This window comes from Phragmites australis, chromosome 11 (genome assembly GCF_958298935.1).
Source record: "Phragmites australis chromosome 11, lpPhrAust1.1, whole genome shotgun sequence".
Taxonomy (NCBI): Eukaryota; Viridiplantae; Streptophyta; class Magnoliopsida; order Poales; family Poaceae; genus Phragmites; species Phragmites australis.
The window spans coordinates 25,386,027-25,456,934 of NC_084931.1; the positions used below are offsets into that span (position 1 = coordinate 25,386,027).

The following is a 70,908-nucleotide window of genomic DNA, read 5'->3' on the forward strand; positions in this document are numbered from 1 at the left end:
TACCTTTAAATTTTAACAGTAAAAACTAGACAAAGTTATGACTATTCCTATAAGAATCAAGTCAATCGAATCTTTGATTAAGATTTATGACATTTGCAAACAGACTGTGATGAAAATAGATTAAATCTTAATTTTTTGATTATGCAAGAATTATGAAAAATTAACTAGCCAAACTTTACCTTGATGATATGAATGATTTTAGGTGGATTGAACCAAGATAAATTAGATTGACCAAAGGATTCACTAAAAATCAACAACGGAAAACAAAAACGACGAACACAGGGAAGGAACGAAAATAATAACCCATCAACTTACAAAATTTAATCTTTGTATCGCCAACATCACCCACAAAGTCTAACCCTAGCTAACTTCTCCTTTTTCTCTAAAAAGAAAATCTCAAAACCTTAGATTTCTTCTCTTTAACTTCATATAGGTTGAGGTTGATCTCCATATCAACAATCTGAAAGTAGGAAGACTAAATACGAAAGGTACTCAATAAGTTTTATACTACTTCAAGGGGTTAATAGATGCATAAAGTATAATGCAAGGACAAGATTTTATGGTTTAGTTGGTAAAACAGTTTTATATAGGTATTCAGTTGTATTCTCTACTATCAACCTTTAAAATAGTTTGAACAAGATAACATGTAATAGGGTTTTTTCGGTCTTGGGAGGAGCTACAAGTCATTTTGCAGTCTCTATCATTATATTTGGTGTACCTGTAGTACCACCTAGCTCCTGGCAGATTGAGCCAACAACTTCATCACACTGACATCTAGTTCACACACTCACTCATCAAGACATACACAAACACTTCGAGTCTAATAATGAGGTTATTGCTTTCGTATGTCTATGACCGTGGACACGGCTATTCGAATAGGTTTACACTCTATAGATGTTATACGCTATACCCACATGATATGCTCAGCCTCCAACAGTTGCAAGCGGAGGAGCGAATCATACTGAGACACTTATAACCCCCTTCATTGCTGAACTTTTATACGAGACACCCCAAGTACCATAGATCTTGTACTAAATACCAGATTGGCCTTAGTTGTCTCTCAAAATATCCAAATAGAGGGCCAGATGGTCACTTGGCTACTCGTTGCTCTCAGCCTCCTAGTATGATGTCCAATGCAGTCGGGAGAAGAAAAGTCAAGTGATGCCCATATATGATACATGGTTGCGCGATGTGGCTAAACATGACAGCGCAATGACTCGATGCTTAAATAGCCAAGGCAGACATCTATTGACAGTGAATACTACAGAGATAACTCAAGCCCTTAAGAGTATCCTCGACCGGAAGACTACTCTACTTGCCCTCACCAAAACAATTTTCACCCATTTTACACATCTCTCGTCATATCCCACACGACATCAAGTATTTCACAACCATCAAGAATTCATGGTATATGAGTTAAATTGATAAACAGTGAAACAACATCTCCGAAGAGATGTATTCCAAAACGACATCTCTGAAGAGGTGTATTCCATCCATCCTAAGCTTGCTAGATATCAAGGCGTCATCAGGCATTAATATAAATAACGATAGGTAATCCTAGCATGATATGCATTCTAGATGATGATATTTAAGACATGACAATTGTTTGATTATGATTAACTACTACAATCAGTTTAAATAGCACAATACATAATACATGTAATAATAAGTCATATTTTAAGTTGATCAATTAGATTATTGCAAAACTTAGGTTCAATATGATCAAGGAGATAGTACTTGAATTCACAAAGGTCAATTCATGATTGGTCTTGTCATTTAGGTTTCTCGGGTTCTTCATAATCGGGCCTCGTCTTCAATTCCTTCATCGCGTTCTTGCTTAGATCCTTGACTTTGAGCCTATGTAAATTAATAACGAAAAATGCACAATGACTTAGCAACGGAACACCAGAAAAAAAACAAATGAAACATCAAAGTGAAAGAAGAAGAACAGAGAAAAATGACGAAAGCTAACCTAGTGAAAAGACAATTAGCAACTTTAAGCTAAATGAAACTGACATATAGAGACTAGCGAGGTTATTTAGTGAAGCTACATTAAGTTGTCAACTTAGTTGTTTCATTAACTTAAGAGAAAGCTTAAATAAGTTATTAATGACTCGGTGAACATTTAATAGTTTAACTATCATCCACAATTAAAGTTGCTACGTGTAGGTGAGTGCATGTGTAACGATATAAACGTATGTGTGATACTTACGCCTATATGTATATGATTATGTATATCTATATATATACGTAAGTACAATTCTAGGCGATTATATGTGCTTAAGTGTTAGATTAATTATTCTAATCTATAACACTAAACCAAGGTTATCTGGTAATTATTCCTAATTACCTAGTGTTTCTTAATTGCCATTATTAAGCTATACATTATTGCTATGGTAAAAACATGCATGTAATGAATTTAACTAGGTTAAATTGGTGCACTAATCTAATTAATTGATTATTAAAAGAGGGTAATTAATTAATTACTAATATTAAATTATTCTATTATATTATAAAGATATGTATTTATTTATTTAATAGCTACACTGGTTAATCTTATTATATTAATTAAACCAAGATTAATCTATAACCTATAGCATGAAATGACAATATACTTTTAAACATTGAATTAGAAGATTAATTCTTTAATTATTCTAAAAACTATTCTTTAATCAACGTGAGGATTAAACATATACTTTAAGCTAGATTAACATAAGTGACTAATCTATGATTATAACCTAAATATATTTATTGAATTATCTAAACTCAACTTTAATTAATAAAAGATGAAACTAATTCTAGTTAAATACTACAACACAAAAATAAAAACCAGACGGGAAAATTAAATAAACTCTAAAAAATAAAGACTTAGCGGGGAGAAAGATTATGATTTTAGAGAAATATCGGCGAAAGAATCATCAAAAACAGAGGAGATATAGCCGTATGAAGATTTGCTAAAAAATAATTCTGGAAATAGAAAAGGGAGCACTATTCCATGGACCTAGTCTATGGGCTATGAACCGGAGGGAGATTTCTAAGGGGAGTCCACGGTGGACCAAGTTCTGTGGGCCAGAGCGATACTGTGCGGTGGATTTGGCTCACGGGTCATGAACCGGGGGGCGGCTCAGTGGGTGGTCCACCGTGGACCCATGGCCATGGACCGGCGGGCCGGTGGGGAGGATAAGGCTGGCTAGCTTTTGCCCGTGCGGCTCACAGAGTGCAAGAGAGACTGGAGGGGGAGCGAGCTAGGGAGCCGGAGGAGGTGATCGGCGGCGCGTGAGGGAGAGTGGTCGGGGAGAAGGACATGGCCGGAGGGAAGGGAGGCCGGTGGGGAGGAGGCTCACCGGCGGCACGTGCGGGATGGCGTGGCTGCGCGCACGGCACAGGTCAGCGATGGGAGGGCACGGCAGTGGAGAGAAGGGAGCTCGGCTGCGGCTTTGCGGCTAGGCAGAGGAGGAAGGCGGGCTGGGGCGAGGAGCTCGTCGTCGACAGCCTCAGCCAAGTGTGGTAGCGCGGGCCGGAGCAGTGCAGAGGGAGAGCAGAGGCACCAGGATGGTGGATGGAACAGAGGTGGGAGATGAGAAACGAGCACAAGCTCACCGTGGTGTTGGGTGAGATGGTGGCAGCCGGAGGTGGTCGAGCATGGCGGTGATGCCGATGTCGAGGCAGTGCAACTACGAGTGGCGTCTTGGCGCTGTGGCGGGCTTGGCTCGGCGGGGAGCAGACCGTGGTAGCGGCGACACGGCCGGGACAGAGTACGGCGCGACACGAGCTGCGCGGCTAAGCGGCGGCTTGTGCCGAGCGGCTGCGTGCGAGGAACAGCGCGCGCAGCGGTAGTGCAGAGGAGCTGCGGGCTGGCTGGTCGGCAGCGTGGAGGACGCATGGGCGTGGCGCGCGTGGGCCAACGGCGCGACGCATACGGCGGCGGGGCGTGTGAACTGCGCGGAGGAGCGTGCAGCTATGTTGCTGCTGCTGTGAGGTGCTCAGTGGAGCATAGGATGGCGCGGCGTGCTACAGCTGCTTGTGATGTTGTATGGCATGTGTGTGTTGTGGTGTTGTACGCATGGTGTGGGGATGATCTTTTGCAGGGAGGAAGAGAGAAGATGGAATTTGCTGCTGCTCGGTGAGAAAGATCAGGGAGGAGCATGGCATGGTGAGGAGCTACTCAGCGAAAGGATTAGAGGGGACACGGTGTGAACTGAGAGGAGTGGCAGCAGTGGAGCTAAGAGAGGACTTTTGCTGCCTGGTGAACAGTAACCGACAGAGAAAAGATCAGGGAGAGGGAAGAAAGATCTGAGAGAAAGAGAGAAAATGTTTGAGAGAGGGAAATTGGATGTTGAGTCCAATTGAATGTAATTGAATGGAATAGATTTGTAATAATTCAAATTGATTAACTTGAATTTGAAATGAGTTAGGGTAATTCAAATTGAGTTTGAATTGAAATTGGATTGGAGTAATTCAAATTGAATTTGAATTAGAAAATGGATGTACGATGATTCAAATGAATAATTTGAATTGGATTGGATTGCGGTAAACCAAATTGAATTAGATTGCATCTCACACGATTTGAATTGCATGTGAATAAGAATACAACGATGATTTGTATGAGTTTGGATTTGGATATGAGTTGATACTAATTCAAATAGGTTTATGTTGCGGGATGATCTCCCGTACCCCTTCGGATGGCAAGTCGAAGTCCGCCGGTAGCTGAGCACTGATGAATATTGCAGTTGTGTTTCAAGAAGTGCAGGCGAAGGCTCTGGCGAACCTTCGGTCCGAGATTGAAGGTCGATTCGCGACTTCACCTGCCAATGTAGATGAAGGCTCTAACGTGCCTTTGGTCAGAGGCTGAAGGTCGATCCACGGCGCCGGGGGTCAGGATAGGCGAAGATCCTGGCGAACCTTCAGGTGGAGACCGAAGGGTGACCCGCGGTGCAGTGCCGGGATTGGCCGAAGGCGCCTGGTGGATGTCGAAGCCCGCATAGTCTCTCAGGGTATTGTTGTAATTATACAGATGTACTTGATGGTGCCATAATGCCGTCAAATATGCTGGGAATGTGGTAGTTGAGGGGATGAAATTGTAAATCCTAGCATGGAGTGGTTGAGTACGGGCTATAAATAAGGCAATATTGTAACTGAGGTGATAGAGGAATTAAGATTATTTCACCCTCTAAACATGTGTCACACTCTGAAGCCTTCGGCGACTGCCAAGAACACGATGGTGTCGATGTGGCGCCCCCGGGCGATAACGGAGACAGCAATGAAGCGGCCATCCTGGAAGACGCAGCAGGAGCAGTGTGAGGCATAGAAGCTAATGTTCGGGCCCGCTTCGAGGCTTCGGCAGAAGAGCGAAGAAAGGCGCATGTTGAAGAAGAGTGGGATGACCTGGGTAACTTCGGAGAATATGAAGATGAAGATGAGACAGAAGAGAAAAGAATAGCCAGGCTAGAAACCAAAGAATTTGAGAGGCAGATTGCACAGAAAAAGCGCATGCTGGATAGCTTGGTAGCAAGTCGGAAGGCTGCGGAATATCGTTGGTGAGCAGAAGAAGCCAGAAGAACACTGGAGAAAATGCAAGAAGAGATTGACATGCCGCATCGCATAGATGAAATAGCTCGCCACATGACTCCGTCAGAAGTCATAACACGACCGGCGCAGGACCTTCGGCGATGATCGTGCGTGGGTGATCCAGAGTCACCGCTCTCCATTGGCTTGCAGAACCAGCCGTGGCCTTCGGGCTTCAAGATGCCTAGAGTGGTAATGTTTGACGGAGAGTCAGATCCGAGAGAGTTTGTAATGAGTTTCGAGGCAGCAGTCGAATCCGCTGGAGGAGACGATGTGACATTGGCGAAGGCCTTTGTATTGGACGTCAAACGGATAGAAAGGTCGTGGTACTCCGTGTTGCCTCTAGGATCCATTTATTCATGGGAGCAGCTACGCAATGCCCTATATAGCAATTTCCAAGGAAATCGAGCGGACAAGGTTACCGCCAGCGACCTCTTCGCACTGAAGCAATAGCCAACGGAGACATTGTAGAGTTATATGCGTCGCTTTGTACACATTCGCGGCCAAGCAAAAGGCTTGAGCGAAGACACCATCATTGATGCCGCTATACAGGGCATCAGAGGAGGGCTTCTGGCAAGAAAGCTTACACGAAAGAGGCCAGGGAGTGTACAAGAGCTCCTCAATAAGATGGAAGAGTATGCGAGGTCCAAGCTAGATCACCTTCGGAGGAAGAATGAGATGGCAGCTTCAAAAGCGCTAAAGACAAATGCATCAGCCAGAGAAGCAAGCACTGGACACTCCAGAGACAGATCAAAGCATGTCAGAAAAGCCAAAGCATTCGAGTACACATCAAAGCAAAAAGAAGTCAACCAGATAGATTCTGGACCAGTCGAAGTCACCCAGGCGATAAGTCAAAGTTACCCAGGCGATAACCAGAAGCACCGTTAGACCCGGTCTGGATTGCATATTGTGACAGAGCCTAGGGGGCTTCGGGCGTGGGTGCGGCGACAGTACTGTCTTCACCTTCGGGAGTGAAGTTAAGATACGCTGCCAAGCTCAAGTTTTGATCGACAAACAACATCGCGGAGTTCAAAGCAGTCCTCCTTTGCCTTCGAAAGGCACGAGGTTTGGGCACCCGAAGGGTATTGATAAAGACGGACTCTAAAGTAATAGCAAGCCAAATTGACAAGATATTTTAGACAAAAGAGCCAGAGCTTGTTAAATACATGGTATCGGTTCGATGCATGGAAAAGCACTTCCTGGGATTCACAGTCAAGAGTATATAAAGAAATGACAACTTCGAGGCAGATGGCCTCGCAAAGGCCGCAGCACAAAATCTGCCAATATTGCCACATGTGTTCTATCAGAAGTTGAGGGTGCCAGCTGTGGAGGTCCCTTCATAGAAGGCACTCTCAGTCGCTATAATTGAGAGCGAAGATTGGCGCTCTCCCATAATGGCTTATCTTCGCGGCTACTATGAGCCCGAAGATAATGTCGAGGCGAAACGCATGACCCAGAGAGCCAGGAACTACAAAATTGTGGGAGACGACTTGTACAAGATGAGAGTCTGTGCACCTATGCTGTGATGTATATCCTAGGCAGAAGGGCAAAACTTGCTGAGAGAAATACATGGAGGACTGTGTGGCTCGCACGTAGGCACTCGAGCCCTCGTTGGAAAAGCATTCACGCAAGGATTTTTTTTTTTTTGGCCAAAGGCGGTTAGCGATGCGAAGTATAGAGTATGAAGTTGTACCCAGTGCCAATACTTGGCTAAGGGATCAAACAGGCCTTCGACAAAGACACAGCTCATACCACCAATCTAGTCGTTAACGCGGTGGGGAATTGACATTGTCGACTAGTTACCAGCCGCCCCGGGAAACTTGCGTTACGCTGTTGTCGCAGTAGAGTACTTCTCCAAGTGGGTGAAGGCAATGCTGCTGGTGAATATAATGTCATGAAATATCCAAAAATTCTTGTGGCAAAACATCATCTGCCGCTTTGGAGTCCCACGCGAAGTGACCGTAGATAACGTCACGTAATTTGATAGTGAAGGATTCAGGCAATTCTGCGAAGACCTGGGAATCAAAGTCCACTTCGCGTCTGTGTATCACCCACAGTCAAATGGAGCCGTGAAAAGGGAAAACAGCATCGTTTTTGCTAGTATCGCAAGACGTCTGCAAGGCTTGCCGAAAGGAAAGTGGGTGGAAGAGTTGCCGAAGATCTTATGGTCTGTAAGAACAATGATAACAAGACCGACTGGGTTCACACCATTTCGTCTGCTCTTCGGCGAAGAGGCAATGACTCCAGAGGAGTGTAAAAATAGATCATTTCGAGTCGCAAATGAATCAGTACAAAGCGAAGAATTGACATCAAAAGATGCACTAGAGGAAATGAGAATACAGGCCACCGAAAACTTGACCAAATACCAGGAGGAGACTAGAAGATGGAGAGACAAGAAAGTGCCCTCAAAGAACTTCGCCCCTGGGGATTTGGTACTACGAATACTCAACAATGCTTCAGCCATGGGAAAACTGCAAAGCAAGTGGGACGGCCCCTTTTTGGTGAAGAGGTTGTTAAGGCCCGGTTCTTATCACTTGGCTACTGTAGAGGGTGATGAGCTGCCGCATACTTGGAATGCGGACAACCTTCGCAAGATCTATGTGTAGTAACCGAGGAAGTCTTCGCATCAATGGGTGAAGCACACGAACCAATGCAACATTTATGTATTTTTGTTTTCCTTTTATATAATCAAAATAGTGTACGGGCGTTGTACTCTTTTCCTAACGAGGGAACCCTTCGTTAGGGCGTTAGGTTTTTAACGAGGCAGCGACCTTTGTAAACCTAAAAGAAGGTGGCGCACCTCCCAGCTAAGTCGGGGGCTAAGAGTGCCTACCCCCGCACTGAAGGTGAAACAAATATTCGAAAGAAAAAAAAAAGCCGAAGTGTTGCTCGACCTAAAAGAAGGCAGCGCACCTCTCATCTAAGTCAGGGGCTAAGAGTGTCTGCCCCCGCACCGAAGGAGAAACAAACCTTCGAAAGAAAAAAAAAAGCTAAAACGCTGCTCGACCTAAAAGAAGGCAGCGCACCTCTCGGCTAAGTCGGGGGCTAAGAGTGTCTGCCCCCACACCGAAGGAGAAACAAACCTTCGAAAGAAAAAAAAAGCCGAAGTGCTCCTCAACCTAAAAGAAGGTAGCACACCTCTTGGCTAAGTCGGGGGCTCAGAGTACCTACCCCCGCACCGAAGGGGAAACAAACATTTGAAAGAAAGAAAAAGCCGAAGTGCTGCTCGACTTAAAAGAAGGCTGCACACCTCTCAGCTAAGTCGGGGGCTAAGAGTGCATGCCCCCGCACCGAAGGAGAAACAAACCTTAGGAAGAAAAATAGCAATTACAACGCGAAACCAAGTTATGCACTACCGGGCCATTAAGAGCAAAGTCCTCACTGCCGAAGGACCCTACAGCTTCAAAGTGGGGGGGAGGGGGGACGGCGTTTTTTGAATGATGCCTCGCTTGCGTTGCTGCGAAGGTCCCTACGGCTTCAAAGTCGGGGGGGCGCATTTTCCGAATGATGCTTCGCTTGCGTTGCTGCCGAAGGTCCCTACGGCTTCCAAGTTGGGGGGGGGGGGACGGCGTTTTCCGAATGATGTTTCACTTGCATTGCTGCCGAAGGTCCCTAAGGCTTTAAAGTCGGGGCGGGACGGCATTGTCAAGATCAGACTTCGCGCGCGGTGATGCCGAAGATCCAACTCGATAAGCACAAGTATAATAACTGTTGGTAATATGCCCTAGAGGCGATCGAGTTTGCGGATTGGATCTGCTAATGGGCTTTAATGTTGATTAAAGGACCATTAGGGTTTAGAGTCATAATAGGCTTTAATGTTGATTAAAGGCCCATTAGCGTGCTCTATATAAGAATAGGTAGGGGTCAAGGCGCATTGAGAGTTTTTCCGAAAAACAGATCTTGCCACCAAAAACCCTAGCCACCTCCTATTCCCGAACTCCCTTCGAAACCCTAGCCGGGCGCGCGGTGCTAGCACACCGGCGCACGGCGATTCCATCCTTGTACGTGTGGATACCGTAAAGACGCTGCTACTATTGCGGTGCTGATCTGCTCGGGGGTACCCGGGACGTGCTCGGGGTGCTCGGGTAGTGCTCGGGGTACCTGGGACGTGCTCGGGGGTGCTCGGGTCATGCTCGGGGTACTCGGGACGTGCTCGGGGGTGCTCGGGTCATGCTCGGGGGTACTCAGGACGTGCTCGGGGTACTCGGGACGTGCTTGGAGGTACTCGGGCTGTGCTCGGGAGTACTCGGAAGGTGCTCGGGACGTGCTTGGGACGAGGTTGACGATCGACTACTTGACGCGCACGACGTTGGATTGGTCTGCTCCAACTCTTCTTCCGCTGCACTGCTCGTCAAGTGGTAACGATTCATGATCCCCTACTCGCATGGCTTCCTGGTTGAATGCGGTAGAGAAAATTTATTTTGTGCTAGCGTAGCCTACCCGCAACCCTTCAATAACAAACATAGTAATCGTCTCAACATCCTTTATTCCGCAAAATCATCAACATCAGGATCGACAAAATCCTTATACCATCGGCTAAAGCCAAATTGAAAGGCTATGCCTTGACTGGCATGAAAAGACAACGTTGGATCCAATGGGGATCCAATGTAAGAAGATGAAGTGGTGGACGAAGATACATGTGGAGTGCTCCCGCCTTTGGTATATCGCACTATTTGCGTAGAAGGCCCCCAGCGGTAACAAAATTGAAACTAGCAGGGCAGGAGCCCACCGTTATCGTCTTTCGACTCGGGCTTCGGGTCGACGAGAATATGCGGAGGCTCAACGTCTCCGTGCGCAATCCGATGGGACTCACACTCAGCCCTACGAGTATCTAAAACCGAAGGGCTAAAAGACTTCCAAAACACTTTGGATCTAGCATTCATCATGTCATAAGCTCTACACTTCGCCCTCCAATACCTCTCAAAATCGATAGCTGGATGGCGGCGGTGGAAGGAGTCCCAGCAAGACCAAGACATGAAAAAAATTATCCGGCATCATAGTGATGGGAACAGTGTCTTCGGCTACCTGCGCAGTGTCCGAGGGGAGGACCTGCGCAGGGAGTGAAGATAGTCAAAACATTTAACAACAAACAAAAATTGTATATATTACAGAATGCCTTAGTCAATAACAAAATGTTCAAAACCCAACACGACGCTTCGCACTTTTTCGTCGCACCTTCCTAGGTTCTTCGGCCGTCATGGTCATCGCCTTTGCCGAAGGGTCCTCCTTCATCTTCGCCTGCGGCAAAAAGGCTCAATGAATGTGCAGACGGCGAAAATCCTGACCCTCTAAAAAAATACAAAACACGTACTCGCTGGCGATTGATTTTTGCTTCCCAGAGGGCGAGCTCGTGGCCATGTTTACACCAATAATTAGTGGTGAATGACCGTGCAGTGGCCTTCGACGCCCTCGACACAGCCGAAGTCAACATATCCGTTGGGTAGCAGAATGTGTGTTTTTGAAGTGCAATGTGATGGTCACAGCCGGTCATTTCAATTGACTGCACAAAACTCTGGGCTAAGACCATGGCACAGAAGTCATCATACAACTGGGTCGCAGGCAGAAGGATTTCGTTGGTTTCGCTGATCCATCCTATAAGTCCACCCAGCTCGACAATATCAAGCGTTGGAGGCAGGGCCGAAGCACCGATCCTGTCAATGGTATTGCTAATGGCTTCATAGGCTGCAACGGCCTTCGGCTCTAGCTCTCCAAGCACAGTGAGGGCATCTTCGAATAGCACCTGTGCCTCGCCTAGCTCTTTGTGTAGCCACTGCATTTTAGTTGTTTCAGCGGTGCAGAGTGCTTGCAGCTCCGAAACATGAGCTTCGGATGCCATTAGATTTTGCTGGAGGCACATGACCTCTTCCTCAGCGCTCTGTTTTCCTAAGCGAAGGGAGCTCACTTCCTTCTCAAGCTGCTGCAGGCGCAGCTCAGCCTCCCTTGCTTGGCATGCGAATTCACATTTTTGGGCTTCGACCTTTTCCGCCCGGGCCTGAAACATGTCCCTCTGCGCCTCTACATTCCTTGCGTAGGCTTCGAAATTCTCCACCTGCTTGCGCTGAGCGCGCGAGATAAGCATAGCCTGCGACAGCGCGTGGGTATGAGAACGAGTAACAAAGAAAACAATGCATCACGGTAATAAATAAATAAACATAATAAAATATATACAAATACCTTCGCAATGGCCATGTCCGAAGCGTCGATGAGTTCGGCGGCAGACTTTCACGTGAGGGAAATCTCAAGATCGGGTAGCACGAAGGTGCTAAAAATCTTCTTCACATCACTGACCTCCCCCGAGATTGGCTCAAACGATGAAATCTTGAACGTTTTGGCTTCAATAGCCTTCGCGTCGATTAAGCCACCGTGACTCATAAGCCCCTTCCCGCCACGGTGGGGCATGGGTGGAGAAGACTCCTCTTTCGTCTCTGTGGCTCTGTGGCCACCAGAGGACTTTTCTTCAGAGGAGGAACTCGAGGACGAAGAGGAGGATGACGAGTTGGGTACTGCCTCAATATTTTTGGCCCCTTCGACCTCAGTTTCCCCTGCCGTTGGCCCAACAGTTGTATGCGGATCTGGAGGCTCCTCCTCATCATCGCTAAGGATTAGTGTGGGAAGGTCCACACGCGTGCAAAAGGACGACTTCGGCGAAGAGGAGCGAGGGTCCTGTGTGCCTTCCAGGGGCTCCTATCGAATGGGTACAGCTCGGAGGGCTAGTGAGCCCTCGGGAGTCAATTCCTCACGAAGGTCATCGAAGGCCACTTAGCGAGGTCTCTTCCTTAGGGTGAGTGCTTTCTTCTTTTTGCCCCCTTGCGGCGAGGGGTTTGCATTTCTTCGCTTCCTCTGGCTACCAGCGGAAGGTTCTCCGTCGATATTGGCAGCTGGGGTGCCCTCTCCACTTTGACCCAGTAAGGGCGCGCTCACTTTTGGTCTGTCTTTGTAGGCAAGACCCCAAAACTCAAAAATTCGGTTGAGCCATCGGTTGTGACCTTGCTCAGCCGAAACTTCCTGAGCAGCATCATGGCCTTGGCCTCGACTTCGGCTACCGTTAGGTCTGCCACAGAGCAAGAAGTGTAAGTAAATGACAGCCAAGATGCACTTAGGAACGTGATAAAAGACAATACATGTGAAACCTTGCAGAGCAGGGTGGGGACAGCAGAGCCCCTCCAGCCCTTTGTCTCCAAATTCCAGGATGCTCCAGTCCCAGCCGAGGGGCCATACTCTGGCTGCCACGAACTCTTCTACAAGATCGCGAGTTGACAGATACTTTGCACACCTGGCGAAGGCTTCAAGTGCTAGCCATTGAGAGGCCTTCAACTGCACATCAGGGGCGCGGTTCCCCTTCACTTCTTCACATTTGGAAACAAGAAAATCTTCCCGGTCCACTTTGTGGTAGAATCACCACTGTGTACAGTCCTTCGGCCACTTATTTTTGTATACCATGGCTGGCGTGGTCAGGCCAGCGCGGTAATTAAAGTTTAAGCATCCATAATGGGCTTCACTCTGCACGCTACGGGCAAAGACCCCCTTCGGCTGATGGTGGAGCCGGTGAGCAGCAGTGAAGGCCCTGGCTGACGCCTTCGCTCCTTTGGAACGGGCCGCCCAGGCGAACAGGCCAAGCCGTACGATAGCGTTTGGTGTGAGCTGATGCAAGTAGACTTCAAACAATTTCAAAACTTTCGAGACCATATCATCGCATGGAAAGCGGAGACCCGCACAGAAGTAGTCGACGAAGACGATAGCTTCGTCATCTTCGGGCTCCAGCGTCTCATGGCTCCCCGGGAGCCTAACCTTCAAGACATCGCTAATCAAGCCCTCCCTTACAAGCCCAACTAGTACCTCGTTGTCCACCTTATATTGTCCGATCCAGTAGGTCTTCGGGCGGTTTGCCTTGATCTTCGGAGCCATCGCGCTGAGCTTCAGAAGCTAAGAGACTGCGAGAGACTTCGTACGATAGCTACGGCTTCAGCGAGTTCGTGCGATAAAAATTAAACCACCGCGTGGAGCATATTTATAGTGGTGAAAACAGGGGGTAACGGCGGTTAAAACGAGATGCGTCGGAAGTTGAACCGTAGCCGTAAAAGACATTTCGGCATGCAGCAAAGACATTTAACATCCTCGATCCGATGGTTGTGTAGGGGCAGGATGGTCATACCAACACAAATACAAACAAAAAATAACAATAACAATAGTCAAAATGAACAACATGAGGGGGCAATATGCTAAAAAGTTAACCTAGCCCACGGGATCCTTCAACGGGCCGAAGTCCACGACGTTGAGCTATATCATCCGATTTACAAGCTCGGCCCCTCGAAGATGAACCTTACCTGTAGGGGGCTACTGTTGGAGGACGATCTCCCGTACCCCTTCGGATGGCAAGTCGAAGTCCGCTGGTAGCTGAGCACTGATGAATGTTGCAGTTATGTTTCAAGAAGTGCAGGAGAAGGATCTGGCGGACCTTCGGTCGGAGGCCGAAGTTCGATCCGTGACTTCACCTGCCAGCATAGGCGAAGGCTCTGGCATGCCTTCGGTCGGAGGCCGAAGGTCAACCAGCGGCGTCGGGGGTCAAGATAGGCGAAGATCCTGGTGAACCTTCGGGTGGACTTAGACAGAAATCCTTGTAACCCAAGAGATCCACAGAGAGGCATTCCCAGAGCATTTAATAGCATACACATAGGAGTAGGGTATTATGCTCCGTGCGGCTCGAACCTGTCTAAATCCCTCGAGCATTTACTCTCACTAGCATCCGATCATCTGTCCCACCTGCATCTCCCACATACTCGCATTTAATTCACGTACGAGGCAGATTCAGAACCATCCCCTGACCGAATCTCAAAGGGGGTCCCTCCAGATCCCCGCTTGAGGAGTTCATCCTCCGACAGCTGGCATGCCAGGTAGGGGGGTTGCATCTCTGAATCCGCTTTGATTTCTGCAGAAAAGATGGCAGGCGGACATCGTCTCCAACGCATCGGCTCCAACTCGAGAGAAGAGGTGGAGCCCATTGCTCAGGAGGCCCCAATTTCTGCTGTTCCTCAGCAGCAGCAGCGGTCGGCCCGTACGGTGCCCCCATTCCTCGGGGACAATGGCGCTGGGCCCAGCAGGGCCACCGCCGTCTAACCCTCAGCAAGCGGCAGACACCCCTACCACAAGATCTATGTCCGGACAGCGTCGGGCACCGTTACGGCGTAGGCTTGCCTTCGGTGACGTCATCCCTGGGACCGCTTTGCTTGCGGCGCAATCACTCCTCAGGCACCCCACCTATCTAGGCAGCGAGGGAAACCCCAGAAGGCCGTTGGCTGCAGGAGGTGGCCACCCTGGTGGGCACAGCTCACCGGCAGGTGCTGGCCGAAAGCTCTCGTGCCACTTCTCACTGCAGTGCAACCAAAGCCGATCCATCCTCGGGTGGCGGCAAAACCGACCGGGGGGCCTCCAGGCGGAGTGCCGCCCCCTTGGCCACAACAGGAGCTCATAACCTTCGCTTACACCTCAATGAGCGGAGGGCCGTCGAGGATGCGCGCGTCACTCTCGAGCGCCATTGGGAGTCCCGACGCAAGGCCGAGGCAGAGGACCAGGCTTTCTCTATGCTGGCCCGCGACTGCCGGGGTTCCCTGGCGTGCTGGCGTTCGCCCCCCAAGGGCGCTGCTGGCGCTGCGGGATACAGCACCGGGTGCCGTGCATTCACCAGCGAGCTCTATTGGGTCAACTAGCCCACGAAGTTCTGGCCAAAGCTACTGGAGAAGTACGACGGGTCTATCGATCCCGTCGAGTTCCTCCAGATCTATACCACTGTCGTCCAAGCGGCAGGCGGCAGCCTTTACCAGCTAAGGGGAAATAGGTGTGCTGGCTGTGAAAAGGTTATGGCCAATTACTTTCACGTAGCCTTGGGGGGCTCTGCCTGCTCCTGGCTTATGAACTTACCCACTGGATCTATTAGTTCCTGGGATGATCTATGCCACCAATTCGTGGCCAATTATTAGGGCACCTTCACGCGCCCCGGCTTGGAGTGCGACCTCCACACCGTCAAACAGCAAGAGGGGGAGACGCTGAGGCGCTTCATACAGCGCTTCAGCCAGGTCCGCAATACCATCCCGCCGATTACCACCCATGCCATCATCGTCGTATTCCGGCAGGGCATCCGTGATGAGCGGATGCTTGAAAATCTAGGCACGCATGAGGTCGAGACCACCGCGGAGCTCTTCGCGTTAGCCGACAAGTGCGCAAAGGCGGTGGAGGCTCGGACGTGGCATGTCTCGCGCCCTGAGCAACCCGCTGCCGACAAGGCAGGTCCTTCCCGCTCTGAAAGGTGGGAAAAGAAAAGGAGAAGAAAGCGTGATGCTGCCCCTGTCATGCCGGTGGAGGGCCCTGCCCGCAGGCCGGTGCACCGGGCGACTGTCAATAAGAAGCCAGCTCCCACGAGGGCTCCCGCAACCACGAGGCCCGAACCGGGAAAGTGGTGTGAGATCCACCAAACTGACTGGCACGACCTCACTGAGTGCCGGTCAGTCAAAGGCCTCGTCGAGCGCCGCAGGGGTGGTGATGACAAAGCCGCCCCCGAAAACCAAGAGCTCGGGTTCCAAGAGCCCGAGCACACCGTCGCTTGAATGCTTACTCCGAAGACGAACAGGAAGAGCGAAGACGCGACAACGTCGAGTACTTGGAGGAGCGTCAGCGACGAGCCGCTGTCCGAGCAGCCAAATACCAGCAGAGCCTACGGCGCTATCATCAACGTCACATCTGGGCCCGGTAACTCGAGGTTGGGGATCTAGTTTTCCGACGCGCCCAAACGCGCGAAGCAAAGAATAAACTCTCCCCCATGTGGGAAGGCCCCTTCATCGTGACTGGTGCCCCGCGACAAGGCTCGTTTTGACTAGCCACAGAGGACGGGCAGCCTCTCCCAAACGCGTGGAACATCGAGCATCTGCGCAAATTTTACCCATAAGTCGGCATGTTTGTGCTCGGGCCAACCAGGCTAGGGGTCTCCCCCTACCCAAGTTGGCCGGGGGGCTGCCACCAACCATGTAAGTTCGCACTTCTGTACAAATTGTCAATATACACTCTTATTCCAAGTTTTCTCTCTAGAATCCATATGTTTAATCTGTTTGGTGAGATGCTCGATTCGTGCGAGAAAAACATGCTCTCTTATTTTTCCCGCTGATAAAAATGGATCCCGGTCTGTATGCGCGCAGGCAGTAGCTGCTGACCTAAGTCTGTTGTGGTAGGCTGTGGTGTCCGGCTGCATGGTAGTACCCCTAGCACTATCGAGCCTCTGGGGTTCTCGGGTAATCCTACCGCTTGAACAAAGAGTGGTCGGGACCGCCTAGACCCCAGGGGCGGGCTGTCGATGCTCGGCCTGGTCGGTCCTACCCTGGGCACTACCGAACCATTGGACCTCTTGGTTATACCTCTGCCTATACACTTCGCCGGTCCGGGTATTCGAGAGGTCTCGAGTCAAAAACGAGAGCAATCTATTATAAGTACCGCACTAACAGAACGCACCAAGCAACGAATCTTTAACTATTTCTTAAGCTTATAGATCAATGATCAAGAACCAAGCAGCCCGATCACAAGGGCCTCAGTGCCTAGGGCGCTGCTCGAACCTATGGGGTCATCGGGTAATCCTACCGCTTGAACATGAGTGGTCAGGACCACCTAGCCCCTGGTTCTGTCACCGGGTTTCCAGTGCTCGGATGGTAAAATGATGTCCTGGGGGCTTAGGCGCTCTGTACGAGGGAACCAACATTCCCGGGCACCCCGAGCTCAGGGCATCTACCCTTTCCTGGATCGGTTGGCCAGAAGGCTGACAGCTGTCCAGTGAGTAACTAAAGTTACATGAATTTCCTTTCATACATACGCAATAAACTATTGTTCCCGAGTTATCCTCGGGACCCTCGCATGCTAACCTGTTCGGCGAGATGGTCTCCTCACGCGCAAAACCCCGCCCACGTGCTCACTTTTCCAGAACGACAAAAACAGACAGTAGTCGGTGTACTGTACAAGCGGCGATGGCTGACCTAGGTCCTTCATGGTGGCAGTGGTGCCCGGCCAGCTTGGCAATACCCCGAGCACTACCGAGCCTCTGGGGTTCTCGGGTAATCCTACCGCTTGAGCAAAGAGTGTTCGGGACTGCCTAGACCCCAGGGGGGCTGTCGGTGCTCGGTCTGGTCAGTCCTACCCCGGACATCACCAAACTGTGGGGACTCTTGGTCATGTTATCGCTCGCACGCGTCTCCGGTCTATTCGTTTGAGAGGTCGCAAGTGGAAAGTGTTCACTGGTCATGACGTGCACCATACTGGATGGACTTGTCTCCCGAGCAAAGAAGTTCGTGTATGTGTCTCTTTGACTCAGCTACTGCGGACTCGCAAGGGCTCGGGGGCTGGACGCTCGGGTGGTCCCACTACTCGAACGATGAGTGGTCGGGGCAACCTAACTTCTCAGGGGAAGATTGCCGGGCTCGGTCCAGCCAGTACCTCTCAGGACATCAAGGAAAAAGCAGACAACATAAAGGACAACACGGAGCAGAGTTTCGATCCCAAAGAGTGGTTTCTATTACATTAAAAGGAACTGTTCAGGAGGGGATCACTCCCATATTTACAACATTCTAAAAACAAAAAAACACTAACTATCTACAGGCTCAGGTGGATATGAGGGCGCGTCGCTGATGCCGTCGTTGCTCAGGCCCGGCTTTGGCTCCCGCACAAAACACGCCGCCACCTCGGCGGCAACGTCACGGACGGCTTCCCGGGCGGTAGCTTCCTCCGCCTCAACCACGCCTTGTCGGGCTGCCTCCAGCGGGAAGGCAGGGTCTTGGCTGTGGTAGCCTGCGAGAATGTGCTCGGCCACACCTTGTGCCAACACACGCCCCTCCCGAGTCGCCAGCTCTTGCACAGCGTCAGGAAGGGCCTCGAGGCGCCGGGAGATCTCTACGAACCCGAGTGCGATGTGGCCTATCGTCTCCTTGTCCAGCGACTGGTCGCCCATGAACACGCGCCCAAGCCCGGCCGCCTCCGTGGAGTCCTGTGCCTACTGAAGGATTTCCCGCATCATCAGCTTTACGTTCGTCCGCTCGGCGAGGGCGGTCTCGAGCTCGCCCTCGGCGTTCTTCAATCGGTCCTCGAGGATGGTGCCATTGGCGGTGCTAATAGGGACGCCCCTCACGGTCAGGATCCCCCGGAGTTGGGCAGCCGCCTCGGTCTAAGCTCGCTCCAGCTGCTCGGCCCGGGCCTTGATGGCCTGCTCTCGGGCAGCCAGGTCGGCCTCCCACCTGGCGACCTGCTCCTCCCGGGTAGTGAGTGCCGATGATGCCGAGTTGGCATCCACCTCGCGCCGCGTGATCTGCTCCTCCCGGGCGTCAAGTGCCAGCGCCGTTATTTCGACGTCTGTCTCGCGCATCGTGACCTGCTCCTCCCGATGGAGGATGTCAGCGCGACCACGCTCGAGCTCGTCATTTTGGTGGGACAAGTCCACCTGGGCAGACCGCACGGCCTCCTCCCTTCTGCTGGCCGCCTCCTCCAGAGAAACCACCTGTCGCTCGCGAGCTAGCAGCTCTGCGGCGTGCTTCCTCCACGCCTGGTCGTGCTCGGCCATGAGCCGCTCCATGCGGCTGGCCTTCTCCTGCGCGGCGACGGCCTCGTCACGGGCCTCCTCCAGCGCCTCCCGCTCCTCGGCCACCTCACGCATGGACTTCTCATAAGACACACAGGCCGAGGCGATGCGGGCCTCCAAAAGCTTTTGGGCCTCCTCCAGCCGACCCCTCTCATCAACCAGGGTGGCGCACTCTTTGTTGAGCTCGACCCGCTCTGCCACCACGGCCACTTCGAGCCGCCTGATGACCTCCCATGCGCTTCCCAGCACCTCCAGGAGGGGTCCCGGGGCCTGGCCAGAAGGTGGCCGAGGGCTGGGTCCCCTGCGAGCCCTCTCTGCAGAGGCGCTCGGGGATCCCGATGGCTGCCATGCCGGCACCGCCCTTATCGCGACCACCTCCCCGACGGTCGTTTGCTCCTTCCTCTGAGTGCTCGAGGCAGGTTCGATCGGCGCTTGCTGCTCGGGACCGGTCGAGGCCATCGGCTCAGAGCTGGCCGGAGACCTCGGCTCGGGGTCCACTGGCGCGCTCGGCCCAGGGACAGGGGCTGGCCTTGGCTCCTCCGGTTGCTTCTGGCCTCTTGCGGAGTCCTTGGGCGGCCTGAAAACAAAAACAGGTTAGTGACAAGCCAAAATCCGGGCAGATGTGCTCGAGACAGAAAGGGAGCTTACGTGGTTTTGGGCCCACGGTACCGCCACCGAGACTTCGGGATCCGAAAATTGGGGCTCTGTGGCTTCAGTCCGGGCTCTACCTTCCTCCTTTTCGGGGGAGGGCTCTGGCCCTTGGGCCGTTGTGGGCCGGCCCCAGCGGCCGCCCCGGAGCCTATCTCTCGTGGCTGGTCGGTCCGGCCGCCAGCCATTGCGCCGCCCATCGGGCTCTGGCCCTCGCGTTGCCGCGCCCTCGATCTGGCCTCTGTCCCGGAGTTCACTCCCAAAGATTGGCCGCCTCGGCCGCCCTCCGTCACGCCGCCTATCGTCAGCCGTTGTCGCGGTGGTGACGACGATGAAGATGAAGATGGCTGAGGGACGTACGCTCGGCGATGCTTCCCTTTGTCGCCTCGGGTCGCCGGCCTGCTGCTTTTGGTGGTGGTGCCCCGCCCTCCGTTGTCATCCACCCCAGGGATGTGTATGGTCTCGGGGTTTCGGCGCCCAGGACGGTCCACCAGCCCTTGGGCGTCGAACTCCGGCATGGATGCCTACAGCGCCGCCCACCCCGAGTCTACGCAGAGCGCCAGCTCCTCTCGAGGCAGGACCGCCCGAGGGAGGTCGTCGACGGCGGTCACCACCTTCAGCAGGGTCGCCAGCGCCCCCTCGTCGAGGTCCTCATCCAGACCGATGCAGGTCCTCGTCTGGTCGCCCGAGTTGGTGTACATCCAGGCAAAGCGGGCGCGCTCCCGCGGAGGGGCTAGACGGTGGTGCAGGTAATCGGCGACCACCATCAGTGAAGTCAGCCCCGCCCGGCGCAGGTCATCGATGCGGTTCAGCACCGGGCGCAGGCGCTCATCCCCCGTAGGGGCCGCCTCCCAGATCGGCCTGTGGGGCTCCACCGGTGTTTGGGGCAGTGAGAGCCAGTCATGGGGGCTGACGTCGACGTAGACCCAGTCCCGGCGCCAGTCCTCCCATTTGCCACGCAGCACCTGCGGATGTAGACATCGCCGAGTTTCACCCGCAGGCGAAAGTTGCAGCAGCCGACTACCTCCACCTCGTCAGATCCTTTCCTCTTCCCGGTCGCTCGAAGGACGAAGAAGTGCCGGAACAACGCGACCGACGGCGGCACTCCCACGAACATCTTGCAGAAGTGCGCGAAGATCGCCAGGATCATCACCGAGTTCGGACTCAGGTGGGCCAGCTGAATGCCGAACGTATCCAGCACTTGCAGGAAGAAAGTCGAGAATGGCGGCACCAGCCCGGAGGCGACGAAGGACACGAAGATCACGATCCGCTCTGGCCTGCGCATGGAGGGCGGGAAGTTTGCCGGCATCACCACCGACTTCTCCCACTGGCCGGTGGGCACCGTCAGCTTGCGGACCTTCTCAGCCCCCTCCTCGTTCATGAGGCAGGACTTCGGCAGGATGCTGTTGGAGCTCGACGCGTCCCGATGACCGCTTCCTGCCCTCGGCATTCTTGTGGGGTGGGAAGTGTGCTGGAGGAGATGAGAAGAAAGGAGCGATGTGGGCTGAAGACAGACTCCCGGTGCGCAAGGAAGAGGAAGACAGAAGACGATAGTCGCAAGAGTGGCGTGGGGGGGGTAACGGTTCGTTGCCCCTTTCCTTCTATATCGTGGGGATTTCAAACGGCGCATACCTCGGCGCAATCTGTGAGGCGCATTCCCCTCGATCAGCGCGGTTGCCAGGTGCATCTCCCTCGATCAGCACGGTTGCCAGGCGCACTACCCTCGATCCGTGCGGTGGCCATGTGCGCCTCCCGCCTCGTTATCACTCTCCTCAGAAGTCAGAAGGGCACGCATCCTTTCAGTTTCCCGCTGGGCTGGAAAGACTGCAAAGACAGCAAGATTCTAGCGCCTGAGGACAAGCCACGTGGCACCGATGCTGTGGTCGGCCTCGAAGAAATAAGGGCCCCATCCGCAGTCACTGGGCCATCGCCTGCCGATGGGCCCGGGGGCTGCTATCGGTGACATGGGAACCAGGGGTCCCCGAGTCCCGAGGCCAGGACAGTAGAATGCCATGTGGTGCCTTCCCTAGGGGACTGTTTCCCTGAGGACCCGAAAAGGCAGTTCCGGGAGAGGGCACTCGGGGCCATGAACAGTTATCGGTCTGTCGGTGTATCTGGAACCGAGGGTCCCTGAGGTCCGAGGCCAGGCCATCCATCTTCCACGTGTCACCATTCCGCAAGGTCCCTCCCGCGGGATGAGGAAAATCTAAGTTCCGGGAGAAGGTGCTCGGGGCCACAGCCTCTGGTCCCCAAGCACCCCAGTTTCCCGATGACTCGCAGAGTCCAAGTACCGGGAAGAAAGTGCTCGAGAAGGTGCCCGGTCACCCCCGAGCACCCTAGTCCCCCGACGATCAGAAGAGTTAAGTTCCGGGAGAGAGTGCTCGGGGGGCAGCGTGCGGCAGCCCCCGAGCACCCGGTTCCCCGAGGGTCAATACCAAAGTGCCCTGGAGAGAGTGCTCGGGGGACAGCGTGCGGCAGCCCCCGAGCACCCGGTTCCCTGAGGGTCAATACCAAAGTGCCAGGGAGAGAGTGCTCGGGGTTGCATGTGGCAGCCCCCGAGCACTCGGTTCCCCGAAGGTTCATGCGAGAGTGCTCGGGAGAGGGTGCTCGGGGAGGTGAACAGTACCCCGGAGCACTCGGTGCCCCGACGACCCAGAAAGGCCCCCGAGGGGCCCGCCGATGAGGTGTCAACCAGTCAGAGGTCCGAGGCCGCATTTAATGGGCGTGCGCGGCCCGACATCCCCAACTGCTCCCGCTGCAGTGTCAGTCCCTGCCATGCTTTGGCAGAGAGGCGTGGGGCCTTTAATTGCACGGGTCCCGTCCTGTATCATCCGGTGTATCTCGAGATAACGTTGTCAGGACCAAGGCGTTCCACCTGCCGCCCTGCCGTGGCAGAGGAACAAGACAGGGCGGGCACGCCGGGTGCCTCTGTGGCTGCCCGATGGGCCCTCTCAACGGCGCCCGTCGCCAGGGCGCCTACAGTAATGAGTGACCGGATGCGCGCCCCGTTTTTCCATCGCCCCTATCATTTCGCCCAGAGGAAATGATGACGCCTTTCTCAGTCGTGGCATCTTGGAACTTGTGCCCCTTCCTTCCCGTTCGGGGTATGTCGCGGCCGGTGAGTGCATAAAAGGACCAGCACACAGGACAACGAAAAGAAGAAGGGGAGAACGAAAGAAGAACAACAAGGGAGACAAGCCCGACGACGAACCAAGCAAGCAAACAGAGACATTGTGAACAAGCTTGAGCATAGCTCCGGCTGAAGAACAAGGAGCCTCAAGCTCTTAGATAGATCATATCCCTTGTAACCAGCTACATCCCAGAGGGTTCTCCCCCGGGACAGTTATTACATCCATACAGGAGTAGGGTGTTACGCCCTCGTGCGACCCGAACCTGTCTAAAACTCCGGTGCATTTACTTCCTTCCGCACTAGGTTGTCCCCCACCACCGGTCATTGCATTTACACTCATTCATTTCTCTGACGAACTTATTCAGGATCATCCTCCCGACCGAATCTCTAAAAAGGGGTCTCTCGGGATCCCTGCGACAGGAGTTAATCCTCCGACAACAGTGGTCCCTGAGTATCCAAGTTCCCCGAGGACCTGAGAAGGCAATTCCGGGAGAGGGCGCTCGGGGCCATGAACAGTGGTCCCCGAGTACCCAAGTTCCCCGAGGACCCAAGAAGGCAGTTCCGGGAGAGGGCGCTCGGGGCCATGAACAGTGGTCCCCGAGTACCCGAGTTCCCTAAGGACCCAAGAAGACACAGTTCCGGGAGAGGGCGCTCGGGGCCATGAACAGTGGTCCCCGAGTACCTGAGTTCCCCGATGACCTGAGAAGACACCGTTTCGGGAGAGGGCGCTCGGGGCCATGAACAGTAGTCCCCGAGCACCCAGAGTTCCCCGAGGACCTGAGAGGCCCCTTGCCGGTGGACCCCACAAGGGCTCAGCGGTGAGGTGTCAATTGGTGAGAGGCCCGATGCTACATTTAAGAGGGAGCGTGGCCTGTCACTTCCAACCACTCCCCCCACGCCTGTTGTCAGTCCCTGCCACCGCCCGTCAGGGAGGCGTGGGGGCATTTAATGCGATGGGTCCCATCGAACATCATCTGGCGCGGCTTGGAGATATCGTCGCTGGGCTCGAGGCTTATCGCCTGACCCTCCTGTTGTGTCAAGCCCGCTCTGACCGAGCGAGCATGCAGGGTTGTTCGGCGACTGCCCGATGGGCCCCCCTCCTGCAAACGGCTAAAGCCGTGCATAATGGGTGACAAGACCGACCGGGGACGCACTTTTCAACCCTCGTAACATCAAATTGTAGCCCCATGATGGTTGCTTTCCATTTATGGCTCATGGGGACTCGTGCCCTCCTTTCTGGGCACGCCAAGCCGCCCCGATGAGGTATAAGAAGGGGAGCGCACCCCAGAGAAGAAGAGGTTCAAGAAGTTTTAAGAGGCCCCCAGACGACAGACAAGCTCAACAAGTCTCAAATCACAACATACGAAGCCGAGCAGAGGCTTAGAGAGGTCGACGCTTGAAGACCGAAGCTCTAGACTTAGACAGAAATCCTTGTAACCCAAGAGATCCACAGAGAGGCATTCCCAGAGCATTTAATAGCATACACACAGGAGTAGGGTATTACTCTCCGTGCGGCCCGAACCTGTCTAAATCCCTCGAGCATTTACTCTCACTAGCATCCGATCATCCGTCCCGCCTGCATCTCCCACATACTCGCATTTAATTCACGTACGAGGTAGATGTAGAATCATCCCCCCGGTCGAATCTCAAAGGGGGTCCCTCCGGATCCCCGCTTGAGGAGTTCATCCTCCGACAGACTTAGGTTCCAACAGTTTATTTGAATTAGGATTTGGATTTGATTTGTGGTTGATTCGAAAAGAATATATGGAGTTGGATTTAAAATTGTGTTTGATATTAATTCAAATAAGGGTATTTGAATTAGGAAAAAGATTTGAACTTGAAACCTTGGGATTTGAGAGAGGTTTGAATTCAGAAGATTTGAATTAGATAAGCTGAATTAGATCAAAGGAATAGATTTGAATTTGAGAGAGGTTCAAATTCAAATCTCCACTCGAAGAACCATAAAAATAATTAAACCAAAATACATATGATCAATTTCTTACAATGATTAATTTAGAAATTAAATTAGTGATCTTTGGAATACTTAGCCAAATAATATATTTGAATATATGCATATGAGTATATATACATCAAATATATATATATATATATATATATATTTGATTTTATGTTTGTTTAATAATTAGAAAATTTAAACATGTGTGAATTTTGACTATTTTCTAAATTCTAAAACTCTGGATGTTACAAAAACCAACAACCAATTCTAAGTACAACTTCTTTAAATTTAACTCACGTTAATCCGCACAATATCATAAATACGCTAAACATTTTGTTTTTGCCAATTTCACAATAAAACCAATTTTTCAGCATTCATGATTTCACACATATTTCGCAAGGGTTATGTAGCATATGTTTATTCAAGCAAGAAATGTATCACTGACAAAGCAATATGTGAAACCAGTCGGGCTGTGTCACCCCAAAGAACAAGAGAGTACACTGAAGGGATTCATCGGTGCCGTTAGCGCGCCAGCAGGACAATGTCCATTGTCATATGCAGAGGCCTGGAATATTTATATTTCATTATCTAAACAAACAAGACAACAGAAAATGATTATATGTTTAAAAGAAAGACACATTTGTTTACGGGTTTGCTGAATTTCAATGAACTGAATTTTTCTTGTCTTCCGGTCAGTGTTCTGGGCCATCAGATCTGTGAGATTCACTTCGTTGTTTGATGGGATAAGCGGGCTCACTCAGATTATAAAAAAATCTGAGTCAACTGATTGCTAGACAGTCCATGTCAAGTTGTCAACCCCGGCCCTTATGGAATCAATCATGGAAGAACCTACGTCGGCATATGTTCCCGAGCTGAGTTCAGCTCTCTGCAAGACTGCAAGTGTGCTACATCTATATAAACATACATAGATTGATCTATCTAAGCTAGACTGCTGCAGACGGAGTAGCCACGCCTGCCAGCATCACTTGTCTCTGCCGGCCAGTAGTAGGGAGCTAGGGGGAGAAGCATGGAAATGAAAATAAAAATGGATAAGACGGTGCTCATCGTGTCCGCGGTGGTCGGGTCTCTAGGGTTGTTGAGTGCCATCTTGGGATTCGCGGCAGAGGGGTCATACCTGGTAAGCATGCACTAGTGTACGTTCTATCTAGCTATAGTTTATACATATGCATGATCTTGTTGCGCTGTGATCTCGACGCTTGCTTACAAGTGCATCTGCCGCAGATCCCTTCGCCCGGGCTGGGGGTCTGCGCCGCCATCTTCCTGCTGGCGGCCCAGATCACCGTCTCGGTGGCCGTCGGCTACTACAGGTCCCGCGCCATTCCTTCCGAGACCAAGCGGGTCGTCGGCATCGTCTGCGCCGTCGTCTCGTGGTGAGTGACCATGTTCCACAAATCACCACGCACGCACTATAGTTACGCGTGAACAGATGAGCGAACGAGTACGTGTGTTGCATGCAGGGTAGTGGCGGTGATCGCGTTCGCGCTGCTCTTGAGAGGCGCGACGATGAACGCCCTCGGCTACATCCAGGACGGTCTCTTCGCCGGCGCGGCCGTGCTCACCCTGGCCGCCACGGCGCTCGGCATCACCTCCTTCATCATGCTGCGGAGGCAGCCAGAGGACGCTGCGCCGGCGGCCAACAAGCCAAGTGAGCAGCAGCAGGCCGAAGGGATCCCAGCAGGCCACCCACCCACAGTACAACCTGAAAAACACGAGCAATCTCCGTCCCCCTTTTCTGACAAAGGAGATGTTGGAGCTGCACATCGTGGGGATGCTGTCTAATCTGATGCGCCCCACTTCGTTATGCTGTCGTCAACTTACTGCTATTTCTTCAGTGTTGAACCCCTTATCACTTCACGCCCTCCGTTGTCTTCAGTTTTCATTTGATTCATCCTGTCATCCTGTGTACCACTCGGAGGATCGATCGATGCTTCTGCTTGATATCTTCAGTTCTGATTTTAGTCAAGCGCAGAACGTCCTCTGCGATCTCAAATTCTTAGTAGGCAAAGTGGGCGCTAACTCAAAACAGCGTGTGCTTCGGCGGTTCGTCTTCCTCCCTGTTGTTTCCTGTATAAGGGGGCAGCTGAGGAACATATGAAAGGCCATCCCATTACATTCAGGCTCACTGGTCGCAGAATTAAAACATGAGAATGATAACTCTGTAGTATCTTCAGGTGTCCAGAGTATGATGTATCACGATAATGATGATTCAAAACCACTTTCAAAATGGCAGGTCTTTGTTCACATGCTTTTGTACAACTGGTGATTGCCTATGCAAGATGTCTGTTCCATCGAATTGCATAGTACTCAAAACCAAACATGTATCTACAGATTGTACAAACAAACGACAGGCATCACAAGATGGAATCCCAATTGATCTCTTCTATGAAAACATCCAATAATGTCAATAAAATAGCACACATAATAGCATATACTTCTGGTTGCTTTTTCCCCCCCTCATCCAAAAGTGACCAAAACTGGGCGCAGGATCAGAGAGTTATTTGGCAGTAACTACATCAGTAGAGGTACACTGCTCCCAAAACTGCGCAAACAAACCTAAGTTGTACAATTCTTTTGGATCATAAACCTATGAGGACAATACAAAGGGGAACGGTGTTGAGGGTCAATTAGATGAAGAGGCTACAACATAATTCTCATATGTTCTATTGACTACAGATGGGCTCATTACATGACAACGCTGACACACAGCAACTCATTCATACAGTCATATTTTTCAGGAATCGCCCACTATCATCCTGGAATTTAAGCAGGCTTTTGGTTTTGGCCAACCAGCTGATTTTTTAGCTGAATAGTGTTGAAAAGGAGAGCATGTCAGATTGAATTCAAACAATAAGTTAATAAGATCACATTACTTAGGTTCAGACCAATATATTTTTAATTCACAAATTGATAATAGAAAAATCCATATATGTAGTAATTGTCTTGAACAGTAATGTCCTAAACCAAACTTCGACATAAATACCACAGGTCAGTAAAAAATAGGAAGCATTATATTTAAGTTGGTAACATCTGAGTTATCTGAAAGACTTCTCTACTACACTAAGCATGGCATTTAACTGCAAAAATCCCATATAGTAACTTCAGCAGTTGAAACATATTATGCACAAGTATGCCGGATGGAATGGCGATTCTAACCCTAAAACTACATGGCCCGCAATTACTATGTTCTAAGATCAAGCCCTGTCGTAGGAAGCTGACATACACAGGCTAGTTCATGTGATCATGTCATAATTTATAACAAATGTGTACCCTCAGATTGCTTTTTTTTTTTTACAGATTTAAGGCATTCATTTTCCTTGCCTCTTACCAATTTTCATCGGTCTGTTAACCACACTAAAAAAACAGGTCACGATGAATTTCTAATGCAGAATCAGTAACAATAAAATGCACTAGTTTGTAGGATCAGAATGTACCATGTTAACATACTTCAGCTGCTTTAGAACTTCACTGGTCTTCAGTTCCTACATTGAACAATAAAATTTCAGGAAGCTAAAAGCATAACTCAAAATATCGATTGTATCCTGTCTACAGCGTTATGGGCATACAATAGACCAAGCAGAGGTTTTGTATACCAATGGAGGGTCAGATACCGACAGGATTCCCTGAGCTACCTATTAGAAAATTATAAACACTAAGGAAGACTACAAATTACTAATTCATTTCTGATATCTCATGGTATATTCAAAATAGTACTAGTCATAAACAAGATAGAAAAATTCTCAATGTATTGGTTGAAGTTTGGAATCCTCACTGCAGACAGCCCTCTCCACACTACAATTTCACTCAATCCCAATCGAAAAAGGAATGACAATCAAATATGTAAAGTGCAGGTATCTACTTCAGCCAAAAAAGAAAAGGTTTAGTTCCAATGACAAAAAATGTACAGATTGCTATGCATAAATACTCGAACTCCAATAATAATAAAAAAATGTTGAATGGAGCCATCACCATTGTTCAAATGAAGCACTCGATCCATGGTCATAAGCTTATTAAATGGTAACAAACTCAGTACTACTAGGCTGTAGTTTGTTTTCTCTACAACTCTTTACTGTCCAAATTATTGAGGGCCACGTTTAGGAATACGGTAGCTGCTAGAGCATCCTTTTTCTTAAAGAAATAGAGCACCTTTTAACATTAATTGCTTTAATTACACAAAATAAAATATATCTAGCAAAGTATGATTTTGCGAATTGATGTACATGAGTTGAAAAATAGTATGCAATATCATAAATCTGGAAATTTGATACAAGCTAGGAATTCAAGGTAGGTCTTGTCAAGATAGTGTCAAACATTCACACCTTTTACACAGCTTATTATTTCTTTTTGGAATTCGTGTAAATGATTTCATGGATAGCTCTTCTTAAGAATAACACAAGTGCAGAATTAATGAGGAAAAATGACTTGGGTTCAAAAGTAAGATTCAGTAGGACATGTTGTAACACTTCGCACAACTAAACAGTACTGTGCAATAACAGCTTTACTTCCCCCTCCCCTAGTCACTGGGTAGTTGAACAAAAGAAACAAATTAACTAAATTTGAAAAATGTCATAAAAGCATTATAGTGTGTCAGTTATGGCAACATGGAGCAAGGAGCAGGACTTTTACAAGATCATTGATTACATGATCAACATTAGGGTACTTTTAACACCCTGCACTTGTAATTGCCACCAAGCAAAAACTGAAGCAAGATGCTTTACACTACTTTAGCATTACTGTAACAAAATAACTACAATGTTACCTGTGGAACAGCACAATCAGCATGGGCTGGATCCCAAAGAAGACAACAAGAACAATCCCAATCATCTGACTGAACAACATATAAGGGTGCCCTGCAGGAGATCCCATGAGACAAAATATCATACCTTCACAGAGCATAAGATACAAACAAAACAGAATGAAAAAAAAAGTGTGTTGGCAGAAAACTATTTCCACATTTTCAGTCAAATAAGGAAAATGGAAATTTCCACCGCTAGAGGTTAGAAAAAGGATGAAAGCGGCAAAAAGGGATGCTCTGTACAGAAAAGCAACTGCATAATTCATTTTTGACCTACAGCATAGCTCCACAACCAATGTGATACAAAAAAAATTACTAGTCGAACTGTACTAGATATGCTAATTGCTAAATGGAGTGCAGTCCGTAGATTAGGTAACAGTTACATTTTCAGGGGTTTAATCACTAGAAATATATCAAAATATTTCTTCTTCAAATAAAATAGGTATATATATATATATATATATATTAATTTAACACCACATCTGGCCATAAATAGACCAAGCTTAACCAACTAACCATGTTTTGACCAGCTTCTGCCATGTCCCACATGGGAACACTACTAACCACCTTGTAGTAGGATGAAAAGAGAAGTTTTAACGCTTCCGACATCCCTTGAGGACCTTACATAAAAATGGAACAACCAACCACCAAGACATGACTCGGGGAAAAAAAGTTGAAATGGGAATTTTAAATTGGTATTTTCTCAGATTTGAGTTCTCGCGTTATTAAAAGAAAGCAGATAAATACTCCCCCAAGAATACTTGACGCTGGAGCATTTTTGCTAAAATATATGAAACCATGTGGCTGAGGGAAAATAAGGAGCAAATGGCCATTTCTGCCCCTAATTAATCAATGCAAGTTAACTCAGTGATTCTATTTCCAAAGCAAACTCAATTAATGCCATGCCTCACATGAGTACTAGTACTACTACTAGTCGGTTGGGAAGAAGACAAGCAAAAACTGAGAGCTGTGACGTGGGTCAGGGATCTGAACACAAGCTGAGGTCAGGGAGCGCCAGCGGATACGGCGGCAGAGGTCAGGGAGCAACTCACGGGGCACCGGTGGGGGGAGACCGAGGAGCGCCGGAAACATGCAATCAAGCAGCGATGGATCATGGCCATGGACGAGTATGTGAAGGAATTCTTGAGGGTTAGACAGACCGGCGATGGCGGCAGGGGGCTGCAGAGCACCAGCAGTGCGCGGATCCCTACAGCAGCGGCGGAAGATGTGGAGCTCAGTGCCAGCAGCACACGGATCTGGGCAGGGGTGGTGGAGAACGCGGAGCTCGGCGCTGACAGCATGTGGATCTAGGAGGAGGCTGCGGAGAGCCACGGCACGCGGATCACACTGGAGTACGATTGCTTCTTGACCACAATAGCAATGCAACTGCACGGTGTGCAAAGCCACAAACGTGAGTTGTTTTTGGGAGAGGCAGGGAGGAACCGTGAAGATGGAGAGCGATTTGTCATTGTTTTTTACCCTGGAACAATGTGCCTCAAAGTAAATAGGGGCATAAAAGTTAAACTACCCTTGCCTTGGTATCTGAAATCCTGTCCAAAACATCATCTTTTGACGACCGAAAGGAGTATATATTTGGAAACTTAAAAACAGGAAATTTCTTTACCTTCTCCATTTGCCGCAGACAACTGCCTTGTCAGAGTCTCCCGGGTTCAAGGTCTCATGGCATTGTATCCAGTTACCAATCGAAGCTCTATTTTGATTACTCGTTTTCCACCACTATGCAAACAAGAAACTAGCTTAAGAAACTTTATGTGGGAAAACAACTACTTCAATGGTACAATCTTACATTCAATTTAGTTAGTTCAGCAGGATCAAATTCAGAGGGTTCCTCGAAATAACCATCACCACTGCACATATAATAAAAATAAATAAACATGAGTATAGCAAATGTTAGAAATAGTGACCAGGGGGCAATGACAGTATAGCACGAAAATTACACATTATATCAATGAAATCTTACAGCAATTTATTCGTTGGACTGTGGGATATTGACCAATAATAAGAAAAGTTGAAACTCTGACCAGTAAGAAAAAAAATTTACCTTGAAGAAATAGAGCAGTATGCATAAGCCATATGTCGAGCTTATACAATGGATAAGCTAATGGTAGATAATCGAATGCTTGAATAATAATAAGTCATATGCTTGCCAAGGTGTCTCCTACATCAACGCGAAAGCATTGTATAGATGCTAGTTCAAAATTAGGCTATACCATAAGTTTTGCAACACTGGCACTATCTGATTTAAGCCATCAATCCAACCAACCTGCATGAATGTGCATGCAACAGTAGGTGGTTGCTGCAGCCCTACTCACCTAATGTTGTCTAAATCTTTAGTTTATTTTACATTTTCTGTAATTGTACTTATTATCACAAATATGTAAATTCCTTTCCATCTTTCGGGTCATATGAGCTTACGTTTTAAATGATTTGACTGGTCAGTAATGATAAAACATCCAGTACTACTGGCTACTAGTCTGATATGGCACATACTTTGCAATGGAAAAAGGTAGCGAATAAAATTCACGATTAAAACACTTCTCATCTCATCTAAACCGGAAAGTGATATTATTCCTTTTCACAACAGTACAAGAACCTATCAGATAGAATAGGTAAATATGATGACTCCAGCATATGAATAATTCAAAAAACAAACAGTAATTTATATCTGATTTAGCTATGCATTCAATTCTTGGATAATGAAGAACATGTCATACAAAATTGTACCTAAAGAAAGTAATATGATGTTTCTTCAAGAAAAAAAGATCACAGTAAGAAAGTGTAATAATCTTTATCTTCATGAAATTAGCAATCTTCAGAAATTAAAGTTTACCATACCAAAATTTATTGACACTGTTCCTAATTCATGCAAACATTGGAAATAATGCCATTGCATAAGTAAACACACCTGGAAGTTGGACCGGACCATTCTGGCACGTCTGCTTGAAAATCTCTACCTATTCGAGCCCCACTGACATATTGTTCGGTATCTTTCAGCATGTACTCTATGTGACTCATGCCATGAGGCTTTTGGTTTGTATTCCCAGAAGACTTGACCTTACCCTCCAACAGTTTACCATAAAGACCCTTAGGTTTCTTCCACGAGCATGGCACGCAATACCATTCATCAGTTGGTAGCTCCTCAATACAAGGGATGCAACAAGACAAATGAAATGCTGCTTCACAAGAATCACATATTAGCATCTTTAGTGAATGCTCCAAACCACCACAAGTATTGCATGCCAACAGCGGGTTGGCATCACTATCAGTGAATTCTGCTGTAGTGATTCTAGATCGTGAATCGGTTATGAGTCCACCTTTTCTCAGTATGGCAATGCAAAGATCCCTTGGTGACATAAGCTCAGTTATTGGTTCTGTAGGGCTGATATTTGATGAGGAGCATTCAGCAGCATCCTTTTTGTCTAGAATCATGAAAGATGGGGTAATACTTGAAGCCATGAATCTATCATTCCCACCAGAATTAGGCTCCAATGAAACTCCAGCGGGGTCTTCAGAATCCAGGATAGGATCGGTCGTGCCTGCTGTTGAATTTAAAATCGTTGCTTCTGAGGGAACAATAGGTAGCAGTAATGAAGAGTGATCCTCAGAAGTTGTGCAACTTTGAGTCATTGTTTCTTTAGCTTCTTCACATGCTGCAAAGGAATTTGAATCCTTATCCATCTTCCTCCTTTGATAAACATTGCCATCCTTCTTTTGGGCAGATAGGGAGCACATTCTGTTGGCAGTCGGTAAACTAAAACAGCCTGTGGATGAAGGGACTGTTTCTATTAAGGCTGGTTTGCACTCTGCATTTTCATGTGAAGATAGTTCCCTGCAACTATTTGAAGAGCATTCACTCCATTTTGGAGTCATCTGTTACGCCACATGTAACATGCAGCAAATGTTCAGAAGCCAAATATATCTACCATACTGGAGAACTCATCTACCATGAGTTAAGATCAATAGATCATACCTGTCTATTGCAGTAAATTTCTTGATAAGCTAATCCTCAAACTTAATGATATAACCCATCCTCCAATTCCTATGAATAAGTTCCTGGATGATGGATAACGAATTAGAAACAATTTAGCAAAGAACTGGTTAAGTTACTACTCAGTCAGGGGAAAAAATCAGCACTACCAATAAGACAGAGGTTATCAGTAAAGGGCATGCTAAAAGGTTTCTGCCAAGCAACCTAATTCTTCACTGTTTTCACTTCTCACAGTTATACCTCTTTTCTGAAATAGTGCACAGATGATATGACTAATTCTACCAACAGGCTGACAGACTATAGTCATTAAAAGCTTAGCTGAAAATTCAAAAGGAACCTATTGCATAAAGAGATTCATCACCCATGACAAAACTCAATTTTATTACATGCTAATAACTCAAATTACTAGTCTTCGTGTATGCAGCATAGTAAATCAATATTGCACACTGTCCTTACGACCAGGCAATGGATCGGCAGCACAAGCAAACAAGACTAGACAAAGGTGGGAGTTCAATTACTGGTTTATTGCTAAAGAATGCTGGACTGGGCTAAAATGTGTCATTATGATATAATTTAGGTTGGTTCCGGTTTCACAGTCAAATATTCCAATTCTAGCTGCCTAGGGTTTCAGTTTATCCTCTGAGAATAATGAAAATGAACTATGTAGATCCAGGCGTATTCAACAAAGGGGGGATGAAGAAGCAGCAACCAAAACCTCTTATGTACTCAGAACTCATATATATGTACCTTCCTCTTAACCTCCAATTCTGATCCGAATAGCGGGCAATCACCAGAGAAGTAACAATAGACCTGTCACAAAATTTTCACAGTACAGTGTGAAGACAAACTACATGCAAGTTTGTAAAGATTATTGACATTAGTATTAATCCCATATGTATGACAAGCAGATATGGCAATTAGCAACTTTAATAAAGCATATGCCTGTAATAGATCTATAATTTAGACACTTGGATAGCTCACAGCGGAAAGGTGGAGGTAGGGCAAGAAGAATGTGTATAGGATAAGAGGAAGCATGGACCAGAAGAGGGTAAGAGGGAAGGAAGTCCAACCAAGGAGGAGGGAAGGAGCAATAAGAGAACAAAGGAAATTAGGGAGGGGGAGTGAGGGAAGTAGATAATTGGGGAATATCTAGGACGAAGGAGAAATATGGTTATGGGCATGTGAAAGAAATCCTTGTTCAGAAGCACCTAGAAATACGTTATGACAATGCTAACCATGTTTCCTTTTGAACTACAAACTTACCTCATAGCTGTTACAGCACTAAAATCCACAAAAGAAAAATCAAACCGAAGTAAAAACAAATTACCCATGATGTCCAATATATATATATATATAGGAAGCATATTTGTTACTCGCGGAGTATGTACTCTCACATACATATTTCATAACATAGGAAGTATCTCATGTGATAAATGGTATGTATATGGAGCATGTGAGTATATAAGATCATCCAAGTGGTATGTATACTTTTTTAAGTGGTTTGTACATATTTTTTTTTTGAGTATATTACATTTTATGTACAAATATGAAAGTATTATCAAAATCTATTAAAATTGATAGACTTCTTTTCAATTTTTTCATGTAATTCACATTGGAGTATCTTAGAATGAGTATATAAGTATACTCATAGTGATAAAGGAGTATATCCAGTTCATTTATGTGGTATGTCATAGTAGGGAGCATATATATATACACGACGAGTCTATTCTGCGCCTAGGCGCAACAATGAACTATGTTGCGTCACCCTCAGTTGTTACAGCCACCTTCGCACCACCCCAGTTACGACTAAGAAACTAATCAGTTACGACGGTACATATAGGTGAGTTACGGTCACATGATAAAAAGTGTATAATTACGAGAAGCATTGTAGTTTACTGCTGCGTCACCCTAGTTACGACTAAAAAAATAGTTAGTTACGACAGCACAGATAGTTGAGTTACAATCACATGACAAAAAAGTTAATTACGATAGCAACTATACTGCTTTTTGATCATAACTAGGGTGTGCGCAAAGGTGACCCAATTGCGATCACAGTTACGACTAAGAAAATAATCAATTACGACAACGCAGATAGTTGAGTTACGATCACATGACACAAAAGTCAATTACGATAGCAACTATACTGCTTTTTGGATCGTAATTGGAAGTGTGCGCAGAGGTGACCCAATTACGATCACATGACAAAAAAGTGCATAATTACGACCAGATAAGGTACCCAGTTACAACCATATATGTTTGTAGTAACTAACTTATCTTGTGAGTCGCAACTATACTGTTTTTTTTATGGTAACTGCGGGGTGGCGCAACAGTGAAGTACAGTGCGCCTAGGTACATAGTAGATATACAGTATATATATATATATATATATATATATATATATATATATATATATAAGTTTAGAAATAAATCCAGAATAATATAGAAAAAAGTTTAAAAGCATTGAAGAAGAAGTAACCGATGACGATAGAATACTTCATTTTATTGGGTTAGCAACGAAACCTATGCACTGCTACACATAAAACATTAGCATCAAAACAATTTATCCTAATGCTTTCATTGGTATACAATGTAATGAGCTAGGAGTTCCAATAAACATTAACAAAAATGTCCGACTGGTTTGTAAGCAAAAGTTGCAAAGCAATATCACTGGATTGTTCAACTAGGACTACATATTTCCCCTTATTATCCTACATTCTTGAACTTTAGCCACCATATGGTGCCTCAAATTGTCCGAATATCTGCTGTTACAACGCATTAATTTAAATACTACTCACGAACGCACACAGTTTAATTTCTCTGAAGTTACCCATAATGAAACAAGCAAGTGGCCCTGCACAACACTGCTAAATTGCTGCATTGTAACCAGAGATATTCGGAGAATTTGAGGCACCATGCGGTGGCTAAAATTCAAAGATAAGAATGGGATATATGTAGTTCTAATTCAACTACCCCAACTAGTTTCGGGAGTTGGGAATCATGCATCGTCTGTAATTGGAAAAATTACAGCGAAATCATTCATGATTTGCATATAAGAACACGCACATTCACACTAGTTTTTTCCGTCTTGGAAACATGTAATTAAATGCTTTTCATATCTGTCCTGGAAGCAGCTAATCCAATGCAAGAATTGCACTATCATGTTGTGCATGAAATAAGACAATTCATCATTGCCGCTCCATCTGGCTACTGCTACAAAGAACAAAAAGGGCATCCATAGAAGCAGTTAGCAGTGTTTAGAAAAATGGCATATGTTGCCGCCTAGGCACAACCTGGGCCCTAGGTTGTAGCTGGCTGCCGCGATTATGACCTACACGGCCGACCGCCAGGCTGGCAATGCTTTTTCATCTCTCTCTCTCTCTCTCTCTCTCTCTCTCTCTCTCTCTCTCTCTCTCTCTCTCTCTCTCTCTCTCTCAAGCTCTGTGCTATGGTGATCCTCTCGTCGAGCCCGCTCCAAGTTGTAGCTTCGGTGTGCTCCTTAGCTTGGTTGCGTCGTGTATGTTGTACATGTTTGTCGGCTTGTTTCGGCGCTGTGTTGGGTCGCTTTATTAGTATACTCTAGTGTATCAGGCCGCATCGGTAGGCCGTTGTAATAAATGTCTCTTAATGAAATACGTAACAAGCACGTTCTCAAAAAAAAAAAAAGGCGGCCTCCTGGGTGCCGCCTTTTTTAGGTCAAGTCGACCTTAGCAGCCGCCGAATCTCGTCCGTCGCCATGGATCCCACCCCTCCCGCCATTTAGAGCTCTTCCCCACCTCCGTTTATCTCATCTTCTTTCACCTCATCATCCACCTACTTCCTCTTCTCCTATGTATGCTAGGCCATCTAGACGCCGCTTAGCAGGGACGGACTTAGCGTTGGCCATGGGTGTCCAGTTAAACACCCAATCCTTTTTTTCTTTTTGGAAAAATTGGATTCGATTGCTCACAGAAGCAGGTAAGAGATCTATCTCCCAGAACAAATAAGTCCTATAAAAGAAGAAGAAGAAATTGCATCCAAGCAGGTTAGGGTTCCTTACCAACGACAGAAAACAACCGTAAGTTGGGATGGATCACCAATTCAATGCCAATCGACGCGTCGGCGGAGGTAGTGCGACTGGCTGCCTGCCGTTCTTCTGTGGAACCACCAGAATCTGGCGGCTGCCGTTCCTCTTCTTCGGCGGCTCGCGGCGGCGACGGAGCGGCCGAACCAAGCAGGAAGCTGAGGTGCTGTGGGTGACCTTGGCTCTGAATGAGGCCTAGTGCAGGTCCGGACCAAATTTTGGGCCGATCCCAGCCCGACGTGGTGAGGTCGGAAGCCAAAAATAATTACTATTTTTTTAATCATGTAAAAAAATACATTTCCACTCCAAACAAACTAGCAATTGCACATATATTTCATACACGTAAAATTAATTTAAAATATAAAAATATGAAGAAGTAAAGGAATATAGCATAATAAAAGAGATATTTATATACACAAAATTTACAACATGATTATATAATTTCAAGAGAAAGGAGAATAATGAGTATCTGAACAGGAGAGGGGTGAATTAGAACACTTAGAAACCTAAATAAAATTGGCTTCAGAAACTTCACAAGATAAATCTATCTCAATTTTTATCTAAATATGTTCTAAGTTTATCTAGTGTGTCTACTCTACCGCTGAAAAGGATTGTAACATACTCTAGCAAGGTAAATTGCAAGTATGTAAATGCGAAAATATAAATAAGATAGAGAGATAAACTCGGCACAAGAGATTTTTATCCTCTGATATTGATGATATGAATGTCACTCCTAATCCACGTTGGAGCTCCACAAAGGATATACTCCCTATCGCCAAGTCTCTTCCAATTATAACTCTTGAGCTACCAAGTCACCAAATCAAGATCTCAAATACGATGAGCCACCAAGCCACGAAGGCAAGGTCTCACCACTATCTTCTCTTCGGGTCACTTGCCACCGTGATCTCTATGGAGCTTGAGCCACTAAACCAAGGGTCTCCGCGTCCTCGTACACGTATTTTGCCGCCGCTTCACACTAAGTCGGAAGGTCAACAAGCTTGAGCCACCAAGGCCTAAGATGTCGGCTAGTCAACAAGATTCCAAGGCGCTGACGTACCACTCGGTACAAGATAGGATCACTCATTGATCCATTCTTCAAGCTGTAGCACCTAGCTACAACTCATTCTAGGCCTATAAGCACTAAACACTCTATAATTTTATGCTTAATTGTCTTGGATGATCACTTTAAACACTTTAATGACTTGGATGTCTTCTTAAGTGTATATGAGGCTTCCTCTAGACTCTAACAGCATGTCACACCCTCAAATAACTGAGTGGGGTATTTATAGCCTTAAACCCGCCAACTAGCCATTTTTTCAATGACTCAGAAAAGCTGTTAACATCGGATAATTTGATGAGAACAGTAGTACTAACACCAGATCATCCAGTGAGTATAAACTCAGAAACTAGCCGTTATAACTCTGCTCACAGTCTCTGTGAACATCGAACACTCCGTCTGCCTTCAAATCCATCACCAGACCTTTCAGTGAGTTATCTTAAGCCAGCCGAGCTTTTGCAGCCTCTTTGTGTAAAATGCTCCGTTGCACTCTTTCGGTGTTCACTACATTCACACCGGACCATCTGATGACTTGAAGCTTGTCTTCTTTTTTCCTGGAAATACTCCTGTGCAACTATCTCTGTCATCACCGGACTATTCGGTGAGTTGATCTTCATTCTTCAACATTTGCAGTCACCTCTGCAAGAAATACTCCGATGTCATACCCTAGTGTGCACAAAATACTCCAGTGTGCACAAACCAAGCACTAGACCTTTCGATGGGTTGATTTTCAGTTTTCTACACTCGCATTCTTCCCTGCAAGAAATGCTCCAGTGTTACCCAATGCAGATCACCGGACTATCAGGTGAGGTCATCATCCTTCTCCCTATTTGTCAAAAATACTCCGGTGAGTTCAACACGTAGAGCATCAAACTATTCGGTGAGGCTATCAGCCTCTATGCACAATACTCCGATGAGTACAAACTCCTCTGCAACAGACCTTCCGGTGAGGTCAATTCTCCTGAGACTTCTCCAATTCAATCAAACTTTGTCATGGCTGTGGTGACTTCTTGATGTATTGCATCCATGAGATATACTAACATATATTCTTGACAAATATGTTAGTACCAATGACTATGTTATCATTAATGACAAAAATCATAATCATGACCTAATATGACTATTTTCACTACATCTGGTATACCCAGGATCGTTATCAGGGATTATCCCTTGATAAAGATGGTGACCGATTTGTGAGAGGTTGAAAATAATTCTCGTATAGTACATCGGTGTAAAGATGGCGTGACAGAGGCGACCTCCATGGTAGATGACATTGGAGGCGACGTGTGGACGGTGGCACACCTTCTCCAGAAAGCCAGCATTATAGGCGAAGTGTGAGAGACAACATACCATCTAAAGAAACCTGATGCTATAGGCAAAGTGTGGGAGGCGACACACCATCTAGAGAAACCCGGTGGTGAATGTATAGAAGGCAAATATTGGACGTCTAGGTATGAAAGGAAGATAATGAGAGATTGAATGTATTTTTAAATGTACGAAAGATAAATATTTGATGTATATGTATGAAAGACAAATAATAGAAAATTAAATGTATTTTGGAAAGAGGAACGAGGTCCAAATTTGCATGGTGACTGTTTAATCAACTTGGATGAACGATGGAGATCGATCGGATCTACCACGACTCGTGTATTTTATAGGAGTATATAAAAACTTTTATTAGAAGGTTATTTATAGTACATATTGTCATGTAACTTACCCACTTATAAGTGTATATAAATGATCATAAGCATGTGTAACTGACTTGTGGTGTAAAAATTTTGTACTTGTGTATAAACAATACAACTTATTACTAGTTTGTAACTAAATATGACTAACTTATATGTATAAAGCAATAACCAATAAGCAGTACCACCAACTTGTAAGCAAGTGAAACCCATTTGTAAAGTATATTCAAAATATATTTGCAAATACAATTCAAAGTCTTGTAATATCTTATGGATAAATTTTCTAGGACAAGAGTCCAATCCAATTAATAACTCGACTTAAGACAAACGGAGTAGGAAAAGTTCTATTTGCCCACATCGAGTCAAAGCTCTCGTACTACCGATGCACCAAGAGGGCAATCGTTGGTTAAATATTCCTTTCTCGTTGGTCATAAGTGAAAGATCTTGATGTCGTTTAGAGGGGATGAATAGGCAATATCTGAAATTTTAAACTTCACAGCGAATTACAACGTTTGGATACTCCGGTCAATCTGAAGACTCCGGGTTATACAGACCCAGATACTCTGAGCGAACCCGGATAATCCGGCCTAAATAGGAAATCAAAAACTAAGAACTGTTAAGCAAATCTACTTTCGTTTATGAGTTACCGCATGTTCTAATAGATGTCTCAAGACATATTGACCAACAACCTGCAACTACACACTCACAAACAATTAGATAGAGGTAAATCGCCCAAAATTAACTAGAAAAAGAAAATATGGAAGAAAATAAAGGAGACAAGAATTTGTATCACGAAGTTCGGTCACTGCACAAAGAACTGCCTACATCTCCGTTGAGGAGCTCACAAAGAGCCGGGTCTCTTTCAACCCTTTTCTCACTCAAACGACCACTAAGACCAAGGCACTCCACAAGCTTGTGTGCTCTCTGGACGATGCTTAACCATTTAGGAGCTCAAGACTCCAAGAGTAAAGAATGCGGATCGACAGCTTGACGATGAACTCAAGTGCTCAAGATTGGATTTAAGCTCACTAGCTCTTAGTCTCATTCTCCCAATCCTACTCTCCAAATCTTCCAAGATTTAAGGTTCTAGAGGAGTTAGGAGGGCTATTGAATGGCTACGAATGAGTTTGTCCACGAGTTGTTCAGCAGCAAATGAAGGAGAGGGTGGAGGGGTATTTATACCCTCCCCATCAAAAATTAACTGTTACTGTGCTTTTTGAACTAACCCGGAGTATCTGGGTCAACCTGTAAACTCCGGGTTGGTATAAATCGCACAGCTAAGAGCCTGTCCGGAACCCAACCCGGAGGGTCCGGATGAACACATAACCCAGAGTATTCGGGTCAACCTGGAGGGTCCAGGTGAAACTTTTAGGCTCTAACCGAGACTATCTGCTGGAGTATAATCTGGATACTCCGATTACCCGGAGTATCTAGGACAACCTGAGAGCCCGGCTCAGAGCACTTTCCCAGCTCAGAGACTTCGGGCTGCTGTCCAGAATCTAGAGTATGCAGTTCAACCCGGAGACTTCGGATTCAGACAAAAACAACACTTTCCCAGTTTTCACGGATTATTGTGTCTCTTAATTTTTGGGTTCTAAAAGGATACTTGAGCACTGAGACACCATCAAAACTATCAATACACGTCCCTCTTGATAGAACGACATTCCTAAATTCAAATTCGAAAATAAAGCGAATTAAAACTTATTGAGTGACTACATGCCGCTTCTCTTTTCTTTTGAAGGACGTCATCATCGTTTAACTTCTCCATTGGAACGAAAACCTATTCATAACCTCAATAAACACGTTAGTCCCTTAATCGTTTATCATCAATTAACCAAAATCCACATAGGGGGGCTAGATGCATTTTCAATAAAGTCAATATACATATAAAACATTTTAAAAAGCTATTTTAATATATATTTACTAATATTTTGGTTAAGCATTTTGTGTTTCTTTTTTTAAATAGTCATAACGCTCTATGCCCCTGTCTCCTTTTGAATTGCCTCGATCAACATGACTCAGATCCCTCTCATGGCTCAAGTAGTATAATTAAGATACATTAGCTCATCCATAAACGAGAAAAATGTCTCCTTAAAAAACTATCTTTGTGCTGAATAATCGTGGCAATATCGTGAACAAAATAACTAGGGGGGGGGGGGGGGGTTCGCGCGCTGCGTATACAACAACATTGAGTGCCTGCAAAAAGCCAAGAGCGGATGCGCATCTTAGACAAACAACAATAACAAGTAGTACTAGCATCCATAACCAGCATATGTAGTCATGTAGCTCCGAGTTTTTATTTTACTTTATTTATTGCAATTGATCATCTCATTCCTAGTTCACGTCATACCAAAAGTTTGGTGCTATCTGGTACCACCATATAGTCCATAATATTTATTTTGTTTCGGTTATGAATCCACTATAAACCTCTTCTTAGTTATCTTTTATAGTCCAAAATCCACTATATACCCACAACGTCTATAATCATCTTTCTTCTAGCTTAACCCAAATTTATTTTCAAAGTATGTTATAAAATGTAAAATTCGTCAACATTATCTCTATTATAAATTAGTTATCTTCAGTATCTCATGGAATACATTTATCTTATTTTCTAAAGTCTTATCTTACCACAACATTTCATCAAGATGTTTTGAAGACTTAACAAAAAAGAATTCAAAAGAAGCACTTAATTTAGAATATACTCAATATTACAAGGGAAGTGCAGTGTCCAGAGTTCAACGTTTCCAAAGAAATTTATAGAGACAATGTATTTGTGCAAAATATTGTTTGAGATCTTGCTATGGGTAATGTTGGAATGACTAACCTAGACTATCAACTTTGGGTGACAAACATCGATACCAAGAAAGAATAATCCATCATAAGATGTCCATAAGCTCTAGAGGTGGTAACATGAGAAACAAAGTCAGCTCCCAGCATAGTTATTTGAATCAATCGAACGAGAGAAAAAATGTGAGTTAAGTTATAGAATGACCCATATTTAGCAAAGAGTTGAGAGCACTATACAACTTACTATTTGAAATATAATTAAGTATTAAAGAAATATATTTTTACTAACTATGGACAACCATTCTTCAAATGTTGGTTCCACCATTGCCGCCTAGGTGGCCTCATCGCCCAACTAGGGCCTAGCGTTGAAACAATGCATATAAGTAAAATTTATGGTTGCCTATTCACCAGGCTACAACTAGTGCATGTACTTGCTATTATATAAATCATTCTATTTCAAAATGGAAGAGACTCATGATCAGTTCAGTCCATGTACCAGCAAAAAGAAGCGCCACCAGCTACTTGACCTCTAGGTCCAAACCATATCACGTTTTGGTCAACATCACAGAACAACAAGCTCCAAATTCAAGCCGGATGGAAAGGTTTGAGTTTACCTTCCGGGATGGTGAGGGGCGGGAAACGACAAGCCTTGACCAGGATGGAGATGGCGTGCGGCTGTAGGGGCAGCTGTGATAGAGGCATCAGGGCCGACGAGTGGCAATGAGGAGAAGAGGCGACGGGGGTAGAGCCCTAGTCGCTGATGGGGGAGAGGCGATCAAAGAATGCTAAAACAACAATGGTAAAACCAAATGTTGTCGAAACAAAATACCGTCAGGCCATATCAATAATAGGTGGATCTAGTTCCACATGTCGTTGACATGGGAAGGCATATTTTGGTAAAGTGCAAATTTTCCAGTGGCATGATGCGCTTGCCTCGTATTAAATTCTACGAGACTTATCTTTTATGCGGATCAAGCTTAGGACTGATCATAGTGTGACTCGTGGCACATGCGACCAGATAGTGAGTGACGTGAGAGGCACTAAAATGAAAATAAATCCTAAAATACCCGATCTTCTAGGCATGCCAAATTTATACCCTGCTAAAATAGTATTGAGAGGGGAGAGGTCTGTTGGGGAAAGGTTTGAACCCACGAAGGAGTCTATGTAACAAAACAACCCATATAAAGGTTCAAAAACATTTATATAATATTTGTAGCCCATTAAGGGTTGGAGAGAAATTTTCACTTCTCCTCCTTCACCTATATAAAGAACCCAAGAGGTTAAGAGGGGATCCTTTCCATATCTACTCCTCTCTCTGCCCGGATTGAACCCTTCGGTAATGTAGCTAGAAATAGTTCTAACAGTTGGTGCCGACCATGGGGACCGGTTCTAAGGAGTGAGGAGGCCTTCGGATCAGACATGTTTTGTAAGCAGGCCTTCGTACAAGATGCACCTTTCATACCAGCAAGGTTACAGAGGAGGCCTTCGTACAAAAGATACCCTTTGTATAAGAGGCACCTTTTGTACCAGCAAGACCTTCATACAAGAGGTACCCTTCGAATCAGACACGACTTTTGTATGGGCAGGGCCTTGGTATAGGCATGGTCTTTGCACCAGTAGGACCTCTGTACCAGCTGAGCTATTCTCAGGGAGGAACTCCACGTTAGGTTTTCGTCGGGAAGAATTTTCTTGAGCCTTCGTCGAGAACAAACCTTTAAGGGCCTTCGTCGAAGAACAACCCTTAGTCAGACCTTCATCAAAAAATAATCCTTCGTTAAGCCTTTATTGTAAAACAAGCATGCCTTTGTACCATCAAGCCTTTGTACCGGAATACCCTTCGTACAAGAGTCACCATTCGTACAGGGGCACCCTTTGTCAAGGGGACACCCTTCGTCCAAGAGGCAATTTGCAGCAGATAAGTCCACACTACAATTGCTCCTTTTTATATAAATTCTACAACGTTTACTATTCTCATTAGAATTTTTATTGTAACATGAAGGTTTGCTGGCTTTGTCAAATAGAAGACTCTTTCTTCTGGAAGGCCCTTTTGTACATGATTCAACCTTCGTCGAACTCCTTTGTACAAGAAGAAATTTGCAGCAGATGTAGACAGTGGGCTTCGTCCCAGCGTGTGAGCCTTCATCGTGCTTCATCACCACAGTGGACCTGATGCGTAGGCCTACCGACATTAGGCATTCGTTAGCCTTCGTCTCGTGTAGGACCGCAGGCACCTTTGCGCGCTGAGCCTTCATGCCGAGCACCTTTGTAAGCAAGATCGCGGGCACCTCGCGGGCCTTCATGTCGGGCACTCATGTGCAGGGATGTGCCTCCACCTCACGCTGGGCCTTCGTGCGCAAGACAATGGCCTTCGACCCTTTCACAGGCCTTCAGCGCTCGTAGAACTTCGCTAGCCTTTGACGTTCAGCTTGAAGCCGCAGCTCTTCAAGGGCTATGGCGAATCGTGGACATGAGCGAACATTTGACCCAAAGGCCCCTTTACGGCTCCATCGAGCTGCTGCTTCGCAAGCCCAGGTACAGCTCCTTCGCGACCCCTTGAACCTCGCGGGCTTGGCCACGGCCACACCTTGCACGACGCCATTTATTGCGGCTAGAAGTAACCAGTTTCGCAAGCCTTTTATTTTTTCCCAAAAATTTTTGCTATGAAGTGGGTTTCCATCCAAGGTTCGCGTTACCGACCGGAGGTCGGTTACCGACCTCCGGCGGTAACCGAAAACCGCGGTAACCGCGATTACCGGTCAAAAATTCAAAAAATTCGGAGAAAATTCATTCGGCAAATTTTAAATTTTTGCGAAAAAATCATGTTTTTTGCCCTCTCGGTAACCGAGCGGTTTGGGTCGGTTACCGAGCGGTTTGGGTCGGTTACCGAGCGATTTTCTCGCATTTTCGATTCGGTCGGTACCGAGCGGTTTGGCTCGGTAACCGCTCGGTTTTCTCGATTTATCGAGCGGTTTTATCGAATTTCAGCGCAGTTCAACAAAAAATCTAAAAAAGGGTTCAATCTTGTAAAATCAATAACTAATTCATCCGAGCTTCAAATCAAGTGAAACAAATTTTGTTGGATTCCTTGTAACATGATCTACATGAATAAAAGTATTTATACTCATAAAAAAGTTCAAAATTTTCTGTGAGAAATTTTATTTGTTAAACCAAGGTAAATGCATAGTTTACTCTTTGCTAATCCAAAAATCATGAACTAATTTTGTTAGTCTTCTTACATGATCCTATATCTGTTAAAATATATGAACTCATGAATTAGTTATTGTAACATGCATGATTGTGTAAATGTGTTGCGACTAGATTAATTCATAACTGACCCATCACACCTTAAAAATTAGTGAAACCACTTTCATTAGCTTATTTATATTATGATTTACGTAGAAAAAATAATAGTAGACATGAAAAAATTAATTACAGTGATTTTTCTTAACATATTCACTTATGCTTGTGAACTTTGTAAAAATCATAGAGAATTTAATAAAACTCTAATAAAGTGAAATCAATTTTAAAGGTTCTCTTAAAATACGTTTTATACAAGAAAAATATGTGTTGCATGTTACACTTTCCTACGTGAGTTAATAATTGAGCCGCACGCTTCAATTTTTTTCATTTTTTCAAACTTTCTCCCTATAGAATATGATGCAAACGACATTATTTTTGAAACTTTTTTCACAGAAGTTCTTAGATTGTGTCTAGTTTTTTAAGATTTTTTTTGAATTTTTTTAAATTTTTTTATTTTTTCGAATTTTTTAATTCAAATTTCGGTTACCGAGCGGTTTTTGAAATCGGACCGGACCGGGAAGGTCGGTAACCGCGATTTTTGAGCGGTTACCGACGGTTTTTTGAACCTGTTTCCATCTCATAACTCCTGATTAGCTCCGCGCTACGCACTAGCCATTTTCCTAGTAAACCATTCCACCATGTGTTGCTTTGTGATTAGCTACAGGAAGTAAAATAACTTCTATATGTTCAAACTAATAGCAACTAGCCTGGCATGTGAGCATGGTATTGGTATGTTGTTACCAAGGTTTTCACACGTCCTCTTGGCAGCTTGTTACAACCAGCCGCTTCTTTCTAAGGGGAAATTTTTTGCAGAGCCTCACGTTCACTTCCCCGTGGACAGCACGTGGGCACACTCAGTGTCAGCCTGCTCCCAGGCTCAAACGAAGATATTTTAGATCCTATTTGTTTGCGCTTTTATTTTTTTTTCTCTAAAAAGCTATGTTTTTTATTTTTCTAAAAAACTATTTTTAATTTTAGCTGTTGTATTTTATAATAATTTTTTGGCTTCTCGGCACACTATTTTGAGAGCTTAGAGTTAGGATTTTAGATGAGAGAATGATGAGTGCGTAGCCTATATAGTATGTGAGAGTTTTGAGAGATAAATTTTTATAATCCGTCTAAAATACTGCTGATCTCTTTGAGTAATGAAGTTTATGTTTTTGTATATGCTTGAATTTCATTTCTTCTAGTTTTCTTCTATGGTTCTCTGGCAAGTTTGTAAGTTTTCAGTTTCCGATTTTTATTTTTGTTTTGATTTTTGAGCTGAAATTTTAGCACTTTTTTGTCATTCTTCTTGGTTCTAAAGGCATAAAATTCACATACACACGCTTGTGTGATGGGATCTTGAATTCACTTACCTCTAGACAATTAATTTGGAGAGTTTCGTTGCTCGGTGTTTATCTTTTCTTATTTCTTTGCAAGTTGTGATCTTTCGAGTGCTAAGACACATAAATTGATCTTAAATGGAATATATGGTTTATATATCATCCGGGTAGTCATGTTGCCTCAATTTTCTTTTGTTAAAACTTCTCTCTATTTTTACTTCTGTTGGAGTCTTGAGGTGCGTTGGGTGATCCAAATAGGAGAAGATTATCGATTTCTTAAGAAATTTATTGAGACGTCTATTCATCTCCACTGATCACCAATCTCGTTCCTCCACGAAGAGTGTCAGACAGTTGCTGAGATGATTCAATAGTCATCTCACCTTGTTGAGGAAGAGCCCCGCATTGGCCATCCACGCACAGTACGCCGTGTCCTTTGGCTTGATGATGATGTTCAAGATCTCCTTGGACACCGTTGTGCGGAGCCAAGACACGATCCCGTAATCGATCTGTGCATCGACGGTGCCGTTGATGTGGTCGGGCAAGCCGAACTTGCGGAACGCATTTATGAAGAAGGTACTCCATGCCGTGTAGTTGGACTCCTGGAAGCTCAGCTCGACGGGAACATAGGAGCAAATATTAATCAGGGGGATAGAGGTGGCGGCAACAGGAGTGAGTGCGGCCGGCTGAGGGAGGAAGGGATTGGTGAAGGTGGTAGATGAGGCATCCAAGGAGGAAGGACTCGTTGCCATGGCCGTTAGAGAGACCAGCAGAAGGTGGTTCAGAGGTTTGGATCGAGCAAGACTGATACCATGAAGAATGATGAGCAACACAGTGCAGCTTGTATTGATCTCATGCAGCGGTATTTATACAAGTACAGCGAGCATCTGAGTAACAGAGTGCCTAACAGAAATGCTGAAGACCATCTATCGTGGCCAGGATATCAGGCGAGTGCCATGAGACTAGGACTAGTCTAACTGACTAAGGCCCTGTTTGTTTCAGCTTTAGATTGTGCCTTTCAGCTTATACAATCCGAAGCTGAAACAAACAGACAGTTTTTGGTTATAGCTTTTTAAAATCTGTTGGTTGGATTGTGGGAATTTGAGAAGCTGGTTTTTCTCAGCTTTTGATAGATTATGAAAGTCCATTTTACTAAATTGTCCATCAAAATTTTTTAAATCTACAACCTAAAAACTTTTCACAATCCAGCTTTTTACAATCTAGTTTTTCACAGTCTAGCTTTTATAAACTGTTTTTCAGAATCTCTAGCTGAAACAAACAGTCTCTAACTGCCCGTCCCTCTCTGTGATTGTCCTCTCCGAGAAGAACAAGAGAGTACCATTTGGAAGTACGTTGCTGGAACTCACCGTTGCCGTGCCGGAAGGACTACGGAGAATAATTGTGTCCAGTAGTGAAGATGCGGTTTGTCTATCCTGCCAACCTCCGTTTGGAATCGACCATGGAGGAATTGCACCGAACCTGCCAAGAACGTGATGGCTGTTTGGTAAGTCTTCCTCCAATTTGTAGTGACTTCAGCCAGTGCATAATTGGCTTACGTCGACATATCATGTGCTGCCCGAGCTGAGCTCCCTGCAACTGTGTGCAACATCTATATAAGCACACTTCGATTGATCTAGCGATACCACGCCTGAAGCCTCCCAACATCTCCCGTGTCTCTGCCGGAAGCAGAGACGGTGATAGGAACGGCCACAGAAATGGACAAGACGTTGATCATCGTGTCCGCTGTGGTCGGGTCTCTGGGAGTGTTGAGCGCCATCTTGGGGTTCTCGGCCGAGGGGACAAAGCTCACTGTAAGCACCACTCATCTCTGCATATATAGCTAGCTCTGTAGTCTAGCTGTCTCTACCTCACTACATATGCACGCGTGACCTTTTTGAGCTGTACATGATCTTGGTGTGGTTAACTGAACTCGAATCTTGCTTTGCATCATGCATGCAGCCGTCCGACATTATCGTGTATGGCGACGAGTGCATCTACCCGCAGAACCCCGCGCTCGCGCTAGGGGTCTGCTCCGCCATCTTCCTGCTGGTGGCCCAGATCACCATCTCGGCGGTCGGCGGCTGTTGCGGCTGCTGCAAGTCCCGCGCCATCCCCTCCGAAACGAAGCGGATCGTCGGCATCGTCTGCGCCGTTTCCTCGTGGTGAGTGACCACCGCTTATCACCGATCACTATTCACCACGACCACATCTGTACATGATGTCCGGCACGCACCAACTGAACATGTAAACGAGTACACGTACTGCGCGCGCGTGCAGGATTGCGGCGGTGATCGCGTGGGTGCTGCTGGTGGCAGGCGCGGCGTGGAACGCTAACGTGTCACGGGACACCGCGCCGGAGTGCTACTACCTCAAGGACGGCATCTTCGCCGGCGCGGCCGTGCTCACCCTCGCTGCCACGGCACTCGGCATCACCTCCTACGTCATGCTCCCGAGGCAGCCGGCGGACGCGGCGGCAGCGGCTGCAAGCGCACCAAACAAGCCAGGCGAGCAGCTGCCGCCCGCCGGGATCGCGTTGGGCCACCCGCAGATCCCGCCGCCAAAGTACCCGCAATGCCCTGCGCAACCTCAGGGATACGAGCAAGCTCAGTTCCAGCCGCCGACTGCGCCTCCACAAGGCTATGGTTCGCACGCACCAAACCATCAATTCCATCCTCCTCAAGGGTACGCGCAGGTATAGTCCCGTGCGTCCGTGCCCTTGATCACCTTGTCACGTCGAGAAGGCAAGAGTTGGTGGTGTCAAATCAAACAAACTAATGTGATCGATCGCGCATGAAGTCAAACCCTTGATCATGCATGTTAGTAAGTTTGTGCTTTCGGTTTTGTGTTTGTAACATGTACCTATCTATGCACGGAGTATCTTGTATGCTATTTGGGTATCTTTAATTCAGATTTCGAGTCAAGTTGCAAAAATGTTGTCCATCAGATGAGATCTTAGCATTGTCGATGTCCTAGTAGTATGTGCAACAACTGGTATAGCAACCTTCCTCAATACGGGTGCAACGCTGCCTGCCAATACCGACCTCCTGTGGTGTGTTTGGTCCGATGAACAAAGGTAGATAGGATATAGTTATCTATTTAAGTGTTTGGTTAAAGGATGGATATGATATGACAATAAATTTTTGGAGAATTTTTCTTATATATGCTAGATAAAGTGTTTGGTTGGTCGAATTAGAGTATTCACCTTGTCTAACCTTGATCGTTAGTAAAATGAGTAGTGCTAATTAGCATATTGTATTACTAATTAATATTTAAGGTTATCTCCAACAGCTACTTCAAATTTTCATCCTCAAAAATACTATTACAGCATCCCCTATCACTGTTACAGTATCCCTTATTTTTTTATCCCATTTTTTCTCTCTCCGGAATCGCTGTCAGCCTCTGTGAACAGTACTGCTACAGTATTTCCTACAGTACTAGTACAGTACAGACATTGTTTTCTGCATCCGGCTCACTGCCTGTCTCTGTGAGCAGTATTACTACAGTGGTGATACAGTGTTACGGGTGCTACAGTAGGTCCGCAATGTTGCTGGTTCGTTTTCTCTCCGCAGCACTGTAGCGCACTGCAGCACCGGTCCCGCTGGAGCTGCTACAGTACCCGCAAATCACTGTAGCAGCGGATCTGCAGCCTCCTCCGCTGGAGATGGCCTAATACTATGAGATTATAGTTGATAAGTATTAATGTGTTGATTAGTGTACCATTGATATGTGATTAGAGTATGATTAGTTATAATTAGTAAGTTTATTGTTGATTATTAATTACTATGGCAAGATTAGTGTTGGTAAGTGTGAGTGCTTATTAATTTTATGGGCCATCGGCACTCCACACCGCAGATTGTAGTCAGCCGGCCCGCGACGTGAAACCTGTGCAAGAGGCAGCACGATTTGATTGGTCTGTCGCCCTCCTCCAATGGTCAGGTCGGTCCGGACTTGAAATTTGGAGCCTAATTTTTTGCAACGCAAATTGGGCTTCCACCGCAAGTTTACAGAAAATGGTCAGATAACGTGGCACAGTTTGCAGTTTGATTAGTTCATGGTACGATTTCCACTGACTATCTAGAAATTGCGTGAAATCTTTTTTACGGCAAATACGTGAAAACTTAAAACAAATAATAAGATCATTTATTATTTGGTTCCAGTTTTCATGTATACCTTTTATTTTAAATGATCTTATGCATATATTATTTGGTTCAAGTTTTCACGTATTTGCCGTAAAAAAGATTTCACTCAATTTCTTGCTACGTACATAACGTACCAGTGAAGGCTACCTACGGCATGCATGCCATCAATTAGTAGATTGTGTTTTTTGTTTTTTATGTGACGTCTGGAGACTAATGCTATAAATCTTTATGTACCATTTCAACCTGAACCTTGTGACATATTATAAATAATACATTAATACAATGGTATATATGTGCATTTTTAAGGAAAATTTGCAAAAATCCTCATACAATTTTGGGGGTTTATGAAGAACCCCTACAACTTAGTTTTCTCTATTCTCTTATCTGCAACTTTGAGGATCTATCAAAAACCCTATGTGATCGTTGAACGAACAATATGGTGCCTCTGTGACTTCCTAGGGTTCCTAGCTAGGGTAGTGATATCTAGCTTTGCTTCCCATATCTCGAGGACTTAAACTCATCCTAGCATTTTATTACTGGGCTCCTAATTATTCACATATTTGAATATTCATCATATTAAAGTGTGCAAAACAAACGGATCCAATTTAACGGTACATAAGACTTAAACAATCATTCTAGAAGCAACCGTATCATTTTAGAAGGCATACAAGAAACATATCATACGGCTAGACAATGCTATGGGTTGAGGGAGGGGTTGACACCAAATAAGAGTTGCTCGAGGGCAACGCCAACTAATAGATAGAAGTACAGAGCACATCATGCTGCAAATTACAGTTTGTATGTAAAAATCACCCGTTTGATTTGGTCAGTACCAGCTGCAATAAATGTGAAATGTCAAGTCAATGGCGCCAACATTTTAAGCAACCGATACCTGAGCCAACACCCAACATTTTCAGCAGTCAATACAACGGTGTTGTTTTTCGTCGCCAGTTTGTTGATGGGTTGATTGCGATATACATTTCTGTAGCACTTTGGAGATATGGAGAGGTACCAAATGTTAATACTAATGAGATGGGAAAGTACCCTTAAGAACTATAAAAAACGCTTTTAGGTGGTTCACTCATGCCAAAAATGTGCCGCTACCAACGCAACGTGAAAGACCAACTTGGTTGCCGGTCTATTTCCAGTATCCTCTCAGAGAAGAACCAGATATCCACAACATTACTTGGCCCATCCGAGTACGCATCTTTCTCAAGTTTCTATGAATTTGGTTATCCACCCATGGGGCATAAAAACCACACTTAGACAATAGGCATGTTCAGAATCGTCGGAAAAATGAGTTGCTCACTTGACACTTAACCACGAAGGGGCAGCAGAGAGCATGTGGTTGAAGTGTTTTTTTCCTATAGGATTTATCGATAAGTGTTGAAATCAAACAGTGACATATTAACATCGAGAATATATCCTCTAGCCTCTGCAGCTGTCTGATGATGGATGCTCACGCAGATTTTAAGTTCTTCATTTGTGCCATTCAATAATGCCGTTGAATTCAAATAAAAAAGTTGATGTCAACTTGGACCAAATCAAATACGCAAGAGGAGCATTATTTCTCGATTGTTTCATAGGTTTGTTATTTTTTGAATACGCTAGCAGCATTTTGTCCAACTTGCTAGAATGGTTGGATCAGCAAGCTCTGTGATCCCCATTGGATATCCACATGTTTACTTTGTGCATCGGATACTCACGCATCTCATTCAAGTTCCCAAGACATGCATGAATTTGTGTATCCCTCCATGGGGCATAAGAAAACACTAGCCGATAAGCATGTTCAGAGTCGTCAAAAAGTGAGTTGTTCAAGCGACCAAGATAATTCCGAGAGAGGCAGAGAGAGCATGTGGTTTAAGCGTTTTTTTCTTAAGTATTTATCCATAGGAAAGTCCATCTGGCGGGTACCCGCTAGAACCGATTCTAGCGGCCACCTCATTGCAGCCACACAAAATTCCCAAGCTTTCAAAATTACACTTATGAGCTTCCAAAAAACTATCGCTACAACTTTCAAATTGAACTGAGAAATCACAAATTAATCCGTTCACCTTTCAGATCAGGCTTAGAGCTTCCAAATCAAATTTTCAAACTTTTAAATCATAATTATGAACGTCGAAATATGTTCGCTGGAGCTTTTAAAAGTTTTGTAGAACTTTCAAAATAATATATTCAAGCTTTTAGATTCCCACCAACTCTCAATACAGCAACTTCCAAAACTTCATAGTAAGTATATGCCACACCCCAGCTTTGCTCAAATTCCAAAAGTTTCAGATTCAATACTTTCAAAGTTTAGAGGAGAGCTTCCAAGATTCGGATTCAAAATTTCAATTCCTGAGACTAGATTTTAACTTGTTCATAGCGTCTGCTAGTAGGGTTATTAAGTTGTGGGTGTGCAGTGGAGGAGCCTGAGTAGGCGCGGGAGTGAGGGGCGAAGCATGGCAGAGGGGGCTAGTGTGCTGCAAGAGGCTGGTGGCAACTCATCTCTTCACGAGGAAAAGACCGAGTCACGATAATGCGGGGAGGAATTTGGACGAGAAACGCAATACTAAAAAAATCCCTTCACTACTGGCACATAAAGAAGTATTATTGTCAGTTTTGAAGTCGGTAGTGAGCAATAAGCAGTAATAATCCCAGACTATCACTGTCGGTTCGGGAACCGATAGTAAAGGAGTTGTCACTGCCAGCTGAAGATTTCAGCCGGCAGTGATAATCGACTATCACTACCGGTTGAAGACTTCAGCGGACAGTGATAGTCGGACGCCGAATCCATCTTTTTAGAACTGAAACAATTGAAACGTTATATATATTTTGCACCCGAGGTCGTCGCAAGTCACAAGTCAAGCGATTTTTCGCGCGTAATATGCGTGCGTGTAGTTCATGGCACTCAAACTTGAAACCTCTCAACTTGCGCTATACGTCCTTACCATCCCACCACAGAAGTACTAGTGATACCATTAGCATATACAATTCTTTTGATATCTTCTGTGTGAAACTTCAAACAATTATTTGGATATTTAAATAACATCAAAAAAAAGTTTTTAACAACAAAGTTGTAGATCTCGTCGAGGGATACAATTTTGATATAAAATTTGTCCCCATCCAACTCGTAGAAAAAAGTATTAATTTTTAAAATAAGCTGTCATCCACTATCGCTGCTGGCTCGTGATTAGAGCCGACAGCGATAGTGGAGTTTTACTGCCATTTCTTTTCAAATGATCTTTTAGTGCCAGTCTATGATACGAATCGGTAGTGATATTCCATCACTGTCAGCTCGTAAGAAACCAGCAGTGGTAAGCTGACATATAAGTCTATTTCTGTAGCAGTGATGAAAGGATCAATTGGCTGGTACTTGCTAGTTATGTTACCCGTGAAATAGGTATTCATTTATCTATGATAGTTCTAAAATCAAAAGGTAGCATATTAAGGCTCTACTTGTGGTTGATGTGTTGTGCTGCACTATGTTACCCGTGAAATAGGTATTCATTTATCTATGGTAGTACTAAAATCAAACCGCAGCAAATTAAGGCTCTACTTGTGGTTGTTGCGTTGAGCTGAGCTATGGAATCTAATTATTTAGAGGAATTTTTGCTGATTTTAGTGTGGTTTTTGTTGTTACAGAAAAAAGATGCTTCCAACTAATAACTCCACCCAAAATTAGAAATACTGTAGAAATCTTTGTACAGATGGTTCAAAATCCTAGTGTAGCACATTGAATTAAAAGGAAATAATGAGTTCATTTGCTTTATTTTCTATATCATTAACCAGAAAGATATAATAAATCAATAGACTGTAAGATGCAAGTATTTTTAATATATTAAACTGACCAGCTTCTGTTGAGATTATTAACCTAGCTCCTAAAGTTGTCACGATCATGAAATTCACCGCTCTCCTTTATGATCTCCACATGTATGAAATAGATGAGCCATTTTTGAATATACGTGAGCTCGTCCTTGTCGAGAATATTTGTAGAAAATTTATATATTTGTAGAAGAAAATTAAAATAGTTAGGCACAATAATGAAAACACAGCTATGAAAAATGCATTTTAATATATTATAATTATACTAACATCGGATATATTAGTGGACTAGAACCAACGATTTGTATCATATACTGGGTAACATAGTAACCACAGAGGTTGTTGCCTTGCGACTGCTTATAACACTACAGAAATGGTAAATTTAGTTCTATAAAATTCATATTATAACGGTAAATTGATATACGACAGAGGAATTATTACCGGGAACTTATGTTGGTAGGTCGTTGAGGGTTTTTGTCTCCGTACAAGCCTGCCCTCGAAATATACTTCGTGAACGCCCTTGTCAGCAAGTATGTCAGATCTGAATACTTTTCTGTTTTGTACCCCCTAGGGTCAAAGTATATGCAGTGTTGATTCTGTGAAAAGATACAAACTAGCATCTGTCGGAGGATGAACTCCTGTCGCAGGGATCCCGAGAGACCCCTTTTTAAAGATTCGGCCGGGGGGATGATCCTGAACGAGCTCGTCGGGGAAATAAATGGAAACGGAAATAAATGCAACGGCTGCTGGTGGGGGATGATCGACCTAGTGCAAAAAGGAGATAGATGCACCGGGATTTAGACAGGTTCGGGCCGCACGGAGGCGTAACACCCTACTCCTGTGTGAGTGCAATATCTTTCCTTGAAGGGAATTCTTCAAGGATGTATCTGATTACAAGGGTGTGTTGTCTACAGAGAGCTTGAGGCTCCCGTGTTCTAGCTCTGCTCGAGCTTGTTTGTGATGTTCTTCGCGTGTACCTTTCGTATCTTTCGCCTGTGAACTTTTCCGTGTTGCGTCTTTCGTGTGTCTTCATGTGTTCTCCATCCTTTCCTTTTATACACGCGCCGACCTCGACTTATCCTGAATGGGAAAGAGGGGGGCGCGAGTGCCAAGGCGCCACGGAGAAAGGCGTCATCATTCCGTCTTGGCGAAGTGACAGGGGCGGTGGAAAAATGCGGCGCGCATCCGGCCACCCGCCACTGTGGACGTCCTCCGGTGCCATTGAGAGGGCCCACCGGGCAGCCACAGAGGCGCCCGGTGCGCCCACCCTGTTTTGTTCTTCTGTCAGGGTAGGGTGGCAGGCGGAGCGCTTCGATCCTAGCAACGTTATCCCGAGGCACCCGGATGATACGGGACGGGACCCGTGCAATTAATGGACCCACGCCCCCCTGCCAAAGCATGGCAGGGTCTAACACTAGGGCGTGGGCAGCTGAGAATGTCAGGATGTCAGGCCACGCGTGCCTATTAAATGCGGCATTGGACCTTTGACTGGCTGACACCCCGCCGACGGGACCCTTCGGGTCGTCGGGCGATCTTGCGCGAACCTTCGGGGAACCAAGTGCTCGGGGGCTGCCACGTGCAGCCCCGAGCACTCTCTCCCGAGCACTCCTGTAGGACCCTTCAGGGAACCGAGTCCTCGGGGGCTGCCACGTGCAGCCCTGAGCACTCTCTCCCGAGTACTTGGGCAGATCCTTCGGGGAACCGAGTCCTCGGGGGCTGCTACGTGCAGCCCCGAGCACTCTCTCCCGAGCACTTCGGTAGGACATTCGGGGAACTGAGTCCTCGGGGGCTGCCACGTGCAGCCCCGAGCACTCTCTCCCGAGCACTTGGCTGTTCGGATCATCGGGGGACTATGGTACTCGGGGGTGAGTGGGAACCCTTCCGAGCACTTTCTTCCCGGTACTTGGACTCTGCGGGTCATCGGGGAACTGGGGTGCTTGGGAACCAGAGGCTGCGGCCCCGAGCACCTTCTCCCGGAACTTAGGTTCTCCTCATCCTGCAGGGGGGACCTCGCGGGATGGTGACACGTGGCGGACGGCCAGCCTGGTCTCGGGACTCAGGGACCCCTGGTTCCTGATACACCGACAGTAGCCCCCGGGCCCATTGGTAGGCGATGGCACGGAGACTGCGGATGGGCCCTTCGTCGCGGCCGAGGCCGAGGCTGGTGTGGACGCCACATGGCAGGCTTTCGAGAGGTGGCCCTTGCGGACCCAGACCTCGGGTACGACCCAACGGGAAAATGAGTGGACGCGTGTCCACACAACTTCCGAAGGGTATGACGACCGTACGGGCGGCACGCGCGGCCGCCGCGCAGATCGAGGAAAATACGCCTGGCAGCCGCTGACGCCGCACGATCGGCGGGAGATTCGCCTGGCGGTTGCGTCGATCGAGGCGACGTTTCGCCGAGCGAACCGTTGGGCAGCAATTTTTGAACTTTGAGATATAAAAGGGGGAGGGGATCGGTCCGTCCCCCTCTTTACGCCTTCTTGCACTCCTGCTCTTGCCTTCTTTGTGCTCCGAAGCCCTTAGGAAATTCTCAGGCGACCGGAGCACTCTTCCTTCCCTTCCTCCACCACCAAAACACCTCCACTCTTGCCGAGATGACAAGGGTCAGAGGAGGCCGCCGGGACAAGGCTCCGGACAGCATTCTGCCGGAGTCTCGCCTGAGGAACGAAGAGGCGACGGACAAGATCAGGAAGTTGCTGGTGCCCGAGGGGCAAGCGGGAGCTGTGGTGGTGACGCCGGCGAGCCTGACGCCGGCGACGACCGTCCCCGGGTGGATCGTTCTCTTCACGTCTTTCGTGGCGGCGGGGTTGGTGCCGCCGTTCTCCACCTTCTTCCTGCAAGTGCTCGAGACCTACGGCATCCAATTGGTGCACCTGAGTCCCAACTCCGTCGTGGTGTTGGTGATCTTCGCGCACCTCTGCGAGATGTTCGTTGGGGTGGCGCCTTCGGCGACGCTGCTTCGACATTTCTTCGTCCTTCGGTCGGTGGGGAAGAAGAGGGGGCACTCCACGGCGGATGTCGCGGGGTGCTGCAACCTTCGGCTTCGGGACGGCCTGGAGGATCACTACATCCCCCAGGTACTGCGCAGCAAGTGGGAGGAGTGGTGACGGGACTGGTTCTTCGTCCACGTCGACCCCCACGAGCGCCTCGAACTGCCAGAGGCGGCGGCGGAACCTCAGAGGTCGACGTGGGAGGCGCCGCCGCCGGAAGACGCGAGGCTGAAGCCGGTGCTGGAGCGCATCCGGGATCTGCACGAGTCCGGGCTGACTTTTGTCATGGTGGTGGTGGATTTGCTGCGCCGTCGGCTGGCGCCTCTGCGAGAGCGGGCCCGGCCGAGTTGGTTCTACACCGGGCCGGAGGACATCACCCAGACCCAGATCGGTGCAAGCTGGGATCTGGGCCCGACGGAGTTGAGGGGCATGACGCGGGTGATCACCGGGGTAGAAGACATGGGCCGGGCGGAACTCCCGTGGCCGGAGATGGCGCTCTGCGCCAATCCCGACCGGGTGGCAATCATGGCGCTGCTGCCGGAGTTCGACGCCCAGGGGCCCGTGGACCGGCCGAGGAGCCGGAGCCCCGAGGCCTCCGAACTCCCCGGATTGGACGAGCTGCTCGGCGAGGAGGCCACAAACAGCTCGGCGCGGGCTGGCGATGGGGCCACTGCAGGTAGCAGCCGCCGCGCCAGAGAGGAGGGCGTCTCCGATTCCGCCGTGGTGGTGGCGCCGGGGGACCGGGGAAAGCGTCCCCGAGCCCTCATCCTGGTGCCGGATTCTCCGCCGTCGCCGTCGGCAGCGGCAGCATTCCCGGTGCTGGAGCCGCGGCTGGTACGGATGGGGCCTGCGCCGGCGCCTGAGACTCGCGCAACGGCCCCGCCATCCCCCAGTGGAAGAGGCGGCGGGAAGACTCCGGGCCGGCTCCGCCGGACCCGGACTTCAGGCTCCCAGCGGCCAAATGGCAGTACCGGTGAGTTTCTTTCCTTGCTCTTTCTTGGGCGTTTCTTGCCCGAACTGAGACTTGACCTTGATCTTCACCTATCTCCCGTAGGCCGGCCGTGGGCGCCACCGCGACTGAAGGGGCGCAGGTGCCGAGGCCAGAGCCGAGCCCGCCGGCCGCGTCGACGCAGGCGGCCGCACGGACGGCGGAGGCGCCAATAGTCGTGGCGGCCACTGGGAGAGAGGCGGAGGCGGCGGCCGAGAGGAGGACAGAGCAGCCGTCCGAGTCCTCGGCGCCGGTAGAACCTACCCCGGGCGTGCAGAGCCCGGGGCGGACGACGGTGGAGGTAGAAGTCTTGCCGGGGCTGGCGGACATGGCGGCCGATGCGGGAACGCGGCCGCCGTCCGAATCTTCAGCGCCGGCGGAGCCTACCCCGGGCAGGCAGAGCCCGGGGCGGATGGTGGTGCGGGGCCCTGCGGAGACCTCGGACCCCCCGGAGGCAATCTGCGGGGAGGCCTGGGCCCCACCGGCGCCCGGCCAGCCCGCCGACCCCTTCCTGGCCGCAATCGAAGGTGTCCAGGTGGCGGTCGGGCGGCTGGGTGCGGCAGTGAGCGCCAAGGAGGAAGAGCTTGAAGCCGAGCGCGCCCGCTTGGCTTCGGAGAAGGCGCAGCTGGCGGGCGCCCAGGAGGAGGCCCGCGCGGCGGCCACGCGGGAACAGAAGCTCCTAGAAGACACCCGCGCGGAGGTCACGCGGGAGCAAGAAATTTTGAAGGCCGCGCGGGCAGAAGCCGCGCGGGAACGAGAAGACGCCGCCCGCCTGGCTGAGGCGTCGAGGCAGCAGGCTGCCGAGGCCCTTGCCAGGATGGGGCAGGCGCAGGAGAGGGAGGCGGCGGTCGCAGCTCGCGAGAAGGCGGCGGAGGAGCTGCGGGCCGAGCTGACCCGCCGGGAGGGTGCGGCCGAGAAGACGTGCGCCGATCTCCAACATTAGGAAGACGACCTCCGGAAAATCAGAGAAGACATCTGCCGCTGGGAGGAGGACATCTCCCTTCGGGAGGTGGACAATGAGTTGTTAGCGGCAGATCTTGGTGCCTGGGAGGATTCGGTGGCCCAACAGGAGGATGCGCTGGCCCAGCGGGAGGGCAAGCTGAGTCGGCGAGAAGGCGAGGCTGCTGTAGCGGCAGCGGCCGTTGCTACCAGGGCGGAGGAGAACGCGAAGCACGAGGCGGAATTAACCGCCCGTGAACCCGCCTTGTCCGAGATGGTGGCCAAGACGAAGCAGGCTGCCAGCTCCGCAGCCGTTGGCGGTTCTTCTGGTCCGGCCGGGGACCAGGGACTCGAGGCGCAGCTGTGGGCTGCCAAGGAGAAGCTTGAGACCACGTTTGTCTCGCGGGTCAATCTGCAGCACATGCTGGAGGATATACTCCGGCGGATGCGACAGGCCGTGGAGAAGGGCGGTCTCGGGCGGCTTGTTGAAGACCAGAAGAGCGAGAGCCCTGCACGACAAGTGTTAGGGCTTCAGCAGGTTTGCGAGCGCCTTGAGGCCCTGCCTTGGGCTGTCCAAGAACTTGCCGCCCGGGAGGGACGTGGCTTGGCACATGTAGTGGCCGAGCACGTCCTGGCCTACTACCGAAGCAGAGACCCGAACTTCCCGCTGGAGCCGGCACGGGAGGGAGTGGTTGAAGCTGAGGGAGAGGCCACCCGGGAAGCGGTCCGGAGTACCACTGCCGTGGTGGCGGCTGGCTTCAGGCGGGAGGTGCCGCCGCCGCCAGCCCCTGGGGACGACTCAGAAGACTCAGCTGCCGCCTCCGCTGCCGACTAGACCTTTTGTAGTTGTTTCTTTCTTTTGTTGTCTTGATGAATGTAAATATGGGAGTGATCCCTCAGAAACGCTTTGTATGTGCCTTGTGAATATAATGGCAGCTTTTCTTTGGGCTCGCAACTCCAATTTTCTTGAGTGCTTGATGTTCCTTCTGATATTTTGCCTTGAATTCCCGGGGAGTACTCAGTCGGACCGTTCCCGACCTTCCCATCCCCGAGAGCGAAGTTGTCCCGATTGCTGTTTGTTGGCGTGGTCAGCCCTCGAGCTCTTGCGAGTACGCATCGTCTAAGTTTGAAAGACAAAGACACGAACTTCCTTGCTCGGGAGATAGATCGATCCAGCACGGAACACGCCGTGCCCGGTGAACACTTTTTCACTTCGCGACCACTCAATTAGTAGACGGGAGACGTGTGCGGGCGAAAATGTGACCAAGAGTCCTCGTGGTCCGGTGGTGCCCGGGCTTAAGACGGACCGAACCGAGCACTGACAGCCCGCCCCCGAGGCCTGAGCTCCGGACTACTCGAGCAGCTCGAGCGATAGGATTACCCAGGGCACCCAAAGACTCGGTAGTGCTCGGGGTCCTTAAAAGCGGACCGAACACCACGACCACCACGAAGGGCTTCGGTCGGACATTACCGTACGCGCGGTACTCCTTTCTACGAACCGCTCTGTCGTTCCAGGAAAAAGTAGACACGCGGTAGGGTTTTGTGCGCGAGGAGATCATCTTGCCGAACAGATTAAAGTGCGAGAGCCCCCGAGGATGACTCGGGAACATAAATTTATTTAAAGCAGACTTGTCTGAATATAACCACTCACCGGACAGCTGTCGGCCTTCCGGCCAACCGATCCAGGAGGGGTGTGCTTCCGAGCTCGGGGTGCTCGGGGACTTGGTTCCTTCAGCGGAGTGCCCGAGCGCCCAGAGGCACACGAGGATCCCGGGGTCGGGTGATCTCGACCACTCATGCCTAAGTGGTAGGACCACCCGAGGACCCTTGGGGCCGACCAGAGACCGGGGCATTGAAGCCCTCGCGGTCGAGCTGCTCTTGATTGTCGACCTGTGACTTAAAAGGGAATATAGATTTTCTTTGCCTGGTGCGCTCTGTTAGTGCGGTACTTGTTATAGACTGCTCTCGTTTTTGACCCGAGACCTCTTGAATACCCAAACCGGCGGACAAGAGCGGACAGAGGCATAACCCAGAGGTCCTATGGTTCGGTGGCGCCTGGGTATGACAGACCAGACCGAGCACCGACAGCCCGCTCCGGGGGCCTGAGCTCTGGACTACTCGAGCAGCTCGAGCGATAGGATTACCCAGAGCGCCCCGGAACTCGGTAGTTCCCGGGAGCCTGCCACGACACCGAACACCACAGCCTACCATGCCAGACGTAAGTCAGCGGCAACTGCCCGCATGCATACCAATTGGGATTCTTTTATCAGCGGGGAAAATGAGAGAGCGAACTTTTTCTCGCACAACCGAGCACCTCACCAGACAGATTAAACATACGGAATCCAGAGAAATGAATCTGACATAGCGATTGTCTATTGAAATGTTGAATGTACAATGTTTACAAGGTTGGGCGACGGCGACTTACCCAATGGGTGGAGCCCTCGGTCTGCTTGGGCGGGGGAAAGCCCTCGGCCTGGTTGACCTGAGCCGTGAGCACGACCATCTACGGGTAGAACCTGCGGAGATGCTCGATGTTCCACGGGTTCGGGAGTGGCTGCACTTCCTCTGTTGCCAACCTGAAAGAACCTTCTCGCGGAACCCCGATCACGGTGAAGGGACCTTCTCACATAGGGGACAGCTTATTCATTCCTTCGCGCGACTGGACGCGTCGGAGAACTAGGTCCCCCACCTCGAGAGATCGGGCCCGGACATGACGCAGATGATATCGCCGCAGACTCTGCTGGTACCGAGCCTCCCGGACGGCGGCACGCCGCCGGCGCTCTTCCAGGTAGTCCACGTCGTCGCGCCTTTGCTGCTCCTGCTCACCCTCAGAATACGCATGCACCCGAGGGGAGCCCAGAGTGAGCTCGGAGGGGAGGACCGCCTCAGCGCCGTAGACGAGGAAGAACGGAGTCTCCCCGGTGGTGCGGCTTGGCGTGGTCCGATTAGCCCATAGCACGGCGGGCAACTCGTCCACCCATCCCTTCCCGTGCTTGGTGAGCACGTTATAGGTCCGGGTTTTGAGGCCCTTCAGTATCTCCGCGTTGGCGTGCTCGACCTGCCCGTTACTCCGAGGATGAGCGACGGAGGCGAAGCAGAGCTTGATGCCGAGGTCTTCGCAATAGTCCCCGAACAGGGCACTCGTGAACTGGGTGCCGTTGTCGGTGATGATCCGGTTTGGGACGCCAAAGCGACTGGTGATGCCGCGGATAAACTGGAGCGCCGTGTTCTTGGTCACCTTGATGACTGGGACCGCCTCTGGCCACTTGGTGAATTTGTCGACGGCGACATATAGATATGCATAGCCCCCGATTGCTCGGGGGAATGGACCCAGAATGTCCAACCCCCAGACCGTGAAAGGCCATGACAGGGGGATGGTATAAAGAGCCTGAGCTGGCTGGTGAATCTGCTTTGCATGGAACTGGCACGCCCTGCAGCGCCGAACCAGCTCGGAAGCATCCTGGAGAGCTGTATGCCAGTAGAAACCTTGCCGGAAGGCCTTCCCGACCAGCGTGCAGAACGATGAATGGCCACCGCACTCGCCCTCGTGGACCTCAGCGAGAAGATCGCCACCTTCTGCCCGGGAGATGCATTTCAGGAGGACACCTCCTGCGCTACGCCGGTAGAGATCCCCATCTACTATGGCATAGCGTCTGGACTGCCGAGCAACTCTTTCGGCAGACGCCTCATCTCCGGGTAGGAACTTTTCTTTCAAGTACCCTCGGATGTCAGACATCCACGAGGCATCTTGAGAACATTCGGCGAGCGCAGCGCACTCGCCGGACGGCGGCGCCCTGACGGGGCTTCCCACTGAGGGCACCGCGGGGGTCCCCTGAATTGAGTTCGAGGTTTCCCCTTCATCCTGTTCGGCAGGCAGGACGGAAGGCCGTGCGAGTCTTTCTTCAAAGACTCCGGCAGGGACGCGCGCACGTGAGGAGGCCAGGCGGGAGAGCTCGTCGGCCAGGGTGTTGTCGTGGCGAGGGATGTGCCGCAACTCCAGGCCATCGAAGCGCTTCTTCAGCTTCCTGACCGCATCCACGTACGCCGCCATTTGAGGATCCGTGCACTGGTACTCCTTGGATACCTGGTTGACGACCAGTTGGGAGTCCCCTTTGGCCAGGAGGCGACGAATCCCGAGCCCCACCGCAGACCGGAGGCTGGCGATGAGACCTTCAAGGGTCAAAGTATATGCAGTGTTGATTCTGTGAGGGTCAAAGTATATGCAGGCTGAATACTTTTCTGTTTTGTACCCCCTAGGGTCAAAGTATATGCAGTGTTGATTCTGTGAAAAGATACAAACTAGCAGCTGTCGGAGGATGAACTCCTGTCGCAGGGATCCCGAGAGACCCCTTTTTAAAGATTCGGCCGGGGGGATGATCCTGAACGAGCTCGTCGGGGAAATAAATGGAAACGGAAATAAATGCAACGGCTGCTGGTGGGGGATGATCGACCTAGTGCAAAAAGGAGATAGATGCACCGGGATTTAGACAGGTTCGGGCCGCACGGAGGCGTAACACCCTACTCCTGTGTGAGTGCAATATCTTTCCTTGAAGGGAATTCTTCAAGGATGTATCTGATTACAAGGGTGTGTTGTCTACAGAGAGCTTGAGGCTCCCGTGTTCTAGCTCTGCTCGAGCTTGTTTGTGATGTTCTTCGCGTGTACCTTTCGTATCTTTCGCCTGTGAACTTTTCCGTGTTGCGTCTTTCGTGTGTCTTCATGTGTTCTCCATCCTTTCCTTTTATACACGCGCCGACCTCGACTTATCCTGAATGGGAAAGAGGGGGCGCGAGTGCCAAGGCGCCACGGAGAAAGGCGTCATCATTCCGTCTTGGCGAAGTGACAGGGGCGGTGGAAAAATGCGGCGCGCATCCGGCCACCCGCCACTGTGGACGTCCTCTGGTGCCATTGAGAGGGCCCACCGGGCAGCCACAGAGGCGCCCGGTGCGCCCACCCTGTCTTGTTCTTCTGTCAGGGCAGGGTGGCAGGCGGAGCGCTTCGATCCTAACAACGTTATCCCGAGGCACCCGGATGATACGGGACGGGACCCGTGCAATTAATGGACCCACGCCCCCCTGCCAAAGCATGGCAGGGTCTGACACTAGGGCGTGGGCAGCTGACAATGTTAGGATGTCAGGCCGCGCGTGCCTATTAAATGCGGCATTGGACCTTTGACTGGCTGACACCCCGCCGACGGGACCCTTCGGGTCGTCGGGCGATCTTGCGCGAACCTTCGGGGAACCAAGTGCTCGGGGGCTGCCACGTGCAGCCCCGAGCACTCTCTCCCGAGCACTCCTGTAGGACCCTTCGGGGAACCGAGTCCTCGGGGGCTGCCACGTGCAGCCCCGAGCACTCTCTCCCGAGTACTTGGGCAGATCCTTCGGGGAACCGAGTCCTTGGGGGCTGCTACGTGCAGCCCCGAGCACTCTCTCCCGAGCACTTCGGTAGGACCTTCGGGGAACCGAGTCCTTGGGGGCTGCCACGTGCAGCCCCGAGCACTCTCTCCCGAGCACTTGGCTGTTCGGATCATCGGGGGACTATGGTACTCAGGGGTGAGTGGGAACCCTTCCGAGCACTTTCTTCCCGGTACTTGGACTCTGCAGGTCATCGGGGAACTGGGGTGCTCGGGAACCAGAGGCTGCGGCCCCGAGCACCTTCTCCCGGAACTTGCCATGAAATAAGGAGAAAGTTGTTTCTCCTCGTGGAACCTCCTCATGCATAGTTCATGCAAAATCATACTTGCCTAGCCTAATTTCTCTAACATTTTCTCGCTTAGTAATGGCTGGCCTGCAACATAGGTGTTTGATAGGGGTTCTTCTTCTACCTCCTTACTCTTGTCCGACTGTTTTCTAGCTCTGTGCTTTCCGGGAGGTGCCGTTTTAGCAAACTGTTGCCAGATTTGCTGGACAATTGTTGTTGCTCATGTGGTGCAGAAGGAGATTTGACCTTTTGACAGAGCACAATGAAAAGAGAAGTTGCTATCGTCGCGTACTGAATGAAGGAGTGGACGACCTCCCCAAGTGTTCTAACATCGTCCTCTAGGAGAATAAGAAGTGGGAGAGACGTGTGATTCCCATATACCATGTCCACTAACACCCTAGCGTAACCAGGCTATAGTGGGACTCTATGAATCGTCTGTTCTACACCGTATTGGAATGTGAAGCTCGTGCCAACCTCAATGATGTGATCAGAGCCAACAATAGTGGGTAGTATGAGCTTGCACTTGGTGGTCACCTCTATGTCATCAGCGGGGTATCTCTCGCTAAGGACCTCTTCTGAAATGTTGTCGAAGAGGTAGTCAACTTCAAATCCGCCGATAGGGAAGTCATATAGATCGAGCATGTTATCTGGAGAGCTAAGTTGTGTGGATGCACAGCTACTCCGATGCTGAACCGATGGAGATTCAAGTGTCATAGCTACATCCTACTACCTGATAGCTGATACTCGCTCTTCGACCTGTTGTTCCATCCTTTGTTCCATCATATTCATCTTTTGTTTCATCCTTGCTTCGACCTCAGTGACAATCTCCATTCTCATCCGTTCATGCTCGACTGCTTTGTGTTTAGCTTTGTTCCTCCTTTGACTCCTATATGAATTGGCGTCGTCAGGGAATCCCAACTTCCATGGAATAGAAACCCCTACGCCACACGTGCGACCCGGGTGCTCTCTATTTCCCAGAGCTATTGTTAGTATGTCTTTTTCCCGATATGGATGGAATGATCCTTGAGTGGATTCTTTTGAAAGTTGCAGGATCCTTTGAGTCACTTGCTCAGTTTCTGACTTTCTAAAGGTGATCGATCCATCGGACGAGCATAAGGCCCTCCCTCGGTACCAGTTTCGGGCCTACCTCTCTGGGATCTAGGAAAATGGTGTAGAGCACTTCTCCAAGCTGTCTGCTCATCCTCGTTGTCCCAGTCCAACTCTTGGCGCGCGGACCCACCAGTGTCGAGTCTATGGGGGTGCGTGTTGCGTGCCTTGTTAACCTAACTCTGCTATTGAAATTCCTCATAGTGGCACCTCACCACAAATTCTGTCTATTGATCTGCCAAGTACCCATAAGCAATAGTCTCGGGGATCAAATCCCGCTTCATGTATGTATTATACAGCTCGCTCTTGAAGGTCTCCCATGCCTTGCCCATCTTAGCTATTGCATGTCTTTCTATGGCTTCCAATGAGCATCCTTTAGGGAAGTCGAATTGGCCTTTAATTATTTTTCACAAGAAGCTTTTGTTGCTCTACGACATGACCTTCTAGTTTGGGTAAGTTATACTGATCCTTGTCTTTCCAAGTGAGGTGAATGCTCTACGGAATGCCGCCTAAGCTTGTTGAGGCTTTGTTAGCACACCTTCCTCATTGACGTGAGTTATGGTGTAGTGACCCATGAGTATTTGGTTTTTGTCTCAGCCACCTCGCTTTTGCTTATGCATCGAAGTTTGTTCTGTTTGCTTATGAGAAGTGGCTTCCTCATCTTGTTGATGAGTGACCTCTTTTTGTTGAGGAGAAGAGCCTTGAGGCAGTTTAAGTTCATCTCTAGATGCCATCTTCAAAATAGGAAAAGTCATATGCTTAAAGGTGTGACCAAAATGTAGTTAAATGGGCCCTATGAGAGAGAGAGAGAGAGAGAGAGAGAGAGAGAGAAGCAAGAAAGGTAGAGATGAAATACTTAATTTGAAGTGCTAGCAACACCTATATGAGTAGAGGATATAGTTATTTCATAAATAACCAATATGTACTAGGGAAAACATACATGATATATTGATAAATTTCAGCTGGACTTAACAGAAAATGAAGTTATCCAGCATTTTAGTCAAATCTAACTATTATATTCACTACTTTACCACTTTCAGATTTCAGACATTTTTTCAGATTTAGCTCAGATTTCAAATTTGGTTCAGATTTTAGGCATTTCAGATCTCTGATTTCTGATTATGTGCAGGAATCAATACAAAGAATTCAGATTAGCATCTTAACAAAATTTGGAAAGCTGAAAAGTTGATAATGCATTTCAGATTTCACTTTAAGTGTAAGGGCAACATGCTTAGTGGATTTAAACATAAAAAAAACTGCATCTGGATCAAGCATAAAAAGCTACATAAAAAGCACTACTTCTATATTTCCTAGTACTCAGTCCATATCTCCTCAGTAAGATCTCATTTTTCTGCCTTATTCCTTCCAATAAAGCTAAATGCATAACAGGAAATGGCATGAGAAATGCATAACAGTCCATATCAATATATCACAATTTGTTTTCGCTTCTATATCTCTTCCCAGACGTATCTGTACATAACAAGAAATGACATGAGAACCCAATGCATCAACAAAACAGTGTCTAAAATCAAGAACACCAAACTTCAATAAAAGGGTTGAATTAACCTACAATGAGGTTTCAACCTACAATAAAATAGTGACAAAACAATTACATTATTCATGTTCAACACTTGACCTTGGTTCACGACAACACGTGATTATCACTTACATCACAATACTTCAGTTATAATGACTTGTCCACAACAAAGGTATATATCTGTCAAAAACACAATCAATATGGTTGCTGGTGCTATATGGCTGTTTTTTTGTTTTAAACCAAAGTGCTATATGACTCTCAACAAATGCTTTACATATCCATCATCAATTCAAGGAGGCAAATGTGTGCCTACCTTTCTTTCTTATTGAGTTTTAATAAATTAAATGGCCTCAAAACTTCCAACCACGAACAAACTGAACCGCAGGAATATATATTGTGTGCACATTCTAAAAACTAGCTTATGGAGCCCTGCTCCATTCCTGCAATGGAACCCTAAAACCCAGGCATGAACAAAACTACTACATAAGTCAATTAATCTTAGTGCACTACTACACTCGGTTTTACCTTGTAACTGCTAAGTGCTTTAGGGAAGAAACTCAACTGGAGGTGTAGATGAGGCGGTGGTGGAGGAGTGCGGCAGGAGCTAGGGAGGAGCGGGAAGGACCCGGGGACACCAGGGAGGAACGGCGGCAAGGGTTGACAGGGCGGGAGGTCGTCGAGGAGGAGCACAACTGGGGTGGGAGGTAGCTGGGGAGGGAGGCCGCCATGGAGGCAGGTCGTCGGGGAGGAGCGCGGTAGGGGAGGGAGGTCATTGTTGGGGAGGAGCACCGGCTGGGGAGGATGCCGTTGGAGTTAAGGGAGGAGCGTCGGATAAGGAAGGGGAGGGGTGCCGATCGGAAAGGAGGCTCGGGGAAGGAGTCATCGGGGTCGTCACATAGAGGTGGCGGTTAGGTTTAGGACTTAGTGGTGGCTAGGGTTTGGAAGGAGGTAGGGCCAAAACTATTCATAACCACCATACTACAGACAGGCTACTACCATGAACCATATGTACTAATATTAGTACAGATGGGGCTTAATAAATACCCGTCTTTATTTATTCAATAGTACAAACATTGGTTACTCATAGCCGTTTGTACTAATATTAGTATTGACGCCTCATCACTTAGAACCGTCTGTACTATTAGTAGAGATAGTTATTTATTGCCGACCATCTGTACTATTGATTTTTCATACAATACATTAAAACTTGCAAAATTCATAAATAATTCATACAAATTTCATATGAGATGAACTTTTTATGTAAATTTATGGTTTAATGTGTCATGTCACATTGTGTAGGGCTCATTCATGTTACTATAACCCAAAATTAAACTTGAACATTAGACGTATTTATTAAACTGAATTAAAACTTGCAAAATTCATAACTAATTCATACAAACTCCAAGTTATTGAGATGAATTATTAAGTAAATTCATAACTAATTCATTTATACATATTACATTGGAATATATAGTTACGTAACAACCAAGTTACATCATACATCTTCAAACCAACCCTTCTTGGTGATGGACATGCAGATACCAAGCTACCCTGGTCGGAAGTTGTTCTTCATTAAGGGAAATACTGTCTCCGAGTGGTTACTCACCAAATTGATTGTACTCTTCTTTGTTCATAACATTCTCAACTCCAACAATATTTCTTTTTCCCTGAAGGACTACATGAAGCTTTGGATTTGCCGGGTCTTGCACTTAAAAGACCTGAACAACTTGCTTAGCGAGTACAAATGATTTGTCTTTGTATGCGACA

At 47.8% G+C, this 70,908-nt stretch overlaps 3 protein-coding genes and 1 long non-coding RNA gene across 6 annotated transcripts; 2 read left to right on the plus strand and 2 right to left on the minus strand.

Moving 5' to 3' along the window:
• Positions 1–1,662: 1,662 nt before the first annotated feature.
• On the minus strand, positions 1,663–4,259 carry LOC133883856 (uncharacterized). Its single transcript, XR_009903019.1, has 2 exons — positions 3,601–4,259; positions 1,663–1,857 (listed from the first exon to the last, which is right to left on the minus strand). It is a non-coding gene; the product is annotated as an uncharacterized LOC133883856 (long non-coding RNA).
• Positions 4,260–25,614: 21,355 nt separating this feature from the next.
• On the plus strand, positions 25,615–26,824 carry LOC133884448 (uncharacterized). The gene is made up of 3 exons (XM_062323869.1): positions 25,615–26,038; positions 26,143–26,291; positions 26,379–26,824. The coding sequence occupies exons 1-3, from the start codon at positions 25,928–25,930 to the stop codon at positions 26,698–26,700; spliced, it is 582 nt and encodes a 193-aa protein (XP_062179853.1). The 5' UTR covers positions 25,615–25,927; the 3' UTR covers positions 26,701–26,824.
• A 444-nt stretch (positions 26,825–27,268) lies between these two features.
• On the minus strand, positions 27,269–37,999 carry LOC133884447 (uncharacterized). 3 transcript variants are annotated; one of them, XM_062323868.1, is made up of 9 exons: positions 37,759–37,999; positions 34,470–34,532; positions 33,705–33,787; positions 32,640–33,569; positions 31,521–31,581; positions 31,338–31,450; positions 29,678–29,768; positions 28,353–28,400; positions 27,269–27,723 (listed from the first exon to the last, which is right to left on the minus strand). In XM_062323868.1, the coding sequence occupies exons 4-9, from the start codon at positions 33,464–33,466 to the stop codon at positions 27,682–27,684; spliced, it is 1,182 nt and encodes a 393-aa protein (XP_062179852.1). In that variant the 5' UTR covers positions 33,467–33,569; positions 33,705–33,787; positions 34,470–34,532; positions 37,759–37,999; the 3' UTR covers positions 27,269–27,681. The 3 variants fall into 3 exon arrangements, with proteins under 3 accessions (XP_062179852.1, XP_062179849.1, XP_062179851.1); XM_062323865.1 differs by having other exon boundaries at positions 32,640–33,604; XM_062323867.1 differs by lacking the exons at positions 27,269–27,723; positions 28,353–28,400; positions 29,678–29,768 and adding an exon at positions 29,784–31,099 and having other exon boundaries at positions 32,640–33,604.
• An 11,515-nt stretch (positions 38,000–49,514) lies between these two features.
• Positions 49,515–51,018, plus strand: LOC133885361 (uncharacterized). The gene is made up of 3 exons (XM_062325066.1): positions 49,515–49,744; positions 49,893–50,095; positions 50,211–51,018. Exons 1-3 carry the CDS (start codon positions 49,649–49,651, stop codon positions 50,629–50,631), a joined length of 720 nt encoding a protein of 239 aa, XP_062181050.1. The 5' UTR covers positions 49,515–49,648; the 3' UTR covers positions 50,632–51,018.
• Positions 51,019–70,908: the final 19,890 nt, after the last annotated feature.

Bases quoted from the DNA above. Each gene is read 5' to 3' on its own strand.
- LOC133884447 (XM_062323865.1), bottom strand. From the start codon at position 33,604: ATGACTCCAAAATGGAGTGAATGCTCTTCAAATAGTTGCAGGGAACTA. The intron at 31,582-32,639 runs GTGTGTTTACTT...TTATATGTGCAG, and splicing joins TGGTCCGGTCCAACTTCCAG to TGGTGATGGTTATTTCGAGG. The intron at 29,769-31,337 runs GTAAAGAAATTT...GATCTCCTGCAG, and splicing joins GTCTGCGGCAAATGGAGAAG to GGCACCCTTATATGTTGTTC.
- LOC133884448 (XM_062323869.1), top strand. From the start codon at position 25,928: ATGGAAATGAAAATAAAAATGGATAAGACGGTGCTCATCGTGTCCGCG. The intron at 26,039-26,142 runs GTAAGCATGCAC...CATCTGCCGCAG, and splicing joins CGGCAGAGGGGTCATACCTG to ATCCCTTCGCCCGGGCTGGG. The intron at 26,292-26,378 runs GTGAGTGACCAT...TGTTGCATGCAG, and splicing joins GTCTGCGCCGTCGTCTCGTG to GGTAGTGGCGGTGATCGCGT.
- LOC133885361 (XM_062325066.1), top strand. From the start codon at position 49,649: ATGGACAAGACGTTGATCATCGTGTCCGCTGTGGTCGGGTCTCTGGGA. The intron at 49,745-49,892 runs GTAAGCACCACT...TCATGCATGCAG, and splicing joins CCGAGGGGACAAAGCTCACT to CCGTCCGACATTATCGTGTA. The intron at 50,096-50,210 runs GTGAGTGACCAC...GCGCGCGTGCAG, and splicing joins GTCTGCGCCGTTTCCTCGTG to GATTGCGGCGGTGATCGCGT.